The 60,948-nt window shown below is 48.3% G+C and overlaps 1 protein-coding gene across 1 annotated transcript; it reads right to left on the reverse strand.

Annotated features, from left to right (window-relative positions):
- Positions 1-29,231: 29,231 nt before the first annotated feature.
- Positions 29,232-60,664, reverse strand: Hsd17b3 (hydroxysteroid 17-beta dehydrogenase 3). Its single transcript, XM_046462703.1, has 11 exons — positions 60,511-60,664; positions 57,628-57,674; positions 47,141-47,216; positions 45,389-45,496; positions 44,015-44,082; positions 41,789-41,824; positions 37,801-37,835; positions 36,513-36,594; positions 35,542-35,607; positions 32,585-32,734; positions 29,232-29,342 (listed from the first exon to the last, which is right to left on the reverse strand). Exons 1-11 carry the CDS (start codon positions 60,662-60,664, stop codon positions 29,232-29,234), a joined length of 933 nt encoding a protein of 310 aa, XP_046318659.1.
- Between the last annotated feature and the right edge of the window lie 284 nt (positions 60,665-60,948).

A 60,948-nucleotide genomic window follows, 5' to 3' on the forward strand; every position in this document is an offset into this window, starting at 1 on the left:
TACCAGAAGGAAAGATTTTCAGTTGCCAAGAAAAGCATCTTGTGTCAATCACTGATGGGGGCTGCCTCGGGCAAAGCCGGCCGGGATTGCCAGAAATGAGAACATGCTAGAAGGAGCAAGAATAGCTCTCAGGAGACCATGTTGAAACGGAGAGAGTGTCAGCGCGTGTGAAAGAAGGAGGGGAAGCTACAGGCATGGAAGTCAAAAGGTGGGAAGATGAGACACTGAAAGTCACGAGAGAACGGGAGCTGACAACAGAGGAAACTGGAAGAAAATTAAGGAAAGAATGTCTATTCTTTTCCTTCTGCAATTGGCACATGTAACTTGCAGATCAAATCAGATTCATACTCGCTGCTGCAAGTGATGCAGTTCACAGAAGAGAACTTCCTAACTGGGCGTCTCTTGCCTTAATATGTTTTCTGTTTCTATAACAAAATGCCTGAGACCGAGTCATCTATAAAGTAAAAAGGTCTATTTTGTCTCATGATTCTGGAGGCTGAGAAGGTATCAGATTCTGCTCGGCTTTTGGTGAGGGGCCTTACACTGATGCGTGGCAGAAAAGTGGGAAAGCAAGTGGGTGCAGGTGAAAGAGAGGTCACAGGGTGATAGAGGAAGTAGGAGAAAGGCAAGGACGCGAATTTGCTTCGTAGCAGCCACTCTCATGAGAGCTAATCCATTCCCCTGAGAATTAATCCAGTCTCAAAAAAAGAGACATCCATCCTTCTTAAAGACCTGATATCACTCCATTGACAACCAAATTTCAGCCAAGAGTTTTGTTGGGGACAAACCATATCCAACCATCACACCTGTTTAATAGTTTGATCTTTGTCCCAAAGAAGAGTGTTTAGGTAAACGCCGAACGGCCCAGAACACTGGCCCCAGCATGCTGCCCTTTATGTCCTTTAGCTTGTCATCTTGTCATTAATCCATGCACGTGGTGGGGTCGGCGCTGGTAGAAGAGCTTAGCAATTGGTAACCAAATTCCGTTGGTGGCCTGGGCAGGAGGGTGACCTACTCTTCTTGTGTCCTCTCTCAACACCACACAGGTCTTAAGAATATTGTACATGTTACCTATTACAAATAGACATGGGGAAGAAAAATAGAGAGATATTTGAAGCCCTTAAAAAAACCCAAAGGTGTTTCCTGAGCTTCCTACAAGAATAAACATGGGGGTGGGAGATCGGCAAGGTAAATCTCACTCCCAGCCCTCTGCCACTCTGGTTACCGCCAAATCCCAGCAGGACGAGCCATCAGGAAGTCAAATACCCAGATGGATCTGTCCCAGCGTCCTGCCCTCTGACCCTCCAGGGGCCACTCTTGAAGATGTTTTATAGAAATTAAAATGATATGCTCAAATGTGAATTCACTCACCTGCATGTGTGTCCCATGGAATAATAAATCCCTGACTGTCCACAAAGTTTCTGTTGCAACACAGTGCACTTGTGCTGATTTTATTCAATGTGTCTAATTGCGGTTTCTTTATGTCTCACACATCGTAAAAACCAAAATGCCCCAAACTCTGCATTTCTAAAACTATTTAAATGGATCATGATACAGATGGCAGTGACTCCTCTCTCTCTCTTAATGCCAGGGATCGCACCTAGGGCCTCCTACATGCTCAGCAAGTATGCTCTACTGCTAAATTACACCCCCAGGCACCCCCCCTTTTTTATTTTAAGACCGAGTCTTGCTAAGTTGCCCAGGCTGGCCTCGAACTTGCCATCCTCCTGCCTTAGCCTCCAGAGTCCCTGGGATTACAGGTGTGCGCCATAGCGCCAGGTGCCATATTTCTCTTAATCCACCCTGACATCGGGTCTACTTTGCAAAATTACCATTTCCTTTCATTCCCCACCAAACACAGCTGTACATGTTCAGTAGTGAAGGAAGAATCTAGAACAACGAAACACCTCCCTGGTAGATCAATTCAACCTAAGGGAGAAAATAAAATAAGACCTTTACCTCTGCATTCACCTGGAGAAGCTTGCTGGTTAGTGCTGCAGAGGGGAAACCAACCAAAATTGGCAGGACAGATGAATGCATGGAGCCGGGGAGACGCACTGTTACCATGAGGAAAATCACAAAACTCTGTGTCAGTAAACAACGTGAAAACAGGCTTCATCTGAGTTTCTCACATTGTGTGAGAAAGCATATGGAGGGCTGGCCCGTGCATCGGATTTCTCCCCCATCATGACTATTTTGGGTAAGCAGTTATTCACACCGTTTTCTGGAAGGATTTTTACTTGGCTGTGATGTGGGACAGATGGCCTCAGGGTGTTCCGCCGAGGGTCCCCTGGAGAGCTCCGGCTCCCCAAGTTGCCCTGCGCTGCCTCGGTGGGGAATCTCGCCGCTCCTCTTTAGGGGACTTGGCTACTTTCTGCTCTGGAAGAGCCTCTTCTTCAAGCACATGTGCGGGACACCAGAGCTCAACTGAAGCCAACCGACCCCCAGGCCCAGGCCAGGGAGGCTGCCAGGCGGCAGGAGCCACAGATGTGAAATGCGGAACAGTCCCCGACAGTCACCTCCACTGGAGATGCCAGGCCCCGGGGAAGCGCCCTCCCGAGCCAGGGAGGAGTTCCAAAGGAGAAAAGCCGTTGTCACCACACGGCCTCCAGCCTCCAGCCGCAGACCCAGGTTCTCAGATGACAGTGACACAGGAGCCTGTTCCCACCTCCTACCTGACCTGGGCCCCTGTTACTCTGCCCTCTGTTGGCCACCCGCCCCCTGTCCAAATGGTCCACGTGACTTAGCATTTCTCACTGGGACGTGGCCAACTAATGCCCACCCGTGCCCAGCACACGGCCTTTTTGAACCCCTGGATCATCAGTCCACCTTCCCCCAGAACGGACTTTGGAGCGGGTCCTGAGTGACCGCGACGAGTTGGTTAAGGAGCACCAAGTGAGCAGGGTCAGGCAGTGGGGACAGGCCAAGGCCCAGGGCTCACAAGAGTCTGGCATTTCCTTCCAAGGGGCTGGAGGGGGGAGTGGAAGAGGGCCTGGCAGGTCAGTGAGGGCAGGAACCAGAGGTGGCCTCATGGTTTAGCTGAGTGTCCCCCCAAAAGTCCATATGTTCAAAGAGCCTCGTCACCAGCCTGTGGCACAGTCAGAAGTGGCAGAACCTTTGGGAGTGGGACTGGAGGAGGAGGTTAGGTCATGGAGGTGATTTGGACCCTGGCCTCTCCCCTTCTCTCCCTTCCTTCCTGGCCACCCTGAGGTGAGGCGAGCAGCCTCCTCCGCCATGTGCTCTCTGCCGTGAGGTTTCCCTCCCGACAGGCCCAGAGGCAGTCGCGCCAGGCCATCAGGCATTGAAGCCCCTGAACCAATGAGCTGAAATAGGTCTTTCCTTCTGCTAAGTTGATTTCCTCAGGTATCTTGTCACAGCCACAGAAAACTGACTGGCGCCTTCAGGAATCAGCTCGTGCTGGTGAAGAGAAGCAACTGGCTCTCTAGTCACCAAAGGGTTTCACACCCAACACTGCCATGGCCTGGTTTGGGTTGGAAAATCCCAATGGCCGCCATGTAGAGAATGGATTGGGATGAGGGATGGAGTGGAAGTGAGGGTCACTGGCACAGTCCAGGGATGAAGTGAGGGACCACGGAGGGAAAGTGCGACCCTGGGGGCAAAGAGAAGCAAACAGACTCCAGATACATGTTATGGGCAATTTAGAAAGAATCTGCGGTCGGATCAGATGGGTGAGGTCAAGTGTGGATTGAGGAGCGAGAGAGGAGGGGGGAAAAAAATAAGATTAACTCCTTGGTCCCCGCCTGGGGCAACTGGGAGAGGGCGGTGACGTTGGCTGAGATGGTAAAGGGCTGGCAGAGAAGCAAATTTCATAGTAAAATTCTTGAGTTTGGTTTTGGGTGTGGGAAGTTTGAGATGCTCATGAGATACCCCAGTGGAAACTTCCAGAAGGCAGTTGGCTGTGGGCAAAATGGAGCAGGAGATATGGGCAGAGATCAGGGGTGGAAACGGAAATCCACAAGTTGTCAGTCGGCCATGGTCTTCCAAACCCGGCTATGAGCAGCAAGGACACTGAGACCCTGGGTGGGTGTCCTGCGGGCAGCTAAGCTCCCTGTCCCCCATGGCCACCTTTCCCCATGCCAAATGGGTTTCAAGTCCCCTCACGGAGAGCTTTGACAAGCTGCCTTTTCCAGTTTGCTTTGAGTTTCTTCAAGGCGTGTTAAAAAAGATTGGTTTTGAAATCCAAAGTATAGGAAAAGCCTCACAAGGATGGGGAAGGGGCGATCCTACAAACCCAAGTGGCTCCCAGTCGCCGGGGCCATCTCCAGGCCCCTCTGCCCACACAGGAGCTGCCACGAGGCCCATCAGCAGAGGACCAGGCAGCTCTGGTCGGGAGACGTGGCCAGATGAGGGGGGAGAGCTGAGCATCTGACAGCATTGATACCGGCACCCGGGCCTCCTGACCCTCCCCTGAAAAAAGAAATCTCTCCCACACCCCCAGCCTCAGAGAGAGTCTGCAGCACAATCCCGAAGCAGGCTAGAGAGGAGCCCGGCTGGAAGGAGGTGCTGAAAGCAGCCAGAGAGATTGATGGGCAGAGCTGGGCCCTCAGGCATGTGCTCGCCATCTGTCAGGCGGAGGGAGCCGGCCAGCCCTACAGGGTTATTCAGAATTAAAAGAATATTCTTCAGTTTGACTGACACCCTGAGCAGCCCCAGCCAAGACGGTTGGGCTCTGGGATCCAGATGGGATGGAGGGGCCTCTGCTCTCCTGAGGGAGATGCCTCCGGAGGGCTGGGCCACCCAGGGTTTGCAGTGGGGGACAGGGGGACTCCCCGGGGCCCAGGAGGAGTGTGTGGCTTGGCCCCAGGGCAGGCCTGGGCCTGAGCTGGGACTTTGATATGCAGCTGGGCTTCAAAGACAAGGGCGAGACTGAGAGAAAATGTTCTTCACACACTGTCCCTGCCCCGTGGGATCCTCAGACAACAGTGATGCCCCAATTGCCAGGCACCTCCTGCAATGAAATAATCAGCAACAGACTTCTTCAGACCAGACAAGGAGACTCTTTTTTCAGTCCCAACCCCAGACATCCAGGTATCCCTCCCTGCGGGGACCTTCTTCCAAGAAGGACTCTGTCCCCTTCCCACTGAACTCAGGCTAGAGAAAGTGACTCACTGTGAGCCCTGGAACGTGGCAGAAGTGTAGGCTGCGCCCTCTGGGTGAGTAGCTGGCCCAGGACAGAGCCACCGTGGAGCAGAGCAGTGGACGACCTGTCACCAAGCCCTGCGGGGAGTGAGGCATGGGCCCTTCTTCCTAAACCACCGAGACCGGGGCTCTGATTGTCCCCCCCCATCAATGACACCATCTCGTAAGGGTAGGAGAGCTGGAGACTGCAGGCCAGGTGAGGGGTTTGGGCACCCTATGTTCCAATAGCTCTGCTTTGCACCTGTGTGGGCTCTTTTTTTATTTTTTTTAAATCAAACTCTAACACTTCCATCTTGGTATTTGACCTAATGTCTCTAAAGATGGATGGGTAAAAATCAAATTTTAACCACAGCATCTATTTTAGTTAATGGGAAAAAAAGAAGAAGAAGAAAATAAATTCTGCTCCTGTGAATCCATTCCAAGATCATCAGGGAGTTCCTCCAGCGTGAGATCTACCTGCAGGCCCTGGGACCCTCGCAGAGAACACCCAGATCTGTGCATGGCCAGAGGGCTCCCTTGGGTTCCGGGACATTTCCAACGTGATTGCTGCAGCTCAGCATCTTTCTAGTGAGCTTTCCCGCGAGATGCCTGAGTTGGCTCTTAAGACCAAAGGGCGAGGCCCACACTGCTCAGTGACCCAGGGGGTGGGCTTACCCCCATCCGACAGAGGCTCTGAGACCTGTGAGCCACTTAGCTCCAGCTAACAGGTTGAAGTGGCATGAACTGGGTCACACGTGTGCTGTTCCCATGACCACACGTGGCAGCTGGTGTCAAATGGCAAACGTCCCTTCTGCCACATGGCGGGGACAGCTCCAGCGTGCTCCGGACAACTCTTGCCATGACATTCTGTGGCAGAAGCTGGGAAGGCCCATGGGGGCGCCAAGTGGCTCTAGAACAAGACAATGCTCACCTGGCCAGGCGGGAGCCTTCGAGCACATAAGGGAGGAGTCCTCAATTCCAGTCCCCATTCCTCCTGTCCCCGGGCCCTCAGGTGCTCTCTGAGAGACCCATGGGTGGGAGCCCGCAGCCCCTTGCTGACCTTACCAGGGTCAAAGTGAGGATTAAATGAGATACTCCGTAGAAAGCAGGCCTGGCACACTGTAACAGGGCCAACAACCACTATTACAAGAATGAAATTTTTGTAACACAGTGAAGTCCTTGGGGAATAAACCCGTCAGCATTTGAATTTATGGCTCAGGAATGTCATGAAGGTCCCCTTTCAGCCAAGTCCTCTAAATTTTGCTTCTCTGTTCCTTAGAGTCTCTTCCTGGAGCCTCCAACATACATATCTGGCTCAGGCCTCCACCTGCCCAGATAACAAATATCGTATTTAAGAAGTCAACTCTAAAACTCATCTCTTGCCCGTTCTTGGTAAACCTTGAAATTTTACTAGAACACATCCTACATTAACTTTCTAAGAGTTCAATAATAGTAAGTTTTTCAGTTCTTGCAAGTTTGAAAATGACTTCATTTTGTCCCCACATTTGATTCATAGTTTGGCTGGGTATAGAAACCTGGATTGAAAATCAATTTGCCTATAACTATTTTTAAGTATATAATATCTGTCTTGTATTTATTTATTTTTATGCAGTGCTAAGAATCAAACCCAGCACCTCACACGTGCTGGGCAAGTGCTCTACCCCTGAGCTCCAGCCCCAGCCCCATCCTCTAATATTTAAAGTTATTATTTAACCGCCTTCCAGCTCCTAGGGATGTTATGGGGAAGATCAACATTATAATCTTTGTCATTCCATTGTGTATCAATGCTTTTCCTTCTCTTTCTAGAAGCTTCTAGGATATTGTTTTTTATCTTGGCCCATGTTCTGTTGTTATGACAAAACATCTGAAACTGGGTAATTTATAAAGAAGAGTTGTTTGGCTCATGGTTCTGGAGTCTGGGAAACCCAAGCACACCCCACCAGCATTTGGCAAGGGCCTTCTTGTTGTATCAACACATGGTGAAGCCTGGGTGTGGTGGCACACACCTGTGATCCCAGCATCTCAGGAGGCTAAGACAGGAGGATCGCAAGTTCAAGGCCAGCCCAGCAACTTAGCAAGGCCCTAAGCAGCTCAGAGAGACCCTGTCTCAAAATAAAAAATAAAAAGGGCTAAGGATGTGGCTGAGTGGTTAAGAGCCCCTGGGTTCAATCCTCATCATGGAGGCATGCGCACGTGCATGCACACACATGCACACACACAATCACAGTGGAGGGATCTGCATGGTAAGACACAGCAACCTACTAGTTCTCTTGCTCTTCTTATAAAGCCACTAATGCCATCCTGGGGACCCTACCCTCATCACCTCATCTAATTCTAATTTCCCTCCAAAAGCCCTGCCTTCAAATACCATTGGTATGTGAGCTTGGGAATTAACTCTCTAACACCTGGATGTTAGGGGGACACATTCAAACCACACAGTAACTTTGATGTCTGGAATTTGAAATTTTACAGTGAAATATTTGAAATTCCTAATTTAAGAAAAAAATTTCAAATAAAAAAGTGAATTTGAAATTTCATGGTAACAGGGGGTGGCTTCCATTCATCATTCTGGGTGCATAAAAGGCATGCTGAGTCTGGAACTGTCCGGCAGGACTTCCTGCAATGGTGGGCATGCTTAGATCCACTTGTTCAAAGTGGCATTCACTGGCCACATGTAGCTCCTGAGCACCTGAAATGTGGCTAGGGTGACAGAGGAACTGACGTTTTAATTTCAGCTCATTTCCATCTACTTAGCCATAAGGGTTAGCGGCTACCACATTGAAGAGTGCAGATCTAAAAATTCATGCGTAAATTCTGATGAGTTTTGTTTTTCTTAATCTTTTATTTTTTCTCTTTTTGTCTGGTTCCGTTTTGAATTCTTCATTTTTAGACACCCTCAATTGACCCTCGCAAGTTTCTTACATTTTATATTTTTTTTTCCCATCTCTCTTTTTTTTATTGCTTTCCTTCATTTGGAACATTTCCTTTTTTTTTTTTAAGAGAGAGAGAGAGAGAATTTTAATATTTATTTTTTTTAGTTATCAGTGGACACAACATCTTTGTTTGTATGTGGTGCTGAGGATCGAACCCGGGCCGCACGCATGCCAGGCGAGCGCGCTACCGCTTGAGCCGCATCCCCAGCCCCATTTCCTTTATTTTTCATTTTGACTTTTCTACTGACATTTTTATTTTGCTTTTTTCTTTAAGTTTCAAAAGCTCTTCTTATTATCCGGTTGGTTGCTTTTAAAGGGTCCTCTTCATAATCTACCGATGCAATAGGCTACTTTATCTTTTAGGGTTTTTTTTAAAGTTTTTATGTATTCTGTCCATTTTCTATCCCTCTAAGCTCCTTTTATTCTGTCTCTGTCAAGTTAATGGTGCCCCTTAACTGTCTAGTAATCCAGGGCTATTTGCTCATTTTTAAGATTTAAGTGCTGAGAGTCTGATTGAAAGCTCTGTGCAGGGCCCAGCTTCTCGCCTGGCGGAGCTTCTCTGACAGCCATCAGATGACAAGTCGACTCCTTAAATGTCAGTGTCAAAGTCTTTTCTCTAGGGCCATCTAGTTTCCCATGAGAAGAATCCCTCAGCCGTGTGCCTGCGGGAGGTCACGGGCAGGCCAGGGACGGTGTTTCCCTTCCAGTGTTCCAGGGGCGAGGGCGACAAGTCCACCGGTCACCGTGAGACGTTCACCTGCGCTGACTCCTCTCCTGCACTGCGCGGGCTCCACGCTCTGCCTTCAACTTCCAGCCTCCTGGGGAGAGGACGCTCTGCCTTCAACTTCCAGCCTCCTGGGGAGAGGACGCTGGTTTCCCAGGGGTCTGGGAAACTTCATTCAGATCCTCCTCACCTGCCTACGTCTCTCACTATTTATTCACACAGACCTTTAATTCTAGCAAATGTCACACTGATTTCCAACTTTTCTTGCTCACATGGCTTTCTTTATTTTCTATTGATTTGACCTCAGATCCCACTATCTCAGGGAAGCATTCAAGGATTGGTTTAGCCCATAACATTTTTTATGTTCTCAAATTCTTTGGGCACCTCTAGCTTGCAAATGTATTCTAATCTTATTTATTTGTTCACACATTTCTTCCTTTACATGTTAACTAGGAACTTGTTTCCAAAGAATGTTCACCTAAGTCTCGAGTCTCCTTTGGGTCCTTCCTACCTGGCCTAGATGGTTGTGTCTGTGCTAAATTCCTGCATTACTTTTCTCTTGTTATCCTCTAAACAATATAGTACAGCAACTATTTACCTTGTATTTACACTGTGTCTGGTATTATAAGCAATCTAGAGATGATTTAAAATACACAGGAGATGTGGGGGTGGTTATATGCACAGACTATGTCATTTCATATAAGGCGCTTGAGCATCTGCAGATTTTGGTATCCTTGGGGGGTCCTGGAACCTTCCAATTATGAGGGATGATTGTGTACAAATGCAAGGTATTGTTGTCTTCTTATTGCCTATGTCTTTCCTGAGGGTTAAATGACACTTGGAGAGGCCGTACTGCCAAATCTCCTGTTTTGAAGATGCTGAAGGCGACCTACCACACTACAGGCCTTGCGACCCGTCAGACTGAACTGTGTCAGAAGTACAAGGCCACCTCCCAGCTTCCCCTGCCTGAGCTCAGAACAGGCAGCCTAACACCGCAGAGGCTGATACAGAGGGAAATGAGGTCCCTCGGGATGGCGGGATGGCGACTGTGCGGAGCACTGAGCCCTAATGCCTCAGATGCCTCAGGCAACACAGTGACACATTATTACTCTGGTTTACAGAGAAGTGAAATGAACTGTCCAAATATCAGCCAGCAAGAGGTAGGGAAGTTCTGAGTCCTACACCCCATTCGGCATCCACCAAGGTCTAAATAATTTGTCTAAGCAGGGGCTAGGTTGACGAGCCGGGTGGTCAGTTCTCCACCAACTGTAACCAACCCGGCCGTGCAAATGCACACTTTTGCATACACACATTATACAAAACCCTGATAACCCCAGGAGCAATTGCAACAAGCACATAACAGTAGCAGTAAATAAAATCCAGTCTTCTGGGGATACGGGCTGGGCAAGTTCTTTAAATCTGATTTAAAGTTAGGTTGAGGGAAACATGCTATATAGAATCTTCATTTAAAACCTTGGAATATGGCGCTGGGGACTCAGCTCAGTGGTAGAGGACCTAAACCTAGTATGCACAAGGCCCTGAATTCAATCCCCAGTATCGGAGGCGAGGGGTTGGGTCGGGGGGCTTGGAGTACAAGTCCTTTGTTTAAAGTCTGTTTCACGCCCCAGAAAAGAACATTGTCTTTCTTAGGCTTTTTCTAAGAGTAAAAGCCCCTCTGCTTGGAGACAGACCACTTCAGATGTCCCAGGGAAACATATAGAAGCAAAAGAAAACTCTGTTTCCCACAACTAGCTTCACCCCAGACATCAGCAGCCTATCATGCACCCCAAACTGCTGGACACATAGATGGTCCAGCGCATGGGTCACCATGAGAGGCAGCCAGAGGCGGAGGGCAGAGGAAACCACTTACAACAACATAGCTTTGCCTCCCAGTTAATGCCCGAGTGACCAATAAGGAGCAGGACCCTGGGGTACAAGGTGACCAGCATGTAGGCCTCAAGGTGGAGTTTTTGAGACTCCTAGTGTAAAGGCTGGTTAAGATTTAAACCAACCTTCCCACCCAAGACAGCTAAAAAGCTTGAAAAAAAATTTTTAACCTGCTAAAAGCATTTAAATTTTTTTTTTTTTTTGTAAAACCCTGATAATTATCAGGCCAAAAACCTAGAGTTTGCTGTGATTTGAAGCTCTCTTGCCCTAGGGGTGTTGCTGAACTTGGCACATTTGAGCTTCAATTTTTACAGCCTCCTGCAGCATTAGGGAAGAAGAAGATACCTAGGGACCACCCAAGATGGGAAATCTAATATGAAAGTGTGACCCAGAAGGTGGCCCCACCCCGTCCCCCAGGGGACTGCAAAGAAAAGGGGCTTCAGAGCAGGGGAAAGGAAACCCATCCAAAAAAGTTGCATCTGCGAGGCAGTCCTCCTGGGTGTTCGCAGCCAAAACCCAGCGGCCTCAAGCTGGGAATCTGGTTCACAGCATTCCAGATGGAGACTGGCCTGGGGGAGCAGGGTGCACACAGAGGAGGAAGTGCCCCCCATCCTTATATAAGGACTTAAGTACCCAAGGATTTTGGTATCTGTGGGGGTCCTGGAACCCATTCCCAGAAGATACTGAAGGACAACTGTGTTTCCAACTACCAAGGCCCTTCTGCTTTGCTCTGAATAACCAGCCCACCTGGCCGGCTCTGCAGAGACCCCAGACCTGGAGCAGAGCCTCAGAGAGCAAATCCATTCAACCACTCACAGCTCATGATCCTCTCAGAATCAGTCTGTGCAAGTTCTTTCCACCAATACTACTGCACTTCCTGCAAATGGGAGCAGTTTGGTTAATGGTGATTAAAGCTGTTTTCTTTTGCTTCAAGATCTTTACACTGTTTTCTAAATAATCCGTCTCCACTTCAAAAAGGAAGAAATGTGTGAACAAATAAATAAGATTAGAATACATTTGCAAGCTAGAGGTGCCCAAAGAATTTGAGAACATAAAAAATGTTATGGGCTAAACCAATCCTTGAATGCGTCCCTGAGATAGTGGGATCTGAGGTCAAATCAATAGTGTCCAACAATAGTGTCCAAACTCGAAATCCAGCTGACAGTCCCTCCATTTTCTCCAGTCCTACAACTTCACCATCACTTGGACCACCCACAACCATCTCATGCCACCCAACCGACTGTACACCCCACAAGGGCTTGAGCCTCAGCACGTGGCCCTGCTCCTCTCTTGATGCTGACTTTCTATCCAGCCTGAGCTCCAATCCGTCTCTGTGACACTGCCCTGCACTGGGGACCCACATCCCTCTTCTCTGTTCTGGGACTCACCCTCCATTCTTACACTAGGAAGCCACCCTCTCCCATGGTTCATGGATACAGCAGTGAACCTCAGCTCCCACCTGCCCTACAGGTGGGCACGTGACCCAGGGTTCCCCCAGTAAGGGGGGGGGGGCATCTTCTAGCCACAGTGATTAGTCCAGGGGTGGGGGTGGGGCCCAAGCCAGGCCAATCAGAGCTAAGTAGCTTTTCCTTTAGGGTTTCCCAGTCAGTAAAGACCTAGGTTAGGAGCAACTTTGTCACTACTTGCAAAAAATGTCTTAAGGAAAAATAAAGAACAGGGTTAAGAGTTAAAGAGTCGAGCATACACTTAGCAAGCATGAGGCCCTGGGTTCAGCCTCCAGCATCCAAAAAGAAAAAGTAGAAATTAAGAAAAAAAAAAAGAGTTGGAGAGAGAAAGAGAGGATTCCTGAAAACATCATTTGTTTGTTGATCTCCAGGACCCAGTTTCCACGAGACAGTCCCCGGACATCTCTCACAAATGCAAGTGAAGGCCTTGATCTTTCTTCCCTGGGCCAGGTTGAGTGGGTTTCTGTCCCACTTGCAATCTGACTCATGTACCCAAAACCCTGGCCCAAAGCCATGTGCATCTTATTTCCATTAACATCACTCTTGCCCAGATCACCTGTCCTGTCAGCCCTGCTTCTAGGCAAATGCCGACCCGCAGACAAAATGTCCTTCAGATCAGCACCGCCCACTGGAGATTCAGGTAACATCCACAGAGGCTTGCCCTCTGTCTTCTCCTCTCTAATCAGTTTGTAAGTTTAATCATCTTCCCTTTTTTATTGACTATCCACTATGTTCCAGGTTTTGTGCTGGTGACCTGGGAATCGGGCAGAAGAGACAGTTAAGACCCCTACTCTTATGGAGGTGCATCTGGTCAGGAGTGGGGACAATCTCAAAGTAGCCACTAAGGAAACAAGAGCATTTCACAAAGTGATAGTTGTTTTAAAAGAAAGAAGACCACAATGTGGAAGAAGATCCAACACAACATGGGGTGGTCAGGAAAGAGGGCTTTGCTAGGGTCACTAACCTTTGACCTAAGACCTGAATGACAACCGGTGGCTGCCACATGGCATGTGAACCAGGAGCATTCCAAATAGTGCAGTAAGTAGGTACAAAAGGCCCCAAGGTGGGCACAAGCTTAACGATTCCAAGAAACATACAGGAGGCCAGTACCCTTGATGGGGGTTGAGTGGGGCTGGGGGGACAGCAGGAGAACACAATGTTATTTTAAATAAAGTTATAGGTGTGAAAACATTGCTCAGTGATTGGTGCACCAGCACAATTACATTTCTTTTCCTTCTCCATTCAGTGGTATCCAAACACTCCCAAGTTTCTAGCATTGAAACTACAGCCAGATCTCACAGGGGCTGGAAGACCAGGAAGAAACATTGAACTTGACCTTGATCCCATAGACAAGCTGGTAGAGAGTTTCAGGCAAAGGAATGATTAGTCTGAATGATAGTTTTTAAAAAATCGTTTTGGGGACTGTATGGACAATGGATTTTCAGGGAGCAAAAATGAGCGTTCAAGGAGGCATTGAGAAGGTCCATCCCCCTGGACTTGCTGACGACTTGCTGAGGGCTTTCTCCCAGAACCTCCACCTCTGAGCCACAATCCCAGCTTAGAATGTGGTTTATTTTTAGGAAATAGAGATCAAAGCATTTAGAGAAAAGGGGACATTAGTCTGGGAGCAGGAAAAACAGGAATTCTTTGTATAATTTGTGTACTGTTTTTAGAAGGTCCAGATTATTTCAGAATAAAAAGTTAAAAAATAAAATGGGCATTAACTCTAGAATCAGATTTTTTTATTATCATTATTAAGAAAGAGAAGGTGTCTATAGCCATAGCTTTTGCTATCAATGGGACAGATTTCTGCTGCCAGCGGAGCTTCCAACAACACGGGAAGAATAAGGAACCAAAGCAGAGCCCTCCTGCCCTTCTGAGCTGTCAGAGTCCCAGACACAAAGCCCAGCCTCTCCCAGCTTTGTGGAAAGATAAGTGCTGATAAGAGCTCCAGGTCAGCACGGCCTCCCAGAGCTCAGCCAGACACAAACCAGAAGACCTGCCTATCTTCCAAGTAGAGGGCTGCGCTCAGCAGCTGAGGTCTGAGCTGCCCCTCTGCAGGGTGTCCACCTGAGTGAGGGCACTGCCTGCACCCCTTCCCAGGAGGTCATGGCCAAAGCCTCCTTCAAGTTTACAGGGTTGAAGGTTGAACCTCCTCCGCCTTCTGATTCAGGAAATGGAACAAAATCTCAACATCACTCAGTGAAAAGATAAGCTATGAAAACAACTAGTGGCCTGCATCTGAGTTTCTCAGCAAATCCACAGCACAGTGGACCTCGGAAAGCCGGCTCTGTATCAGCGTTTGGGCGGTGCCTGGTGGGCTGGGCCAGCCTTTGACACTAACCTCTTGGAGGCAAAAGACCAATTCCACCGGCCAGACTCTCTGTTTGGAATGGCCGTGACAGCGATTCCTGGCCAGGTTGGCCACACCGACTAGTCGTCCCAGGGAAGTACAGTTCGTTATCTCCACCCCCACCCCCGCCCGCGCATCCATGCGATCCGCTCCGCATCCGTGCGCTCCCCTCCGCAGACTTAACCAACCAAGGATCAAAAATATTCAGGGGAAAGTGTCAGCACAGAGCAGATACAGACTCCCCTTCCCCCTTGCCATAATTTCCTAAACAATATACCATAACAACTATTTGAATAGCATTTGCATGGCTCTAGGTGTGTCATCTAGAGAGGATTTAAGTACCGGGATGTGCATTGGGAATGTGCAAACCCAGCACCATTTTGTAGAAGGAACTTGATGATGGGGGGTGGGGCGGATAGGGGGTGTAGACAAGGCGTGCTGGAACCAGTCCTCCACGGACGCTGAGGAACACCGATGTCACTTCGAAACAACCGTCCAGTCAAGTCTTGTGGCTGGAATCCGGACCAGGGGTGCGCAGAGTTTCATATGAGCACAATGACACCGCGATCTCAGTAGATGCAAGAAGGTGCTCTCTCCCCGACTTTAATTTTGGGGAGAAGCCGACTTTATACGGCCCCCCAACACAACACACCACACACACACACCCCTATCAATGACTCAAACCTTGTCCATGCCACGGACCCCACGGACCCTGGACGTCTTCCGCGGAGCGCGGGGCGCTGGCGCGTGGGCACACTGCCCCCTTGCGGTGGTTCGAGTCAGGCCGCTCGGCCGCTCGGCCGCTCGCTAGGACGGGGATCCACCAGGGCCCCTCATTTCACCACTTCCCCTCCTAAAGGGATGTGAGATGAAAGGGTAATCATTGCTTTCCTCCATGGTGGCTAAAGATTGGTCCATGAGCATCGGCTCCACCCGAGGCTGGCAGGGAGAACGTTCCAGATGTCTCGGAGTTAGTAGCCACAGGTTGTAAGGTGTGGCCCTGGAACTCTGGGCAAGTTGCTGAAATTCTGTTCTCACTTCAAAAATGGGAAAATAATTAAAACCTGTGTTGTTTATACCAGAGGACTATTGTAAATCTCACAGGGGTGGTGAGTGTGACCAAGGGCTTACATGCTGTGCATGCATATGCACACACACACACACACACACACACACACAAGATCACGATTGTCCTCTTTCCAAGGGATTTTATTCAAAACACAGTCCCTAGTAATGCTCTCCAGCACAGCTGCCCACCTCTTGCTCCTCACACAGGGTAAGTGGGTTGTAAGGAGCCTCCCACCCCACCTCCACTGGCTCAAGGTCGGGGTGGAGCAGGTACTGCAGCCTGCAGGGGACACTGGGGGGTATCCAAAGACAGCCTCTGTCCTTCAACTAAGCCCAGACCTAGCTCTGAAGGGCTCCAGCTCCTCTCCTGCCTGGGCTTCTTTGTCTCTCCCAAGTGGCCTTCCCCACCTCATGCACAGTCCTCTCTGCTCCTGGTCACTGGCACCCTGTGCATGGTTTCCAGCTCATCTTGTCCAAATTCAAAGTAGCTTTCATGGTCCCATGGTCACCAAAAATGGCCACCAGCCTGTCTCTCCACTCCCATCCACGTATCCTCTAAGAGACATGTCATCAGTCCTGGTCATCTTTTGGAACTAGGCCCTGGGGTGGCTGACAGTCTGTGGATGGGCCACACCTGAGACCAGGGAAATAGTATTTTTTGCCTAAAACATGTGCCTCTTTGCAGAATCTGTCCGGAATCTCAGTGAAGTGACAAGGGCCAAAGACCCAGCTGGAAGGTGGGGAAGGTGGAGACCCCACCTCTTCTGACATGCTGGCCCTGTGAACTTGACCCCCAGGGCAACTACGTGTGTATTTCCTTGAACATGGGAGTTACAGAGCCCTGTGACCTTGTGAGATGCCTCTGGGCCACCCCTGGTAGAAGGTCGGCAAGCCTGGGGATAAGAGGCTCCTTCCAGGTGGCAGAGCGGCAGGTCCACAGTGAGCCCCTGAGGCTCCATAGCTGCCAGCCACCCCTGGTGGAGAGACATCTGGTACTAGAACATTTGCAGGTGGTTCTCAAACACACCAGGGAGCTCAGGAGACAGGCTGAAAACAGACGCTTCTCAGCCTCCTCTGAACCAGACAGGGCCCCCGTCCATGTGCCCTGGCCCTGCCAGAGAATCCTCCAGACCACTTTCCCAGATCCCATTCTTTCCTTAACATTTTTCTCTCTCTTTCTCTCTCCCTCCCTTCCTCCCTCCCTCCCTCCGTCTCTCTCTATCCTTCTCCCTTCCTCCCCACTCCACACATACAGAGTCAGCAGAATCATACAGCTTCTGGAGTAGTTCAGATCTGCCAGACAGGGGCTCCCAGGGTGGGGGCAAGCCTCACTCTCCTGGCCCCTAAATAGCAAATCCAATAAAGTCCTAAGGCAGAGCACGAGGCCAACACGGTCGCTTGCATTGCTCCACCCAACATAGGTTCATGAGCATGTGTTGGGGGAACACAGCATCCTGTTCGGGTGACCCTCTGTCCCTTTGCTTAGGTGAGATAAGCCAGGTGCATAATCGATGCCTGATCCCCCGAAGCCTCACCGCTGCACCCTCTCACCTCATCGTGCAGAAATGAAACGGGGAAAGAAATGAAATGATTTTTAAAACTTGCATGTGCCCAACTCTAAACCTGATACCATTTTCACTGCATCTTATGAAAGAGGGACCCGTGATGAGAAGTTTGAGAAAGAGAAGAGAATTCAGCACAGTCTTCCAGGTCAGGGCTTCAGCTGGCAGAGAGGAAGAGGAAAGAGGGCCTTGGAGTCCCTCGTGGCTCCTGTGCCTGTGAGGTTGTGTCGTATTTCAGACAGATGCACTGCCCTGCATGTCCAACCCCCACCACCACCCCTCTCGGGCCTCCGCCCAGCTGATCCAGGTCCCCAGGAGCATTGCCCAGATCAGTATGGTCAAAGAACAGCCTCAAACTGTGCGGGGCCTGTGGCTCACTATCACTGGGATGGTTATTTAAAAATTCAGGTCCTTCGAGATGTGAAGCAACTGACCTCTCACACACTGTGGGTGGGAATATAAATTGGTGTGACCACTTTGGAAAACCACCTGGCAGCTTCTCAAAAAATTTCAAAAAATGACCTGTCATTTAACCCAGATATTCTTCTCCTAGCTATTTACCCAAGAGAAATGAAATCTGTCCATACAAAGAACTCGAACACGAATGTTGGTAACAGCTTCTACTTGTAATAACCCAAAATTGTCCACCAGCAGGGGAATGGATAAATTGTGGTTCAGCCAGTCCATGGAACACTATGCAGGATTTAAAAATAATAAATTGTTGGTATATGCAACAACTGAGTGAATCTCAAAATAATTATGTTGAATAAAAGAAGCCAGATCAAAAAGAGGATGTACTGTATAATTGCCCATGATATAAATTTCTAGGAAATGCTAATGAATCTGTAGTGACGGAAGCAGATCACTGGTTCCATGACTTGGGAGGAGGCAAGAGAGAGGGATTACAAAGGGCAGGTGGAAATTTAGGACAGTGGATGGTGATCAACATTGTCTTCCTTGTAATTGATTGAGAGGATAGCTTCAAAACCCCAAAATGAGGGCTGAGGTTGTGGCTCAGTGGTAGAGCATCTAGCATGTGTGAGGCCCTGGGTTCGATCCTCAGCACCACATAAATAAATAAATGTATTGTGTCCATCTACAAGTAAAAAATATTTTAAAACATGATATGATTTTAACAGGTGCGAGCTTATTGTATGTCATTATGTCAGTGTTATCCCCTGTAAAGCTGTTTAAATTAAAAAAAAACCAAAATCTTCAAATCCCTGGGCTGAACCTGTTGGAGAGAGAAGTGAATTTTACTCTAGAAGCCCTCTCGGCAGTGACTCTTCAAAGCCACCCTGGCAAATCTTTTCTCCTGGGTACCCCCCCCCCCCAAGTGGTTGTTCCATTTTCCCCAGAATTTTGCAAGTTCAACATCCATGGTCTGAATCATGATTTGGGCTCACATGAATGTTTGTTCCTGGACATTGCTCTGTTGTGAAAAGAGAAGAAGGAGGAGGAGGAGGAGGAGAAGACGAAGAAGGAGGAGGAGGAGAGTTCAGCTGGACACAGGGACGTGCACAGACAGAAGGCCATTCCAGGACATCCATCTGCAAGCCAAGGTGGGGAGGTCTAGGAGAAGCCCCTGCTGCCTGCCGACACCTGGGACCTGGCCCTGCAGGCTCCAGAGCTGAGAACATAACTTCTAGTGCCTGAGCCACGCGATCACGGTATCCCATCAGGGCAGCCTGGGCAGACTAATGCACCGGTCAAGTCTGTTCCTTAGCCCTTGATATGGAAGGTTGTAGAACGAATTCCAAGCCTAGTGCCTGACAGGGAGAAGGTGCAGACCCTACTCAGTGTGGATTTGCCTTCCAAGGGAAAGTTTCCAACCCCAACATTGTCCTCCATTACAGGGAAAGGACCAGATGAACCAGGTCAGTGAAGGGATGTACAGGCCCCTGGGGCATCTGTCTGGATGTGGTGCAGCGGCTCATAGGGCTGGTCTATGGAAGAGATCTTGAGAAGCCCTTCCTGCTGTCCAGGCAAAGCAGAGCCGAGTCCCGGGGTCTCGGTACCTGCCAGGGGGGAGGGACAGTAGATCATGAGGATGGTCAGGCCTGAGTTCAAACTTGAACTCCAAGCCTGAGTTCAAACCCCTGTGGCTGATAGGGAGGGGAGGAGCCCCGGGGAATGGAGATTTGCGTTGTTTTCCACTGGAGACTTCATAAAACCAGGTACAAGTACTTAAATAGTAATAATAACTGCTAGCATTTATTGAGTGCTAATGAAGAGCCTGGCCTTCCCTCAGCTCTGCATGCATTAACTCACACACGGCCTAGGCAACAGACGTGTTGAGTCAGGGAAGGAATATTCTCTCCTTCTCTCCCTGGAAGCCCCAGAAGCACCCGGGGTAACCCACAGGCAGCCTTGGCATCCCTGAAGAGGGAACGGGAGGAGGCTGGGAGGGGGCTGCTGGCCTGTATGTCAAGCCAGGTTTGGCCCCTGAGTAGACAGAGGTCCACAGAGCTTCCCCCCAACGAGCACCCCAGGAAGCCCCCCTGGCAGGGTCTCTTCAGCACCATCCTGGAAATTCTTTTCTCCCGGGGTTCCTTCCAAACAGTTGTTCCATTTTCCCCCAGGATTTTACAAGTTCGACATCTGTGGTTTAGATCATGATTTGGGCTCACACGAGTGTTTGTTCCTGTAGATTTGTATATTTTTAAAAGAAAAAGAAAAGTTCAATTTTTACATTACTTGTCCAAACAGATTTGCAGCTTCAATATTTTTAAAACTGGGGTTTGGACTCTGGGTTGAAATTCCCTAGTGATTTAGGAAAGTTTTATTGCTAAAAGCTGAGTTGCTTCAAGCTTTCCTCTCGTCCCCTCCCACTTTCTGTGTGGCATAGAATCCCAGAGGGACATCACCGACAGCCTCACTCCCCTAAGTGAACTGGAATATAATAACTTGGAATAAAGAAGAAGGCCCATTAAATGTGGACAAGATTTAAGCCACTGTCCAACAAGCAAAGAACTGAAAAGAAAAAAAAATACGAGAGAACAATTTTGAGTCAAGAGCTGTGGCATAAACTGCATTAATTAAGAATCATCTCTAATATACATGCTAGCCCAAGCAGTTTTAGAAGCAAGTTATTTCACACCCTCCAGGAATTGGAAATGTCTTTGCTATTTAAACTGCTGTAGGATAGAAACAAATGAAAAACCTCTAAGTTCGTTTCCCTTGGCTAACACAACCCTGAGGCCAGAGCTGGTGGGGGGACCAGTGAGCAGATGGGGTCAGGTTCAAGGAAACCAGGGTGTGGCATCAGGAAGTCACACAAAGCCAGTGGCAATGACCAAAATAAGAGCTAGTTAGTGACCAGTGGACTGGCAACATAAGGTTTGCTGCTGACCACAACCAGCACGGTCTCCATGGAGAGGTGAGAGTAGACGCTGATTGGCGTGAATGAGGAGGCAAGTGAAGAGAGGAAGCAGGGACAGTAACACAGGAAAACTCCTTCTAGAAGCTTCATGAAGGGGAACAGAGGGGACACAGCAGCTGCAACGTGATGACAACAAAGGACTATTTTTTTATTGGTACACACTAGACCTTGTTTGGATACTGATAAGAATGATCCAGAAGTGGAGGTGAAACTGATGGTGAAGATTGTGATGTGCATAGAGAATGTGTTGTAAAGACATTTACTGAAAAAAGGGGAGGGGGGGGGACAACCTAAATGTCCAATAGGGACATTAGCTAAATATACCAGTTATTATGCAACCATTAAAAGTGATATTATAGACCTACAGCTATATAATATCAGTCTCTAACCACTTGTTAAAGACTGAGTTCTTCCCCTAAGGTGGGAAACAAAGCAAGAATTCCTGGTCTAATCACACCTGTTCAACATACTGGAAACCCTAGCCAATGCAATAAGGCAAGAAAAAGAAATAAAAGGCATGCAGATTGAGGAAAAGAAGATATAAAACTCTCCTTCTTTCCAGATGACATGACTGTCTACATAAAATTTTCAAGGAATCTACAAAAGAAGGAGGAGGAGAAGGAGGAGGGGCCCTCAGGACTAATGGATTTAGCAAAATCACAAAATACAAAGTCTGTATAGAAAAATTAATTGTATTTCTGGAAACTACCAATGAACAATTGGAAATTGAAACTAAAAACACAATATATTTATAACTTCTGAGAAAGGCAAGGAAAAGAAAGGAAAATAAGGGAGGGAGGAAAGAAATTGGGCATAAATCTAACAAAACATTCATTCATAAGGATGTATGCTGAAAATTACAAAAGAAATCAAAGAAGAAATAAATAAATGGAGAGACACATCATGTTCATGGATTGTTAGGACTCAACATAGTAAAAATGTCAAATCTCAAATTGGTCTACAGGCTTGACACAAAATCCTATCAGGATTCTTTGAAGACATAAACAAACTAAATCTAAATTTTAGATGGAAAAGCAAAATAACTAAGTTGCAAAAATAATTTTGAGAAAGAACATAATTGGAAGAATTTTTTACCTGTTTTTAAGAATTACTACACTTACACTACTGAGATAATATGGTATTGACAGGGCCATAGACACAAATCAAGAAAACAGAATAGAGATTCAGAAATATATCCACACAGGGATGGCCAACTGATGTTTTTAGTGTAATACAACTCAATAAAAATAGATAGTCTTTTTAACAAACAGTATTTGAAAAATTAGACATTAATTTCAACATAAACTTTACATATTGTAAAAAATAACTAGGGCTGGGGATAGAGCTCAGTCAGTAGAGTGCTTGCCTTGCATGCACAAAGCCCTGGGTTAAAAGAAAAGAAAAAGAAAAAGAAAAACAGTGGATCATAGATCTAAATAAAAATATATAAAACTTTAAGAGAAAAATATAAGAGAAAGTGTTTATAACTCAGGATTAAGCTCAGAATTTGTAGATATGACACCAAAAACACAATCCACAAAAGAAAATATTAATCAATTATATTTCATCCAAATTTAAAATGTTTCTCTGCCCAAGGCCCTGTTAAAAGGATAAGAAGACAAGCAAAAGATTTGAAAACTGACAAAAGATTTAATTGCAGATGCACCCAGAACTCTCTAAACTCTGCACTAAGAAAAAAAAATCCAATTTATAAAATGGGTAGCCAGGCCTGGTGGCACACACCTGTAATCCCAGTGGCTCAGGAGGCTGAGGTAGGAGGATTGCAAGTTCAAAGCCAGCCTCAGCAACTTAGTGAGGCCCTGGCTCAAAACGTAAAAAGGGCTGAGGATGTGGCTCAGTAGTTCAGCACCTGTGGGTTCAATCCCCAGTACCTAATCAATTAATTAGGCAAAAGACTTGAGCAGGCACTTCATCAAAGAAGGTACATGGATGGCATGAAGACATGTTCTTCATCCTCCACTTGAAATCAATAGAAATAACTCTACCCTAGGTCAAAAAAAGACAGAGCTGTTACTAAAAACTTACCGGGACACTCATGTGTGTGACAAAGCCCAAGGCACACGGAGGAGAGGCTTCTAATCACATCTCCAGGCAACAATTTCCTTCAGTTGAAGGATGCGTGAAAAAGAGAACTTCAGGTCCCCCCAGTCCCTGGCCATGGTCACCCCCGTCCACCCAGGCTTCCAGCCAAGGTGCCACACACCTGGAAGCAGATGCGAGTCTCTCCACCACACCCTGCCCAAGCAGGGTATGCAGAAACCCTGAGCTCAATAGTTGCTTGAAGCGGCTAAGGATGACTGTTGCCCTGCAGTAGTAACCAGAACAAGGCACACTCTTGTGTTCCCTCTCAAAAGCACACTGACTGCAGATCAGAGCCAACAGCTTACCAAACACTTGCCACCAAATATAAAGCCACTGTCTGCCAGGTACCCGCTTGTTTCTTCCTACCAATTAAGCTATGTGCATATGAAGAGGCATTGTGTTGTTCCCCAACCTGCCAATGTCAGTTCTGTTCATTGTTATAAATACACAACCAAATTAAAAATATATAAACCAGCCGGGCTCGGTGGTGCATGCCTGTAATCCCAGCTGCCCAGGAGGCTGAGGCAGGAGGATGGCGAGTTCAAAGCCAGCCTCAGCAATGATGAGGCACTAAGCAACTCGGTGAGACCCTGTCACTAAATAAAATACAAAAAAAAAAATGGGGCTCAGTTGTTGAGTGCCCCTGAGTTCAATCCCTAGTACACCCTCCCAAATTATTTATATATATATATATATATATATATATATATATATATATATATATATATATATATATATATATAATTTGTGTGTGACAAATTAGAGAGAGAGAGAGAGAGACCCAATCACCTCCCACAGGTCTCACTTCCAAATACCAGAACTCTGGGGGTCAAGGTTCCCACACATGACTTCCAGGAGTCACACTACAACCATCCCAAAGAGCAAAAAAATAAAAGTTACGGTGATAGAAGTAAGTGGGGGCAAGATAAATGTAAAATACCATTGAGGGAATTTTTGAAAATTCAAAAGGGTTCTGCATGCCAATGGCTTTTAAGTGTCATTAAGTTCTCTTACCACTTTAAAGACATCCAAGTTGATATTGCTACCATGGGTGATTTACGTAAGAAAGACAAGCTGCAATTCCAATCAGTAGGCTCCTACTTGGAGGAAAGGGCTTGGCCCCACATCAAAAGATTGGCAAAATAATATAGTTTTGTATGTTTTAAGTTAAAATAAAATGTTTAATACACCAACCCTTTGACCCAGCAAATCCATTCCCGAGTATAAACCCAAGAGAAATGAAAACATATGTCCACAAAAATACTCAGGCAGAAATGTTCGTAGCAGCACTATTCATGTCCCCCACGCTGAAAAACCAAATGTCCATCAACAGGAAAATGGGTAAACAAATTGTAACATATTCCTACATGAAATAATACCCAATGCAATGACACGGAGGCATAGCCGACATGAGCTTGGTAAAAGAAGCCAGACCAGAGAGATCCCAGACCGTATGATTTCACTTACAGAAAACTCAGTACAGACACCATTAATCCATGGGGGGATAATTCCAGAAGCTTCCGGGGGTAATGGGAATGTTTGTTATCTTGACAGGACTGTGGATCCCACTCCCTCTGTCAAAACTGTACAGTTAAGATTCTTGTATTTAAATATGTATAGATTTTACCTAAAGCAAATAGGACTTAGACGGTCCAGTGGAGGGTGGGGAGAAGGATGCAGCTGCAGATAAAATGAGAATGGACGAAGGCTGGGCACTGATAAACCCGGGTGAGGACACGGGGGTGTCTTGTGTCTGGTAAGTTTGCCTGTATTTGGAATTTCCCACAATGACGTTTAAGGGACAATGTCTAAGGAATTTGTTCCCTGCCTCCTGTGATTCCCGGCCTTACCCAATCTTCTGATGAACTGACCACTCTCTGCTGCTGCGAGGGTCTCTGCTGCACACGTTCCCAGGTGCTGTCTCCAGAGGGTCTGAACTGTGCCCTGGAGTGGGGTCAGCATAGCTGAGCTCTGAAAGCCACAGCCAGCACTAGGGGACGTCTGCTCTGGGCCACCTGTGCTAACAGTTCCCAAATACCTACATTGTTTCCTAATGGATTCTTGTCTTGGTTCTGATTAAGTCATCCTGTGACTGGCAGGTGCTCCGGCAGCATACAAACTTGACAAGATAGAAATGGAGCAGAGGTTTACCTGGTATTTCAAAACTTCATGAAACAGAGCTGGTATGGCTGCCCCAGACTGCTGACTTCAAGATTTTTATGTGCCTTCCTTGTTGAAGCTATTGTTGGAGTCTCTATTATACAATTACCTAATGAACTTAAACCTGATACACTAGTTGTGAACTTGAGCCTAATACACTACCTGCTCCACTGTGTGCAGTGAAGAGTGAATGTACGTATCTATATATAACACATCAGCTGTTATAAATAGTAGGAACTGATTGCTATCATGATATCTGGTTAGTTAATGCCTCCTTGGCTTTCAGTATCCTGATACGGGCCCAGCAATACATCACTCGTGGTGGGCTTTGACGAGTACTCCTGGGAGTGGATGGGACCCATCACACTAGATTTTAGTGACAGACGTCATCTGGACCAAAGGTGAATAATTTAAAAGGATAATGGTTAATCCCTTGATCAGGCAAGATTTAACATAAGCCTAAAACCAAGAAGGGATGGAGGAGAACGAGAATATACGGACAGGCACCTGGTCCATTTCAGATTGAAGTTTCTCACCAATGGATATTTGGGGACAGTTGATTCTGGGCCAGGGAAAGGAAGAGGCTCTCCTGTACTTTGCAGAACATTTTCAAAAGCATCCCTGGCGTCTACCAATGGCATTCTCCTTCCTCAAGGTGTGGCAACCAAAAGTGTGTCCAGACCTTGCAAAATGCCTCCTGGGGCACAATCTGACCCCCACCCAGGCCACCAGTAGAGAAGCATTGCTAAAGACGCGGGTGGCACTTACAGAGCTCTTCCAGAAACCGTGTGGCAGAAAGTGTGAGGAACTTTAACAACCGGGGGATGTTTCACCCAGGAATCCGTAGCAACGGAAAGAGGCGCCCACATTAGCAAAAGACAAGCTAGATTCCAAAATGGACCAAGGATCTGGGTGCACATTTCCCTAAAGGAGATACACAAACGGCCACCCAAGGCAGGAGAGGTGCTCACCATCATCAGCCATGGGGGATTGAGGTCTAGACACAGTGAGACCCAGTTAGGATGTGGGGAACTGAAGCCCCCTGCCTGCTGGTGGTAGAGTCAGGTGGCTCAGCCACCTTGGGAAACGGTCCCCAGTGCCTCAAAAAATTCCACAGAGAACCACACAACCCTGCGATTCTACTCCCAGATACACACCCAAGAGAAACTTCTGTGCAAAAACTTGTACAAAAATGTCCACATCCACCTGACCCATGAGATCCGAAAAGTGGAACAGCCTAAATGTCCATCAACTGATGAATTAATAAAGAAAACAAGGAAGTCATACAATGGAATTGGGTACTAACACACGTTATGGCATGGATGAAACCGGAAAACAACACACATTCAGCCGTTCAAAAGAACTGGAGGGGAAAAATGAGGGATTTCTTCCCCCAAGTCTGTCTGTTCTAAGTTTTCTGCAGGGTGAGGCAGGAATGGCCGACAGTGCCTCCCCGCACCATTAGAGGGCATCAGCGAGTCGCCCGGCTGCCCCACCCCCACCCCCTGGCACAGTGGGTCAAGGACAGTAAGGCCAACCCTTCTGGGCCTCAGGAGCAGACCAGCCTGATGAAGACCGTGCTGGCCCCAGGATGGCCGTCTTCTGCTGTCTCTGGCAAGCTCTGGCTTCAGGAGGCCTTGAAGGGGCCACTCTGGTTCCCATCCACAGAGCAGGAAAAGGGGGATCCCCCAGGGAACACCCAGCGTCAGCAGCCAGTGACCCCTCCTCACCTCGTTTCCCCGCTACCAGCGTTGTCTGAGGGACTCCCCAGCCTCTGGCCTCCTGGGAGGCAGCCCCGATGGAAGGCCAGAAGGACGTCTCTCCCAGCGGCAGCTTCCCATGCTACTCCTGGGAGACCTCGGCCTCCACGGTGAGAAACAAGAGCCCAGCCCTCTGCTAAGGAAGTGAAGGCCAGCCACGCCTGCCAGCCTCCTCTGCCAGCCTCCTCTGCCTGAGTGGTTCTCAGTCCGTGGTGAGTTTGGAAGGTGGTGGGTGGTGAGATGCAGAGGGTGGGCCTGGCTGCGGAAGCCTGTTCCTCCCCACGTCTCCGTGACACGTGAAGACGAAGGAGCTGGAGCTGGGGGTGCGTCCACCTTCCCTGACTGTGACAAAACACCCGAGATGTCAACTTAGGAGGACGGAAGGTTTATTTTGGCTCACAGATTCAGAGGCTTCAGTCACAACCACCAGGCCCTATTGCGTTGGGCTTGTGAGGGGGCAGAGCATCGTGGTGAGAGCAGGCAGTGACACAGGAAGACAGCAAAGGGAGAGGGGAAGGAACCGCCACCCCGGGGCCCTTCTAGGGCACACCCCCAGTGACCCAACTTCCTCCTCCAGGCCCCACCTCCTAAGGCTCCACCCCCTCCCCAGGTGCCCCAGGCTGGAGAACAAGCCCCTAAGGCACAGCACCTGGGGACACTTACCCACGGCAGGGGCGTGGTGTTCATCCTGTGCCACTGATTACGGAGAAATGCCTTCAGCCGGGACAGGCGCCACGGTTGTGTGTTTGCCTAGGAGGGTGCGGAGGGAGAGGAGAAGACCCCATCCAAATCCCACCTCTGCCCCCCGTTGTGAAGGCAAATCTGCACACGTCACTTAACTTTTGTGTGTCTCCATTTCCTCATCTGTAAACCAGAAGCAGCAGTAATGACACCTATTTCTTAAGTTGCCAGGGGCTTCTTGTAGTCCCTGACTGGGATTAGCACTCAACACGTGTTGGCCTTCATCTCATAGGAGGGTGATGGGGATAAAGATCTTAAAACACAGAGCATTCCTGTCCCCAGTTTCATACATGTTTGGGGGATTTTGCTGTTGTGTTAGTCAGCTTTTCGTTGCTGTGACCAAACGTGTGAGAAAAATCAATTTAAAAGGAGGAAAGAGTTATTTTGGCTTGCCGTTTCACAGGGTGCAGTCCAGCGACACTTGGCCCCAGGGCCCCATCACTTTGGTGAGACAGAACATCCTGGTGGAGACCATATGGTAAAGCACAGTCCCCTCCTGGTGGCCGGGAAGCAGAGAGAGAAAGGGAAGATGCTGGAGGGGTCCCAACCTCTCCTTCTACTGCCGCTGGGACCGACTTCCTTCTACAAGGACCCACACCCTAAAGGTTCTGCCACCTCCCAACAGAGCCACCGACCAGAGACCAAACTGAGGACTTTCAGGGGACATTTAAAAATCCAAATTATAGGACCTACAAAGGAATTCTCTCTTTAAAGGCTCTTAAGAAGCTCTTAAAAGTCTCCCAGGCTTAGCTCTCGAGGCTGGCCCTGGGCTGCATAACTGAAGAACCCTAACTCCTGCACACGGAGGCTCTTCCCAAAGCACAGATTCACCAGGGTTTGAGTGAAGTTTCCAGAAACACGAGGCCTATATTTTATAAGTTACTTTATCACTAATGGGAAGACCAAGTAATTCATCAAAATTCATATGCGAGGACAAACACTTAGGCAAAAATTAACTAGCGTGGCACATTTCATTTTCCAAAGGGGGCCAGGACCCAGCTTCCTCCACCGGTCCCCCCCTATTACATATGTGATACCCCTTCCATGGAGAAGAAAGTTTGGGGTCCCCTCCTGCTGAATCTGGGAGGGCTCATTGTGATATGACCCCCTATGCTGGCTCCCTCCTGGTTCTCTCTGGGACGCATGTGCTTAGAACCCGGCCACCTGGGCAGCCCAGCTGGGGTCCCCACTAACCACCCCTCAGTCACAGATTGTGTAAAGGCACAATCCTTCAGGTGATTCCAGCCCTAGTGCTGACACACCCAGGTGTCCCCAGCACCCCTACAGCTAGTACCCCATTTCTATGGTCAGTGATTCTTGCATTAGAGTGATTGCTTTTAAACTATTTTTAGGAACATATTCTGTTTTTATTTTTACACACACAGTCTTCCATAGAAACCCAAGTATTAATATAAAAGATAAAGCCGGTGACCCATGTGTTGAAATGGGGGCTGGGGGACAGAAAGGGGCCTGATACAGGCGTTGCCCCTGTTCTTTCCCCCATCCAATTTCCTGAGTCTCCGAGGAACCCAGTTTCAGAAATTGTGAATCCTCCAAGATAACAGAAGTCCTGAAAAAATTGAGTAACCTCAGATATTCTTTTGATTTCTGAATTTTGTACCTAGCTGTCAAAGTCATTTACTCAGTATAATTGTTTTCAATATTCCAAGAATCAAAGGTTTCTTCTCACTGTGTTTATTTAATAAGCCCCCTGAGACCCTTCGCCAGTGACATCTACGCCCCCTCCCCTCCTTACACATAAAACCTCAGAAACCCCTTTACAACGTGTGTTTTTAGGCCACGGTTTTCCCAAAGATCTCCAGACTTGAGTTCGAGGGCCCCACACAAGTGTGTCCTCTGAGTCCCTGCTCCTCCGGCTCCGGTGGGGCAGGCGGCCAGCTCCTCTGGTCCCTGCAGGCCAGCCAAGGGCGCCTGGGTCCTGGGCATCTGGGACTATCTGGTGCTGACGTTCTGCCTCAGGTAATCCGTGTAGCAGGTCAGCAGGAACCTTTGGAAGGCGCGGCTGTAGAAGGCCCAGGCCGGGATCAGGCTGAGAAAGCTGGCCTTTAACAGACAGAAAACTGTGAGTGTCTGGAGAAGAGGGAGCCCAGAATTAAAAATCAAACCCCTCCATTTATAGTCACCGTCTTCAAGAATTGCTTTTTCTGACTATTGAAGTTCTGAAATTTTAGGGTCTTGTGACAAGACCTCAGGGGGCCGCCATGCTCTCGATTCTATTAAAAGGCGATTCCAAGGATCAGAAATGCTGCCCGTCAGCTGATACTAAGCAAGTAGCAAAGGGGCTTTGCTCTTACCAGGAGAGGAAGCCCTACGCGAAGGCCTGAACCTGGGATCCACGTCTGCCCCCAGGGTGCTCTTGCTAGTCCAGCGCCCCTGGGCCCACCCACCCCCCACACAGCGGGACTTCAGGCAGCCCAGCTCCTCGGACCTGTGCTACTGAGAAGCCAAGTTGAACTCTTCCACTGGCCTCATCACTGATCAACCCAACGCCTTCCTCTAGAACTTTCTCCCAATTAGAGCTTTTTGGTCTCACAGCAAAATCAAGCCCTCCCATTAGCTTTTGTCTTGAACTAAATGTTTTGGATTAGTGAGCTCAGCCATGAAAAAAAATGAATGTATTAATTAAAATTCCAGGCCCCTTGAAAATGTTCCAAAACAATCCCTCCTCGTCTCCTTCTTTTGTCTATCCCCTCCTGAGCTGGAGGGGACATGTAGAAGGAACTAGAAAGTCTGCCCCATCGGGCACAAGTGGACCTACATCCAGCACTACCGCTGCCCGCTGGGGGGTCTGGGGCCAGTGGACTCAGCTCTGAGCTTCAGTTTTCTTGAATTGTAAAAGGGAATCCATAAAGCATGATCTCCCGAGATGATGAGGGCCAGGTAGCAGCCGGAGCCACCACCTTGACATAGACTGGCCTGGTGCCTGCCTTAACCTCCTCCTGGGTACCCAGTATGCCATCTTTGCCTTGCCTCTTGGTAAAAGAAAGGTTGCTGTTTACTGTTGATTCAGTGCAATTACCCATCTCTTTAGATTTGATAATCTTCCTAAATCCTAACAAGGGCCAACTGATCTTAACGATTAACATATATTCATTTCTCTCCTGCTTCTCCGGGCACAAAACTTTCTCTTTCCTAGCCTATGCTAAGCATCTGTCTGCCTAAGAGATGAGAATTTGTTCCCTAAGAAATCCAAAGAGAATGGCCAGGAAAACATTCCACTTTTGACATGTAGGACCGGCCCACGCAGCAAGACGTGTAGCAACAGCATCACACGCGATGGTCCCCAGGACACATTTTCCAGATGTGATGGAGCCCAGTTAGGATGTCCTGGAGGACTAAGACCACAGAGTTCAGAAGGTGGAGGGGATGTCACACCTTCTGGAGATGGCTAACCCTGGAGACCGGCAGGCGGTGGCACCAGGAACACATGCAGGAGATCTACACCTTTCCTGCCTTGGAGACGCTGGGTATGGGAGGAGATTAAGAAGTGGTAAGAATGTGCCCTCCCCTATGTGTGGCCTCTGGGCTTATCCTGGGGGCTAGAGAAATCGGGGTAAAAAGAGAGAAGTGTGATAAATAAGTAAGTTTGACACTGAAGACCAAGGAGAAGCTACTGCCTTCCCCACTCTGCTGGGGTACAACCCCCAAAATCATGTCAGCAGGGTGAGGTGAGTGCTGGGATGGTTATTAGTGTCCTCGTAACACAGCTGCTTGCTTTTTCCCACATTGGTGCCGACGCAGAATGCAAGCCGGAGGGCCTCTGTGAGCCAAAGCTGCAGATGGACAGCAGAAGTGACAGAGATTCAGGGGTCTACAGCCCTCGGTAGCTGGGAGGCCCTGGTCACACCATCAACACCCACTTTAGGACCAGCCTGAATCCCAGGACTCCTCTCTGCAACGTCGTTTTAGTAAGAAAGGCAGCCAGAAGGGAGGCTCCCAAGTACACACAACGTTTTTCTCTGTGTGATCGCTTCCTGAACAGCCGGTTTCTGTGATCAGATGAAACCGGGTCCAAACTCATTGGCATTTGACTAGTTTTCCTGCAGCCAAATGGAGACCTGGAGGAAAACCAGACCAACGACAGGAAAAATAAAGATTTTTTTTTTTTTTTTTGACATCAGGAAGCAGGACTTTATTCTGCAAGATGGAGGAAACATGCTTTGCCCACCTGCCCCAGACATAAATCATTACCACTCAGGAACTGGCCAGCAGTGCCCCTTGTGGACCCCTTACAGGGTTCTAAAGACGAACCAGAGCCTGGAAATTCTTTCTTCCCTTAAACATTCTTTCCAAATGTCCCTTGTGTAGCGTGGGTTAAATTGGTGATTCTGCACAGTGCCAGGGTTCCGCGGGAAGAGGCAAGCAATGCGTTAAGAAAGTTCAGTATCTCCTGTCAAAGTCTCTGTGTGTCCCAGGAGGTACGTGATGGGGAACACGGTGCCCAGGGCCATGAAGCCCCTGGCATCCATGAAAAGCTGATAGCCATAGAGGGGACAGGGATGAGAAGAAGGTGGAGGAAAGAGGCGGAGACAGAGGACACTAATAACCAAAATTGGAGGGGGCTGGAAACAAAGCTACATTGGCTCTGTGTGTGTGTGAGTGTGTGTGAGTGTGTGTGTGTGTGAGTGTGTGTGTGTGTGCACGTGTGTTTCAGTATTAGTCGCAATGCTCAGCCTCCCTGGGCTTTTTATGTTGGTCTTGCAGCCCAGAAATGGAAAGCACCCCAGTGCCACATGCCATGAACCTCATTTCCACATCGTACGGGGCTCGAGGCAGGCTGGACTGAGGCGTGCGTGCTCGCAGGGGCTGACGGTGTGCACCTCTCCTCGGTTCACGTGCTTGATAGTCACGGTGGGATATTTATACCACGGAAATCGGCAAATGATGCAAGTCACAATGGCCCTCCTCTCTTTCCCCTGGAGGGCTGATAGTTCCCTGTCGACTAGAACAGAGAGCCGAGGAAGAGAGCAGTCCCCGTGTGGAAGCTCCGGGAGTCCTGGTCCTTTTTACCCAAGAGCTCCTGGGAGCCTCTTCCATCCCAAGGGGAAAAGCAAGGCGTCCAAGGAGCTTTGGGCTCCCCGAGGACTGAGCAGCCAGGCCTCCAGCCTGTCCCCTCCTCGCCACAGACTCCCGTTCACTGGCTGTGACCATGTGGCAGCACAGCCACTGGCCTCATGTGGGTGCCATGAGAGAGAAGGGCTGAGTGTCCCAACAGCAAGGAAGACCAGCCACACCCGGCCCCTCCCTCCTGTCTGGTTTCAAGGAGAGAAGAAGAAATGGGTTACCAAGACTTCATGGGCCAGGCAGCCACAGGTCTCATCTCCCATCGTGACGTAATTCAGTGATTCTCTAACAAACTCATCGGCCCTCTTGGTGACCATGTTGGTATTCAGATACTTGGTCATTGGGGTGGAAACCGCGTACGGGGTCAGCACCTACAGGGTGAGATAAAGACAGAAGCATGCATGACCAAGAAGGCTCCGTCAACACCCCCTTTACCACCCACTATTTCCCAACTTTTCTCTTCCCATAAAAAGTTTAGGATCCTTAAATATAAAAGGTGTAGAACCAGCACAGATCTGGGAACCAGAAAGAGAGGGAACAGGAGCTCCCTAGGAACAGGGACGCTAGACTCAGCAAGTGAAAACACAGGAAACGCTAAAGTCCAGGCCAGCAACCAATCAACTTCAGTGTGATCGTGTACACGCGGCATGGGACACACTTACTGCAAAATATCATTCATACTCATCTGAAATTCAAATTGAACTGGATGTTGGATATTTAATCAGAAATATTAGCTATTAGATAAATATTAGATATTCATCTCAGAAAATAATTTCTAATCCATGTAACCAAAGTTGAAGAACTTAAAGCATGTTGGATTCCCACTCTCACACCCCACTTTGGCACCATGATCTGCACAAACGTCATAATCTTTCCTTTCAAAGTAAGAAGAGTAACACGTGTGCCCTGGAATCCACAGCCGTTGCTCCTGGCGTGAGGACCCAATCTGGGGTTTTGTGACATCCCCCCAGAATCAGAGACCCTGGCATCGTTAGAAGGAAAAAGATCCAGGCTACTTTTCCTAGTTTTATTTTCCTTCTCATCCCATCTGAAATTACCTTGTTTTATAACTGAACATGATTATGTGTCCACCCATCCAATTGAATTGGTTCTTACGGAAATCAATGCTCTGATTAATTTGACACTTTTCATCCAGGGACCTCAAAATGTTCCTCTTTGGGAAATAGCAGGAGCACTGTCAAACCCAGACTTCAGATAGGGAAATAGTAGTAAGTGTTTTCATTCCTACAGTGAGCTTTGGTACGGAAAGGCATACAAAAGAGGAGCTCAGTAAATACGGTTAAACTTGCACATTTACTTAGTCATTAGATCTTCGTGATTAATCCAGAGAAATCAGGTGCTATTATAAACCTGTTGATGGATGGGAAACTGAGGCTCTCAGATTTTAAATGAGCTAAGACTGCTCAGGGGGTAAGAGCAGAACAGGGGTCGAATTCAAACCCATGCCTGCGGTACACAGGTCCACACTGATTTGACACACATTTATTGAGCACCAACCCTAGAGAAGCCTGTGGTTTTTGAAAGATCACAGCTCTTTTGCCTTCTCACACTTGCTAGGAGGACAGCTCTGGGGTTTGTCTCAGAGAAGACGCACCTTTCTCCCACCCCATCTCCTCCCAACTCCCTTGCCTTGTTGAACCCACTCCCTGGGCAGCTGCAGTACCTCTGGTCCACAAGAATCAAGATTAAGTTGATGCTGAGTGTCCCATGGCTAGGGAGCAGCAGGTGGCTAGGGCACTTGTTCACGTTTAGAAGTGACCGAGGCCGGGCACAGTGGCACGTGCCTGGAATCCCAGCAGCTCAGGAGGCTGAGGCAGGGGGATCGATCTCAAGTTCAAAGCCAGCCTCAGCAACTTAGCAAGGCCCCAAGCAACTCAGTGAGACCCTGTCTCTAAATAAAATACAAAAAAAGGGCTGGGGATGTTGGGCCACAGCACTTAATTGCCAAAGCAAGATCCTGTAGAATCCAGGCTACATCAACTCTGATGGGTCAAATGACAGCATTCAAGATGGCAGCCTCCCATCATTAACACAATGAGCTGTGCCTTCTGCCGGCTGCCAGTGAGCGGGGAACATCATGCAAAATGGGACTTTGTGGTCCTAAGCCATGGAGATTTCAGGGGTTTTTCTTGACTGCAGCAAACTTAGCCAGTGTGGAGAAGCTCTGTTGCAAAAGCAAGTGCCAACCCCACTGGGAGTCAGAGTGGACAGCCCCGTGGGGGGGAGAAAGACCCCCCCCCATGGTGAGACGGGCTCATCCAGGCGGAGAAGGGGACTGTGGTACAGGGACACGGCAGTCACAATCACGCACTATGGCCAGGAAAATGTCGCGTTTGGCCAAATTCCTACCATCGACATCGCCTGGGTCATGAGCTATATTCCATTCCTGGTTTGCTGACACGCTCCCCGCGTGGGGGACTTCATCTAAAACCACTGTGTGCAGCCATGAGGATGTCACCCAACCTCTTCCCCGACAACAATGACAGAACAACACAAAGTAAACACCTCTGTGTATTTAGGTTCTAGAAACCCCTGAACTCTGAACCGAGCTCGTGTAGGTCATCGGCACCTCAGAATGTCACCCGTTTGGTCTGCAGAGGGCAGCGGCCACCCAGCCCTGTTGAGGTGGAAGCAGGTGATCTCCAGGACAGCCCTTCCCTCCCTGCCCGAGAGTGAAGGGTCTCTGGGGTCTCTGGGGTCCATCACAGATCAGCAGCCCCTGGGGGAAGACCCTCCCCTGCCCCCTAGCGGACCAAGTACCCAGCTTTCCTTTGTTCCGTCTCCACAGTTCCTCCCATGTAAGCCCACCTTGTGAATCTGAGTCAGAGAAGAAACGATGGTCAGACTAGAGCCCCATTTCTGTTCTGACGCAGCATGAGGTGGCAAGGGGGGCCACAGCGTTTTTGAGCAACCACATCCCTGCCTCATTTCCTCCCCCAGCACCTGGGGCACAAGTGAGGGCAGCAGAAACCACAGCAGTAAGTGGGATCACAGTGGCTGCAGCTGCTCCAGCGACCATCACAGGAACCCCCAGAGCATCCACCCAGTCCACCTCCCAACTGGCTGCATATGCACAGCCAGTCCTGCAGGAGTAGTGGCCCCTGCCCCACAGAGGGCCAGAACTTCCTGTCCCAAGGACGACAGCTCTCTACTTCACCTGGATGATGATTCCTTTTGCTCTGTATTCCGCTTGCAGTGCCTTGGAAAATGTGCACACAAAAGCCTGTAGTAAGAAAAGGAATCACGTAAGGTTCCAGAGCTTGTTCTCTCTGCTACAACCAACTTGCTCGGATTTCAAGGGCCCCCACAGAGATGCTATGCTGCAGAGACACAGCCTGCCTGGAGGAGATGTGGGTCCAAGGGCAGGAATTTTCGTTCCGTAGGATAAAGATTTCAGAGATCTGTTGTATAACACAGCATATTATATACTTGAAAGTTGCTAAGAGAGTAGATCTTCAGTGTTCTCCCCGCAGAACAACAAGTACATGAGGTCAAGGTTACACTAACAATCATGTCACACTCTATGCACTCCTCAAAGCATATGCCCCACGCTGTGGATCACATGCCGAATTTATTTGTCAATTATACCTGGACAAATTTAGGGCAGGGGACGAGAAAGTAGAGGAAACTGCAGTGACTTGTCATGAGGGGCATGTGCACTTCATCCCCTGGCCTCAGAAGAGGCCCTGAGAGCATCAGGAACATGAATGTGTATTTTAGGATAATATATCCCTGAGGCCATTTAGTGTGAATGTATCTCCAGGGCTACTGCAAACCGATTAAATTCCTGCGGATGCTCTTCCTGGTAAGGCACGTGCTATCCCGGGGTTGTTTTTGTGACCAGGGCTTGCCAACACCAGGCTAGGAAGTCACCCGGGTCAGTGGGAAGTGATCCAGGACCCCCAGTCTAGGAGACCCTTGGGCTCAGCCCCTGGGCTGGCTGCGCAGAGGGGGCGTGTCTTTATAATTTGCATACAGACTCCCCATTGGCTAGCTCGCCCTGTACCTATGAGACTGCCTCCAGGCAACGCTCCATCAACCGGCCAGAGCACCCCAAGCAGAGCACCAACTGGGACACCCCCGCTCCCCAGCAGCAGAAGGGAGAGGCGCCGACAGCTGATTCCTCACCTTGGAAGCCGAGTAAAGAGTGTACAGAGGCCACGGGCAGAGTGCTACCCCAGAAGAAATGTTCAAGATGAGCCCCCTCCGCCTAAAAGGCAAAGAAGCGAGGTTCCATTACTTTGCAGCTTGATCCCACCTCAGAGGAAGGAAAGCAAAGGGTCTCCTGTGAGCACCATCCAACTCCAGCCTCCCCAGGCTCCCACGGCTGCCCAGAGCTCTGCTGCCAAGAACAGGAGCTGAACTTCCCCTAAGTTCTTGAGGAGGACACCACACAGTGGTGTCACTCGGCAGCCGTGTGACATTAAAGGCTTTTTACTGGAAACAAAGGATCTGCTAGGACAAGGGTCTCCATGTCAAAGTACAGACAGCCAACCCATCAGACAAGACTCAGGGGCAGGGACCTTCCACCCTAAGTATGACCACACGAGCTCTAGGTCTCTCTGGGCCCAGAGAGTCACCCCAAGACAGGTCACGTGTCATATGGTGGAATCCCATCTCCAGCAGAATTATTGATTTATCTAGTTAGTTAGTTAGTTAGTTGTGGTTGGACACAATACCTTTATTTTATTTATTTATTTTTATGTGGTGCTGAGGATTGAGCCCAGGGCCTTGCACATGCTAGTAAAGCGCACTACTGCTGAGCCACAACCCCAGCCCCTCGGGTAGAATTTGACAGTGCATCAGCTCTGCACAAGTCTCCAGGGACCTTGCTTGCCTTTTTGAAATTCAACATCCTCAGTCCTTCCCAGTTAGGTGCACTGGAGTGGGGGGCACAAAACTACAAGTTAGAGCCCCTTCTAAGAAAGATAAACCTATCAACCATTTGCTTTTAATTTTAGGATCTGAGGAAAAACCAGCCCCCCAACAGGTATAGAGACAGGATGATATAAACTCACAGTAAATGAAGGAACTGATGCAGTGGAGATTTTTACCCGTCTATCAGAGTCTTCATTCTGACCAGAGCTGAAATTCATACTAACTAAGACACGCTCTTGGCCTCAGGCCAGCTGGCTTCTTTTATGAGTTAATTTTGTTTAATCCAAGGTGTGCTGACACCGCTGCTGCCTCCCTCCCCCCCCTGCGTCACACTTGACCTTCAAAGTACGAGTCTGTCTGAGGAGCTGCCTGGCCCAGAATGTTACTTTTCCCCCATAACCTCCGAGTCTTCTCATCCTAGTCTTTATCTCTGGTTAAGGCAGCAGCGGGTTGAACGCTGTCCCCCACGTCCCCAGGTTGGTTGACCACCAGGTCGGGGAGGCCCTGTGACTCCACAGTTTTCCAGCAGTGACCTTACCTTGATTCCATGGGTTTCAGAATGAGCTGTGTCATCTGGAAGAGAAGGCCATAGTTAGGCCCTGACCGAGGAAGGAGCCGCCGTGAGCTGGGGGCTTGGGGAAGCAGGTGCTGGAGGGAACTGGGAAGAGAGCTTCATCTTCCAGGTGACCTTGAAAACCGCTGGCCCTCATTAGAGGTCATCCTGACAACCCCAGAGTCTGGCTGGTATCCAGGGGAGGTGACGTACACAAATGGCAAACTGTGTTGCCATTAAAGTCCTCTTGAGAAATGAAGGGACTAGAGAATTAGAGAACTGGCCAGTGGCTGAGAGACTACACCAGGGTTGTACTCTTCATTCTGGGCGTCAGGCAAAAGTGGGCTGGCCATCGTATGCCTCAGCCATGAGCGAGGACCGGGGACTATCAGAAAACCTGGGCAGGACTCTGAGAACATCTCACTCACACCTCTTCAATGCAACAGCCAAGGCACACACAGCCTGCAGTGGCCTGTGACAGCTCCGTGGGCAGAGCGAATTACAAGAAGAAGTCCCTTCCCCATCCCAACCTGCCACCCCTGGAAAGGTCTTCCCTGCTTGTTCTAAGCCTACGTGTTGATTAAAGAAGATCTTTTTTGCCAGGTACAGTAGTGCACACCTGTCATCCCAGCTACTCAGGAGGCTGAGGCAGGAGGATGGCAAGTTGGAGGTCAGCCTCAGCCAACTTAGTAAGACTGTAAGCAACCTGGTGAGGTCTGGTCTCAAAACCAAAAAATTTAAAAGAGCTGGGGATGTGGCTCAGTGGTGGTGCACTCACCTAGCATGAGTACCTAGGTTCAATCTCCAGTATTGCGAAATAATAAATAAATAAATGATGCTTTTTACTAAATAATTACAAGGCACACATTTTAAGAATTAAAAAAGAAAGCTGGGTGTGGCGGCACACACCTGTAACCCTAGTGTATTCGGGAGGCTGAGGCAGGAGGATCCCAAGTTCAAAGCCAGCCTCAGCAATTTAGTGAGGCTCTAAGCAACTTAGCAAGACCCTGTCTCTAAATAAATTATAAAAAGGGCTAGGGATGTGGCTCAGTGCTTAAGTGCCCTGGGTTCAATCCCTGCTACAAAAAAAAAAAAAAATTAAGAAAGAGGCTGCCCATGGACTAAAATGTTCTTCAAAATACAACTGTACTGAAATCAGGCTTTGTCCTTGAAGCAGGTCTGAGACAGAAAGGATTCCAGTGGAAGAAAGAGGGACAGAAATCAAGGACCTGGGAATCAGCAAGCATATTTTTGCCAACATCTCTGTGCTATCCAGAGCCCTGCAGCAGCTTCTCAGTGGACTCTCTCTTGACACTGCTCCTGTCCCCTAGGCCAGGCCCCCATCCCTGTCTCAGAGACACTCTGTATAATGGCTTCCCTAAGGGGGCCCATGGGGAGGGGGCAGCAGAACTCTCTAGACCACCCTGGACTGACACTGAGATGTGGGGTTTGGAGGCAGGTGAGAGAAGGAAGTGGGTATTGGGGTGTCCTGCACCATCCCTGACTCTCAACTTCTTCGGGGACAATAAGTCCTGCTGGACACACAAGCCCATCCCCAAAGTCTCCCATACGAGCTCCCCAGCCTTGCTGGGTGAATGGTCCCAACGGGAGAGGCAGCCTTGGATAGAGTGGGTTCCTGTCCCCAAACGCACACCCACTCCCCTGCCCTCCAACTCATTCCCCCGACCCTGCCCTTGACGGAGCGGGAGCTCGACAGGTTTCAGATGACATCTTTGAAGTCGTTAGGCAACACCGGCCATGCTTCCAACCAGCGAGGCCAATTAGGGCCTGGCATCTGGAGACACTGACCTTTCATTACTTGCCTTTGTCACTCAGGGAACTTAGTGTCTGTCAGTAAATAAGACAATTTAAAAAAAAAAAAAAACAAATCAAAGCATTTCTCTGCTAAAGGAATCGGAAGGTTGTCACATCCATTTGGGGAAACCCAAATGATCAAACAGCCCAAGATGGAAAGATCGGTGTGTAAAATACTGTGGGAGGGTCTAGTGGTAGGGCTGCAGACAAGGCTGGACATATAAAACTTAAGGTGACATCAGCAGAGAGCTGCCCACGGCCATCCATTGCTCAGCATGAAAAGAATGTGTGTGCTCAGTAATGACGGAGCAGGAAACTATAAAATTCCAGCATGCTGACAGAAAACAAGCAGCACTTATCCTCCCGAAAACGATCTGTGTGTGTGTGTCTGATCGGCTTCCATCGCCCCTCTTTCTGCTGACAGTGACCCCATTGCCGAGCACCCTCGTTGTCAATACTCGGCATTTGGACTAGTGACATTGAGCTTCCCTATTCTCCATCCAGGGTCCCAGCTCTTTGAAATCAGGGATCAGACCTCATTCATCGCTGCAGTTCCCCTGCTCTTCCCGAGCGGTCACCAGGATGCCTTGCACGGTTGTCCACTTTGTATACTGAGCAAGGTGCTCAGCTGCCCGGTGACTACAGATTGAAAGCACAGGACTGACTCGCTAGCTACAGTAGAGGGAGGGGACTGTACCCCTCAGAGGAAGGGGAAACACTGTATTCACAAAAAAGCACCATCTAGCTGGGCGCCATAGAACACGCCTGTCATCCTAGCACCTCTGGAGGCTGAGGTGGAAGGATCACAAGTTCAAAGCCAGCCTCAGCAACTCAGCAAGGTCCAGAGCAACTCAGTGAGACCCTGTCTCTAAATAAAATATAAAAAGGGCTGGGGATGTGGCTCAGTGGCTAAGCATCTCTGGGTTCAATCTCCCCAGTACAAAAAAAAAAAAAAAAGTATCATCTACCCACCAACTCATGGGGCCTGAGACTGCATCCATTCTCAAGGGGAAACTTTCTCTAAACTGTCCCAAGAGGGGCACCTCTTTCTTTTTCATGCAAAGGCATAGGATAGGGTAGCTTTGGGGGAGTCACACTAAACTGAGAATGCAGCTGAATAGCCAAAGGCCCCCAGGCAGACTGTACCTAAGTACTTGCTCCAGCACGCTTTAGTAACAAGTGCAGAATCTGGGGTTCAGGGAGCTAGGTAACCTGCCCAGTGCTGACCAACCAATTAGCAGCCTTGCTGGGATCTGAATACAGTAGTCTCCACTGACCTGTGGGGATACCCTCTAAGACCCTCAGTGGAAGTCTGAAATCAAGGATAGTACTACCCCTCCATGCGCCACGGTAAAGTTTAGTTTATAAACTAGGCCTGGTAAGAGATTAACAGCCCCTAGGACAAAACAGAACAATTATAATAGCACACTGTGATAAAAGTAATGTGAATGTGCCTTCCCTCTCTCTTTCTCCCTCAAAATACAGAATTTCCAGCCTGGCATGGTGGCACACGCCTATAACTTCAGCAGCTCAGACGCTGAGGCAGGAGGTTCGTGAGTTCAAGGTCAGCCTCAGCAACTTATCGAGGCCCTCAGCAACTCAACAAGACCCTGTCTCAAAATGAAACAAAAAGATTGGGCATGTGGCTCTGTGGTTAAGCACCCCTGGGTTCAATCCCTGTATATATATATATATAATTTTCTATTTGATATTTGTGGACCAGGGTGGGCCACAGATAACTAAAACTGTGGAAAGCAAAACCATGGGGAAGAGAAGACAATGGGATAGATGACCTTGAACTTCAACTCAATAAATACATATTGAACCACAAAAGTCCAGGAAACCTAAGTCAAGCCCTCGGGCATTTCCCCCAACAGAGTGAACTTTATTCTATTTACGAATCCTCAAATCAGAGAAAGTATTTAAACTTTTTAAATGTCCCTGGAATTCTGAACAAGTCCCAGCATGACATGCCTCACGCGTGACCAAACTGAATGTGAAAATAGGCTGCAGATACTGGAGAGGAAGAGTCGTGGCTGAGACAGTCTCGAGGTTGTGTCTCAGGCCATCCTCCCCCTGGGGGCCGAGGGGGCACTTCCCCTGCACTTCCGAACTCCAACAGCCACCACGTTTCAGTTAGCACAGGTGTACCACGTACCTTGACCACGGAGGTGACATTGCACTGGATGAGGCTCTGAAATAAGAAATCACAACCACACATCAGCCGACCAGCAGCGAAACCGTCCCAGGAAGTGTTCAGGGCTCGAGAACCATGAGTGGGCAAAGGACACCGGCCGGTGGGAGCCTCCACCTCAGCCGTCATATGAGGCTCCTGGCTGCCGTCTGGCCAGGGAGCCCCAGAATCCAGTGACATCTGACAGTCACTCTACAATTCTACCCAGGTGTGGCTTGGGGCTGGGGAGGGAGTGTAACCAGTGATTGAACCCAGGGCTCTCTACCATGGAGCCGCATCCCAGCCCTTTTGATTTCTTAGAGGCTGGTCTCGAATTTGCAGATCCTCCTGCCTTAGCCTCCTGAGTTGCTGGGATGACAGGTGTGCGCCACCACACCCAGCCCAGATAGAGATCAATTAAGAGTCTGCTGGAAAAATCAGGAGGAATAAATTTTTTCACAGGAAGATACCGAGGATTCCTGACTTAGGATGGTTCACCTTCACAGATACAAAACCAACACCTGTGTGGTAGAAAACACACTTTGATTTTGGATCTTTTCCCTCGACCAGAAACAACATGTGACGCAATACTCTTTTTTTGGTATACAGGGAGATTGAACCCAGGGCACTTAACCACTCAGCCACATCCCCAGTCCTTTTGTTTAACATTTTATTTAGAGACAGGGTCTCACTGAGTTGTTTAGGGCCTCGCTAAGTTGCTGACACTGGTCTTGAACTCGTGATCCTCCTGCCTCAGCCTCCAGGATGCTGGGATTACAGGTGTGCAGAGGCATAGTGTAGGGGTGGGATTATAGGTGTGCAAAGGCCCACCCCCTTGAGCTACTGTATGGTGGCTGCAATCTACCCTCAGCTGCACGGGGAGCAACCCACTCTCTCTCTGAGTGCTGCTGGTACGATGTCCGGGCCAGGTGTGTTTTTACTTAGGACATTTTCAGTGTGTGATGCCTTATTGGGGCGACCTCATCATAAGTCTGGGAGCACCTGTGATCCATTTCCAACCGAAGGAAGAAGGGTGTGTGGGTCTAGGAGACAGCAAGGGGGATGGTCATACGGTCCAAGCTGTCAGAGGTGCTGGACCAGAGAGGACAGGTGAAGACATTGTTAGGATCACCCAAGACCAAAGAGGGACAGACAGACTCAAGCACAGATGCAGGCATAGAGACATGATCATGGAACTTGCTGAAGGCAGAGACACGGATTTGTTTCAGAAACAGGAAGTGCAGAGAACAGACCTTGGTCCAGACAGGAGACTGGGGAGGAGGGGCATCAGTGTCCCTGCCACCTGGCCTCGTGGGGCAACGGGACAGGGCTGCAGAGACCCGTACGGAACTGAGGGACAGGAGTACAACAGCCTGCTCGGGCTGGCGCACCCCATGACTTCACAGCTCAGGGCCATGAGAATGGCCAACGGCCTGCCTTTGAGGACTGTTCAATGCAAAACATTTACCCCTGACCACACCAGCAGCCGTGGGCCTGAGCCGAGATCACTGAGCGTACAGCACCTCCAGCCACAGAGTCTGAGTCAGACACAATCAGTCCTCCTTGTTCTCAGGCTCCACGTCAGCTATGGATCAAAATCGTTTCTTTTAAAAATTGCACCTGCAGCTGGGGTTGTGGCTCAGTGGTAGAGCACTCGCCTAGCACGTGCAAGGTCCTGGGGTTGATCCTCAGCACCACACAAAAAATTAATAAAATAAAGAAACTGTGTCCAACCAACTACAACTAAAAAAATAATTACACCCGTACTGAATACATACAGACTTTTTCTTGTCCTTATTTCCTAAGCAATAATAGTATAAAACAACTATGTGCAGGACATTAGTATTTTATTGGGCATTATAAGGGAAGTCTTAGAGCATACTGGATGATTTGTACAGGTTGTATGCAAATTCCATGCCCTCCATGGATTTTGATATCCCAGGGGCCCTGGAACCAGTCCCCCTTGGGTACTGAGGATGGCTATATCCCCCTCGCACTGAAAGTTGAATAAATCTTATTATCTAGGAAAACAGACTAGAGCCAAAGAGTGGGCAGCTCCCACGTACATCATACTGTCTCTGAATTTGTTGGGCAGAATTACGCTTCTATAAAGCAGGGCACAGAGCCCCCAGAGAATGATCGTCCAGCCACACAGAGTCACCTGTGCTCATCGTGTTCCCTGTGTACCTGGGAGGGAAGAACATGGCCCACCTGGATCTCATCCGGCACACTGAGGAAACGGCTCGGGAGAAGGTTTGGAAGCATCCCCACGTTGTTGACTGACCAAAGACACAAGACAAGAATGGGTCAGAAGAGCCTGAAGAAACCTGGACAAAAATATCCATATACAATGTTGCTCGGTGCGACAGGATTTGACAGCAGGAAGGAGACCAGATGGCAGAAAACACGTCGTCCATAACAGGAGGCCCGCGGAACACGTCAGGGCCGGTTGGTCTGCAGCCCAGTCACTAAAAACCATGGCTGCTACCACAAGATATGAGGTTATGCCCTGTGTCGGTATGACATGTCAAAAGACACTCTACTGTCACGTGTAACTAAAAGGAACCAATAAAAAAAATTTAAAAAAAAAAACCTCTGGCTGCTTAGAATTTTATAGACACGGGAAGACATTTGTGATATAAGAGGATTTTTTCCTGTTACAAAATAGCATGTACATATGATCCCAGTTTGGAAAATATGTATATAGGTTGGGAAGAGTGCACAACAAGATGTTATCTTGGATTTGGGAGATTTTAAGAAATTCATAGCTGGGTGCAGTGGCCCACGCCTGTCATCCCAATAACTCAGGAGGCTGAGGCTGAAAGATCACAAGTTCAAAGCCAGCCTCCGCCATTTAGCAAGGCCCGGAGCAACTTAGTGAGACCCTGTCTCTAAATAAAAAATAAAAAGATGTAGGGACGTGGCTCCATGGTAGAGCACCCTGGGTTCAGTCCAGGAAAAAAGAAGAAGGAGAAGAAAGAAAAAAAAAAGAAATAAATTCATATTTCTTTTATGTGCCTAAGTCTTCCAATCCTTTCCAATTTTTCTGCAATGATATGCTTCCCATTTTTACTTGTGAAAATGTAATTATCTTTTAAATTCAGCAGGAAGTTTAGGAACCAAATCTTACTTTCTTCAAATATTGCACTTGGCATGTGGCTAGAAGATATCTTCTCTATAAATCATTTCAGAAAAATACTGTCTTGTGTTCTGAAAGCAAAAGATGTGAGTTCTCCAACCACCTTGTGGACGACACCTCCTGCGTCTGTTTGCTGACCTAACTCCTTCAGGTCAGTGTTTCTGGGATGGTTTTTTGCTATCAAACATCAACGTCAGGTCTATAAAAGAAAATTCACTTTCATATTAAAAAATCTAGTTTGGAAGGTCAGAATGTGGAAGTCTGACACGTCCCTCGACCATATATTAATTTTTGAATCCTGTGATGGCTGCAGAATAATCATTTTCATGCTACAGCTTAAAATACAGTCGTGGGTTAGGTTTAAGCTACCAAGAAATTCTTGAGCTTCACCAAAGATGATTCTTTTCACTGCGCATCCCAAGCTTTGCATCTTGCAATGCACTTACCTAAGATTCCAACTTCTAAGCCTTTCAGCTCTTCTTGGATCGACTCATAGATGTCATCTTTGGTAAAATCTGCTTGGATCACCCTCACACGGCTCCCTGTGCTTCGCTCTGCGTTAGGGCCAAGGTGTGATGTTTAAGGATCAAGCGGGCAAGTCCCTCTCTGGACCTTGAAGTTCCGGGGACCCTCTTACAGTCCCTAAGCAGACGTTCAAGAGGACAGCCAGACGCCCCCCAGGAAATAAGGGAGCGCTGGATACCCCCTGGGAGGGTGGTGGGCAATCTGGGGCCTGCTCTGCGCTTCCAGGGTCACCCCAGGGGGCAGGAAATGCCCCACAGTGGGCAGAATGGCAATGCCACGCCTCTCAAAGTGGGGGCCCAGACCACAGGCGAGGGGCCGGCTGTCCCTTCCAAAGCACCTCAGGTGACTACAGACGGCTCGAGCTTGAGACCCCAGACTCCAGCCAAAGCCAGATCTGATGCCGCCTCTGCTCAGGGTCAGGTCCCCTCCGCAGGGTCACACCACCCCCCGTCTGTCCAGCACTGGAGCACTTGCCTAAGCGATGTCCTATCTTAATCTCCCTCCTGCATGTAGTCAGCCCTGTCCCCAGGTGCCTCAGCAGGCCGAGGCTCAGGGAAGCCAGCATCTGGCCCAAGGCACCCACACTCTGCTGGCACCACGCTCAGCGCCCCGTCCACTGTTCTGTTAGCGTGCCTTGTGCGAGGGGTCTTCGGGCAAGGACAGAGCCTCAGACACTTCAGCCATTCCTTGGTGAGATCCCTTTGCCTTTGGAGTGAGTGAGGCCCACTGTGGCTGAGGACCAGCGTGAGGCCCAGTTTGGGGAAATGGGATTCTCTTGAAGACACTGCTTGCTTTTCAGAAGGATGATAAAAAGCACAGTTTGCCATTGTGAGGAAAGCCCTCAAGAGTATCTGGGTCTGAGCAAAAGTTACTCCTAATAGCCAGACGCAGAACAAAAGCAGAATTCAACAGTTTAAGGTCACTGAGCCTTCTGGGTGTGACTGCACAGCCCCAACTCCCACGCCCATCCCATCCCAAACCTCCCCAAACAAATATGGCTGATCCTAGACAGCCTGCCACGGCCCTCACAAATCTTCATAATTGAAGACCCATCCCTTTGCATTAGAAAGCTTATTCATTAATAACTTAATGAGTACTAAAGTTCAAACACCCCAAAGGAAATAGATGGTCAATATTAACTAATGACACTTCTAAGCAAATCATCTTAATAAAACATTACGACATAAAAGCTACCTCTGTGGGTTGTACGGTGTACAACTCTCGCAACCATACATGGCAACCCTTGATCAGATCTTCTTTTAAAAAAATCTGACGAGCACCAGGAAGTCTTATCACTCACCCTCCTGCAAGGAGCAAGGCATAGACACAGGAAGGCCCTGACACTGATTCTGCTTTTGAAAAGAGCCGCAGAAGCTACCAAGCAGCTGAGACCTCTGCGTGAGCAGATGTCGTTCTAAGCATGAAGCCCCTGGGTCAGAGAAGATGGTGGACCTACTTGTGCCTGAGCCTCTGCCTGCCTCCCCCAGCCCACGAATCCATGGTGAGCCGGAGCCTGCGCCTTAGACCTTGAGCTTCACCTTATAAACTGGGTTCTCCCTGGCACCAAGGTCACCCCAGGCTGCAGATGGCCGACTGGGAATCCACAGGCAGGACAGGGGCCGGCTGGGCTGGGGGGCTCCATGAGCACCTCCCTTCTTTGGGGCATCACTCACCAATCTCCCTGGCAAGGACTTGCAGTTTTTCCAGGGTCCGGCTGATAAGCACAACGTTGAGTCCACATTTTGCCAACTAGGGGGTGGGGAGCGGAAGGATGAAGATGTTAATCAGTGGGGGCAGGAGGCTTGCTTGCCAGGTGGACTGGTCCCCAGCTGTCTCTCCGGGTTGCAGGGTGCCGTACTTGTTTCTCCAGGCTTCACCACGCAGAAGGCACAAAGGGTTTGAGTGATGGGCAACACAGTCCCCTGGACAGGGCTGACAGCGGCATCCTAGTAGTAACTGATGCTTCGTCACATGTGACATTTGTACCAGGAGCTACCATAAATGCTTTTCTTCTACAGGCCCAACGCCTGGAACATGTGGGGTTCACTGCGCATAGGAACTCATCATATTAGGAACCATATACTATACCCAGGTCTCCAGATTCTGGGATTCCACATCAGTGGGGTCAACCAATCACAGGTTGGAAATATTTGGGAGAAAATAATCATATCTGTACTGAACATGTACAGACCTCTTTCCCTTGTCATTTTTCCTTAAATAATATATGTATAAAAAAACATTTCAGTAACCTGGAGATGATTTAAAATGTTCAGAGGATGTGTATAGATCACAGACAAAGTACTGTGCCGTCTTGTATAAAAGATTTGAGCATCCGTGGTGTTTGGTGTCCACAGGGATACCAGTCCTGCGCAGGTACCCAGGGGCAGCTGCATCTGTCTAGAACAGCGCCCCACAATTTAAAACAATGTTTCTTAGCTGTGATTTTAATAAAGAATTGTATGTTCCCGAAAACACGGAAGGAGCCGAGTTATATAGAGTTGACCATGTGGCCCCCAGGACCCTCTTGTGCACTCTTCAGGCCCAAGTGTCAGGATCACGTGGGGAGCCATCAAGATCCACCCATTCCCACCAAAACCATCCAAGTAAAAAATCTCTGGAGTTGGAGCCTTAACATTTACATCTTTTTCTATTTTAATTAGAAAACTGCATTGTTAATCACAGAGCTACATGCTCGTTGTAAAAGACTCAAACAACACCAAGGCAAAAAGAGTCCCCAATGTCCCCTAGTCCCATCTCCCCACATAGCTCCTCTGCCTCCCATGTGGTATGGATCCTGCTCCGACTTCCCTGCACCTGTGGCATGTATAGGTACAGATAGGAGTGAAAGTTGGTTTGGGGGGATCAATGTCTCCAAATCCTCCATAATTGTCATCTTAACTATGGTCTTGCAACATTCCCTTAATGATGTGTCTTGTCTCTGGGGCTGTATCCACCTCCACCCTGGGCCCTGAAGGACCATGTGACTCTTTCCTCATTGCTTCCTAGTGTTCTGTAGTTCCCCTTTCGTTGAGCACCTAGGTTATTTTCAAATTTTCCTATTGCCAGAATCACTACAGAAGAAGCCCTTCTTGGCGTGTCTGTATACATTGATTGCTGGAGTGGACAGGTGGAATCGCCACGTCACAGGCTACATGCTTGTTAATTTTAATTCTATTGTCAAATCGCCCCCTCTTCACACTGTGTCATCAAAAGCATGATCATAGCCGTCTCTCCACAGTCTCATCGATATCTATTTGATGTTCACACCTTTTTCAACCTGATGTATCCCTTCATTGTTTTAATTTCTGTTTTTCCAATTATCAGTGTGACTGAGCATTGTGAATCACCAGGATATCATTTTTATTCTGTGTTTATTTATTTATCTATTTATTTATCTATCTATCTATTTATTTATTTAGGTGGCCTCTGAGGCAGGGGAAAGGAGTAGGCATGACTTTGGTCAGGTGTCCGACATGCCGGGGACTGAAAGAGCCTGGGTACTGGTCCCCCATGGAATTGAAACCACATTTGTATCTGGAAGCAAAGCAGAGCACCTTCTTCACTAAGAGGGGTCAGAGAGCGACAGGCCCCGAGGCCGAGAAGGAACTGGCAGTGAGCAGGAACTGAACAGGGGACAGGCCTCCTGGGTCCCGAGAGTCCTGCTACCTTAAAACCCTGGTTGTACTTTAGATTTCTTCATATTTCCATTTCTGAAAAAGACATGATGATCTCCCACAGTGTTGTGAGTTTTTCAATCATTTCTATTTTGTCTAGATTCCATTTTTTATATTTCGACATAATATTGGCAGGAATAGAATAAGTTCAATATCAGTGACCTGAGTTTTATCAACGTGATTATTCCTCTTTCATCATTCCTGTCCTGAGTTACATCTTGTCGGGTACGGACATTGCTCCTACTCCTCTTTTCTGGTTTGCATTTTCCAAGTTGACTTTATTCCAATCCTCCATTTTTCAACCTTCCTTCACCATCGGGTTTTGTTTTCTTAGCTTCACCTGAGTATCTGTTACCTAGGGGTAGATTTAACTAAGTAACATGTATTGAGAGTGTGGAGTTGTTACAGTAGCCTATCTTATTTTAATTTTTCCATTCACTTAATTTCCATTGTAATTTTTCTCCTTTATATGACTTTAATAAGCTGACCAGGAGAGACAGTGCTACGGTGTCACACACAGCATCTCCTGCAAGCAATGTGACACCTCAGGGTAGCCCCTGCATGCAGTGACTCGGGGATCTAGATCATCAGTGTGTGTGTGTGTGTGTGTGTGCACATATATAGACATACATGTTCATGTGTATATAAATCATACACACGTGTGAACGACTACATATATTTAAACTATATACATGTGTATGTCTCCAAAATTCCTACGCTGGAATTTGAGCTCCAAGGTGATGGTTTAAGAGGTGCGACCTTTCAGGAAGTGATGATTAGGTCCTGATCAATGCCCTTATAGGACAGGCACTGGGCAAGGACCAGCCAGAGCCGCCATCTTGGTAGCAGAGAAGGAGCCCCAGGAGACCCCAGATCTGCTGTGTCTTGATCTTGGACTTCCCCAGATCTGGGAAACATGTTTTTATTATCCATGATTACCCAACGTAGCTGCATGAACAGACTAGCAGCAAGTAAAAACCAAAATGAAAAAGGCACAGCTTTATTAATATTAATCAAAATGGGTGTGAAGCAAGTAAGCACTACTAGAGCTAAAACTAGTGAAAGGTTGAATTCCTCAGGAAGATATAAGGTTTCCAACCCTGGATTGCCTAAGTGAATGGCTTGTGTGGAAGGGTCTATGTGGGAGGTGACAGATAGACCCTCGCAGTGGGAGATGTTCATTTGTCTTGCAGGAATTGTTGGATGCAGCCCACAGACATTTGACAGGGATGTGGACTGTGTAAACCTCAGGAACACCACACCTGGTGAAGTGGGTGCGTGTAAACGCTGCAGAAGACCCTGTTGTTTGGAAAGCTGGCTGTCGGGATCAATGGTAAGACTGACAGGTCTCCAGCAAAGTGATGGGGAATAAATGTCGGGTGTGATTAGAGACACAGCCTGGATCTACAATACAGAGGAGAGAGGAGAGTGCATACACAGCCAGTTTTGCTACCCCCTAAAGTCCTTACCAAACCCTGGGAAAGGGATTCTTTTCTAGACAAACAAATCCACAGGAAACATGACAGAGAAGACAGAATCCAACCCCTAAACTCTTGCTTGCTGGAAAATAGATAGACAAGATCTGAAATCTCAGCCAGGAATAGGGTCAGCTGAGAACTGACAAAATTATTTTGCTTTATAATATAAGTTTTTTTTTAATTGAATCCTAGCAATTTTACAGTGTGACAGGTCAGTACATGTACACAGTATAAAATGATCAGATCAGATCTTGCTGTGGTGTGGTCTCCACATCTGTGCCTGTCCTCTGGGAGACAGACCTGTTCATACCAGAAAAAAGGGAACAACTTCAATATCTGCCAACAGAGGAAAGAAAAACTAAAGCTGGACACATTGAAATATCATATAGTGTTATGATTATGGACTACTACACAGCACTGAAAATGAATGGACCATGTTCTACACACATCTGCATGAATGGATTTCAAAAGCATAGTTTTGACCAGTATAGACTGCAAAAATGCATATGACTCAATTTACATGAGGTTCAAAACAAACAACCCAACCCATGTGTTGTTTAAGGGAGCACATGTATGTAATAAAACTGTCCTATTAAAAAGCAAGGAGATTAGTAACACAGTGTTCATGACGGTGTTTACATTTGTGGGGTGAGGGAACAGAAATGTAAGGCATAACACACAGGCACCTTCAAGGACGCTGGGTGACCAGGGACACAGGACTCCATTGTTTTTTGTGACCTCTGAAGTGTTTCTATGAATGATATGCACTCTTGGGTGACTGTCCCTTTCTCTCTGCCTCTCGGAGCCATGGCACACTGTCACGGGCTCACGACAGCCACAGCCTGGGTCAGAAATTCCAGGGTGGAAGCCAAGCAGCCCAGGAACAACATGAATCGAGAGGAACCTAAAAACAACGGAAAGCTGCTGTCTCCATCGAAGGCCGGATGAAAGGGGCCAGCTGGAGCCATTTAGACATCAAGAGGACTCTCACTGGCCTGAGAAACAGACGGGGGTCCCGAGAGCAGACGGCTGTTTCCCCCGCGTTGGCACAAGACAGAGCTGGCCGGTGACTCTAGGCCGACTCTGCCCCTCACCTGGAGCTGCCAGGGCAGGACCTTGAGAAGAACTGGGATGGCCCTCTGCCATGCGGAGATGGGGAGCCTTCCCAGATGCCCCCCAAGTGGCCAGATGTGGAGGGACGAAGCCAGGCCACCTTTCAACATGTGATTTGGTTCCGGCACTCTCTGGGCATTAACAGCCAAGAAAACAGGTCCACACGCATCAGAGTGACAAAAAGTAGAACTTACAAGCTTTCATGCTAACAAGTGGTCCGTGAACAAGACATGCACATCCAGCCTGGCGATGGCATCCGGTCTTTATAGGCACATCCCCCTGGACAGCAGCCCGACTGCAGAGGACGCACCGGGGTGTGAGCTCGAGTTTCCAGAGATTCCTGCCCATGTCCACCTCTGGACGTCGGACTGACGGCAGGGTAACATCAGACTCGCCGGTCCCCACTGCCATGACAACCCTAGGTCACCTGGGCCCAGGCTGACGGTGGACCTGGGAGGGACTCTCTGGAAGCTTCTCTGGGATCCCCAATATAACTGGAGCTCAGGAGAGGCACACTGTCCCTGTCCTCTCTGAGGGCACCCACGCTCTCCCTTGAGGGTATCCCCTTGCCCCAAGGAGTTAAGATTCTCTGAACTTTCACTAAAAGGATGGTTTCTCTTTCCATTTCCATTTCAGGAAACTCCAGCTAATTCTGACACCTTCACAGAGAGACCCAGGTCAGGGTGGGGCAGGGGACAGGGTTTATTTCTCTTTCTGTGCATTTCCAAATGCTCCGGTTTTCTAACTCTAGGCTGCACCTCTATGATCCTTAGCAGGATTTATCTGGGCAAAGAGATAGTGGCTTTTTTTATTCTTGGTCTCTTCTTTCCATCTCTTTAGATTCGATATGCATGTGTCATAACTTCATCCTCCACCCAGGAAATGCAAATGAAAACCACGAGATGTGGCCACTCCATTTAAAAAAGAAAAAGAAAAGAAAACTAAAAAAATTTTTTAATGCCTAACCCAAAACTGTCCCATTTCAGAGCAGACCCCTGCCAGGGGCACCCCCAAGTCCCCTCTCTCTCTCCCCAGAAACCCCCCCACCCACTTGTCCAATTTTGAGGGCTGGGATCTGTGAAAAGGGTGGTGCGGAATCAGGCACCTTTGTCTCCCCGTCCCCTGGGTCAGCCTCCAGGGGAAGCCCCCACTAAGTGGAAAACGATTTGCATTTCCAGCACAAAGGGTGCTCTCTGCCTGGTGGCCCGCCACCTCCTCTCAAGAGCCCCAGAGCCCTGGGTGAAGTGGTCTGGGCCAGGAGGGGCCCAGAGGCTGGCTGTCTGGGCGGCCATTGTTCCCTTGGTCTGCGGGAGCAGGACTCAATCTTGCTGCCCACGTCGGGGCTGACAGGCTGCAGACGTGGAGCTGAGCCCGGCCTTCCCACCGCCCGCCGCAGCCCCTCCTGAGCAGCCATGGCGGGGCCTGCTGAAGGGCCTGGCTCTCTCTGCTGCTCTGGGGCCTGGGTCCGGGAAGGTGTTTGTGGCTGATGGACCCCGGGGGGTGGGAAGGCCAGGAAAGACAGGGCTGCCTCTGTGTGGCAGGGGACAGAGAAAGGCCTGGGGTTCAGGTGCAGAGGGAGGGGACGTGGTGGGAGGGCAGCGTGGGCAGGGCTGGGGGCCAGCAGCCACCCACCCACCGGTTCCCACCTGCTCCCAGCAGGTTCCAAGTGCCTGACTCCAAACGTGCACACAGACTAAACCAAGAGGCAGCGTGGAGCAGGCCTCCAGGAAGATGGACCAGAAGACCTTCCCTTATTCCTTCTCTCACATGCAACTTGAAAACCTGGATATTAAGAGACTCTGAAGAGCAGGACAGTGGGGGGGTCCCTGGGCTTCCTCTTTGCCTCCTATAGTTTGGATTTATTGCTGGAGAAGCCAGAAGACCAGAGATGCCAACAGGTGCAAATGTAAAAAAAAATACAAATCTCAAGAAAAGTCTGCTCTCTCTATCCAAAGGACAAGAAAAGGGAAATCCTAGCAAAACAGAAAATGTGTAGACAAAATTGCTCTCCCCCCAGCAAACACCTTGGGGAAACCACAGCCCCAGCCCCACCCCTGCCAGCAGGCTGAGAGGAAGAGGAGACTCCCATCCTGGGGACCGTGTGACGAGAGCCATCACCACCACCACCCAGTGTCACGTGCTGTGGTTTGTGTGTGGTTTATCCCCCAGAGCTGAACCAAGAAGGCCACCCAAGTTTGGACTTTCAGCCTCCAAATAAACCTCTTTTTTTTATACAGAACCCAGCCTCAAGTATTTGGGTATAGTAGTGGAAAACAGACGTACACATACCCAACCCAGCAGTAACAGGCACCCTTCACTCTCCTCCTCTCTCTTCCCCTGGGATGATAACAGAGCAGAGCTCATGGTCAGCCACATGCAGTGGTCATGAAGCCATCCCCCCAAATATCCCTGGAGACTTTGTGGGGAATAGCAAAGAGGCATTCCTGCCCCTTCTGCCAGAGTGGTACCAGCAGAAACCTAGGAGGGAGCCAGGACCCCCCCCCCATCCCAACCAGCAGGAACAAGGAGGCAGCACCCTTTAATGGAGGCCAAGCAGAGAACATGAGCCTCCATCCTACCTGGTAGGGAAAAAATGGAACCCTCTCCTCCCCACACTGAAGAAATGTCAGCGTAGCCCAGTACAAGCAGATTCGATAAGATCCAGTCTCAACATAAAACCCAAAATGCCCAAGATTCACAGAAGAGTCACTTATCATGCAAAAAGTTTTTTAAAAAGTCTAGTTCGGAGGTAGAAAAGAAAATCATCAGGTGACAATGTTGAGATAACACAGACTTTAGAATTATCTGAGCAGATTTTGAAGCATTAAAAATTCTTCAACCAAGCTATTGTGAACATGCGAAAAACACAGAACATTCCAGCAAAGATTCAAGAGACCCAGGGAACAGGATAAAGCCAAGAAGCCCTACGGCAAGAAACATCCTCACTAAACTCGTGACCGCTGCCGCCCAGGAAAGCTCCTTACCCAGCAAGAAGCGACACCTTCTCTGGAAGGGAAGGCACTGTAGATCTGTCCTAAGAAATCCCAGAGGCCAGGGGAGGGACATGATATGCTGACAGAAAAGGACAGTCAGTTACGGAGCCTGTGTCCAGAGAAAGGATCCTTCAGGAATGAAGAAGAAATCCAGACATTAGGGAATGAAGAGAACGAAGGTCAGAGTTTGTTTCCTTCCACCAGAACCTACTTGAAGGTTCTGCCACCACCCAAGAGCACCACAGGCAGGGGACGGGGGCCTTTGGGGACATTCAAATTCCAAACTGTAGCACATAGGATTTGCGCAGACCACAAGGATGGCTTTCCTTCTGACGTGGGGGATGGAAGACACTTTGCTTTGGAAAGGAGGTGCTGAAGCATTCCTCCAACCTCAGCACCCAAATACACAGCCCGTCTGTGGAGGGTCAGCCACTACCGGCATGAGCAGGTCCAAGGTAAGAACAAAGAGGCCTCTTCACCTTCAAAGAAGCAGACTCGAGAGAGAAGGTCATTGGCTTCCACCATCAGGGGAAAATAGGGGGCAGATGCATGAGTCCAGCACAAGGAACTCTTATAAGGGGCATGGTTTGGTTTGTTAACATCCCCAAGGTGTCTATCAAGTGCCTCCAAGACGCCCGTCACTTCTCATAGCAGGGCTTTGTTAAGGTGCCATCTCTGGGGGGGATAACACTCCTGGGAGTGCCACTGTTGATCGCACTTTTCATAGGCACTGAATGTTTGTGTCCCTCCAGAAACATCCTGCGTCGAAAACCGAACCCTGGACATGATCCTATTCAGAGGCGAGGTCTTGGGAAGTGCAATTAGGTCACGAGGGTGGGAAGCTCGTCTTGGGACCAGAGTCCTTAGAGAAGACAGAGAGCTTGTTCCTCTGTCTCCACTCTCCCGGGGAAGGCCACCACCTGCAAACCAGGAAGAGGGCTCACCAGCCACCAGAACAGCCGTGGCTCTGGATGTCCCAGCCTCCACAACTGTGAACATCAGTGTTGGTTAAGCCACTGGAGTACAGTGACTTGATATAACAGCCTGAGCTAATACCGGGCCTTTTTCACAAGTTAAATTACCATAACTTCAGTGGAAAGCACAGAGGCTTAAAGATGTTCAAAATCTCCAAGCTACCAAGTCCACTGCGAGGAAATGAGCTCCTGAAACAATTGGAGATGAGCATAAAAGTGTATGATTTATTCACAAGCATGTTCCCAATTCTAAATGAAGAAAATTTGTAAGTAAATGTGAAATTATAGTGTATCCATCCATTCGATAGAAAATCATGTTCCCACTTAAAAAATCATGTTTTTGACATAAGAAAATGCTAACAACCAAAAATAACACTTAAAAAATAATGGCATGTGTAATCTGGGATTTGAGCCAGACTTGGGGAAAATTGCAAGGTTTTCAATATCCTTCTATTTAAAGAGGTGGTTATTTTTTTCTCCCTCATTCAAAATCTCTCATCTTTCTCAACGGAGTCTTATAGTATTCTTTTTAAAAGACTTGTAATTTTACTTTGTTTGTTTCTAGTATTGTTTGTTTTTCTATTGTGAATGAAAATATCTTTCATTGTATTTTTAAGAGGCTAATGATTTTTAACAGACTTCCTCTTATAAAAATTTCAGGATTCTTTCTGTTTCTTCCATTGTTCTAGAAGTCAGCATAACAGAATGAGGAAGAAACAAAATGGGTAATAATTATAGGAAATTACAGTGATTATAGGAATAGTAATTATAGAAAACAATAATTAATGAAAATGTAGGATCTGCAATAATAGTAGTATATGAAACAACACTGGATATGAGCACATGTTTTTTAAAAAATCTACCCACTGAGCAGATGGTGTAGCTCAGTGGTAGAGCCCTGGCCTAGATCCCTGCAGGTCCCTGAGTTCCCTCCCCAGCACCTAAAAAAAAAAATTTATTTAAAAGTCTATCTATCTGCAAAACAGCAAGCATAGAATAACACACCCGAAGATGCTAACCACCTTCCCAAGGCTCTCAGCTCTATCAGATGCTCTTTTCACATAATATTTTGTAATGCATATTAACCTATTGAAATGAAAGTCATAAGTAATACAACTTGCCCACACAAATCATCACTAAAGCAATATTTTCCAAAGCTGTATGTGAACATGAATAAAAAGGGAGTATTTATAATTTTTAAAGTTTTTTGTGTTTCTTTTTTCTTTTTCTTCCTGTTCCCCCAACCCTTGGTACCAGGGATTGAACCCAGGGGTGCTTGACCACTGAGCCACATCCCCAGCCCTCTTTTTATTATTATTTTATTTAGAGACAGGGTCTCACTGAGTTGCTTAGGGAATTTTGCTAAATTGCTGGGGCTGGCTTTGAACTCACAATCCTCCTGCCTCAGCCTCCTCCAGAGCTGCTGGGATTACAGGTGTGCCCCACCATGCCCAGCTTTAAATTGTCCCTAAGTTTATACACTACATAAACGCTGTGACACAGTTACATTGGAAAATAGCAGTGCCCCATAAATTCCTAAAATAATTCTTAGGTGAAGGAACTGTCACCTTTGAATACCGCTGTATTTATTTTGTTTGGGTTTGGTTTGTTTATTTGTTATTTTAAAGAAAGTGTCCAGGGGATGAGATTATGATTTTTTTTTAGTCTTCTATAAAAATGTTCCTTCTTAAGTGAATGTCTATTGCTTTTATATATGTGGAGAATTAGTGTTTGAGGAGGGTATCACACAATGTGTTATGTACGGGGACATTGTCTCTAAGAGGACAATCCCAAACCGGCTCAGTGGTATACACCCACGGTCCCAGGCACTCCCAAGCAGATTGCTTGAGCCCTGGAGTTCAAGGTCAGCCTGGCAACCCAGCAAAACTCTGTCCCAAAGGAAAAAAAAAATGGTAGAAGCCCCTTACCTCCAGTGAGTATGCTTTCCCAATCCCATCTCCTGCTCCGGTGACCACTGCAAAAGGCAGGAACAGTTTTAAACAAGGGAACAGAGGATTCATCTGTATACGTTCCTCCTTCTCCTGGGCTACCCTGTCTGGCCAGCCTGGGGTCTAGGATACTCAATGCCCACAGCGGCCTGGCTCCTCTCCGCTCCAAATTCCCAGCCCTTGGCCAACCCCTACTAACCCTCCAGGGGGAAGGGTGAGTTGTTTTGAGGGTCGGGTTTGTTTCTTTGCTGTTGTGTTGTTTAAGGACCTGGTGAGGCAATGAGAAATATACTGTGAAATGTGCAGAGAGCCTCAGCCAGGAAACAATGTATCCAGACCTGAGGATTGAAACAGGGGACGCCACATGGTCAAGGGCAATCACTCCCATGCCCAGTGCTTCCACCCGGCCTCCATCCCCACCCCACAGGGCAGCCTGTGGAAGATAAGGGACCTAGCAAAGAGGAGAATATGGAAATGCACAGAGGGAATGCGGTGGCCTGAAGGAACTTGGAGAATTTGCACTCCATAGAACTTTCTATTAACATACAACCAATAGGTCTTGTAGTCCTGTTGTCTCCAGCACAGCAGAGCTGTTAGTGATGAGGTCCAGAATGAGCCTCATTCACAGGAATGTCCCAATTTGAACATTCACTGCATTAAGTACACACACACCTGTGAATGGCCTTGACACCAACATTTCAAGGCCAAGGTACTCGCTCAAGGTTGTTGTACATCTTGCCTTCCCGCCCCACCCTCCCACCCCCACCCCCCGCGGGGAATCTTCACAATCACCCGCGTAGTTAAGGTAATGACAGGTATGATGATGGTGATCACTATCACTTTCTGCATGGACTGTTCTTCATTGCATGCTCAAAACAAGCCCAGAAGGTGTCACGATCCTCTGTTCATCATTGAGGAAGCTCCAAAAGAGGAAAGTTCTTCATTTGATCAAGGTCTCACTGCTAAAACTGAAGACCAAAGGATTTGAACTCATGTTACCTGACTTTGGGACCACAAGCCTATACAGACATACCAGGGAAATAACTTAGGAAATCAAGCTTGGAGCTGAGGGTACTCTCATCTGTAAAGTTGAAAACTTCTATCTCTAGTGACGGGTTTTCCTGTTGTCCCCACTTGTCCTCCCTGAAGTCTACCTATGCCTCAGCAACATTCTACTCTTGCTGGCAATAACTCTATTCCCTCTTACTCATTAAAAACAGGTTAGGCTGGCCAGATGTGGTGGCACACACCTGTAATCTCAGCAGCTTGGGAGGCTGAGGCAGAAGGATGGCAGGTTCAAGGCCAGCCTCAGCAACTTAGCAAGGCCCTAAGTAACTTGCTGAGACCCTATCCAAAATTAAATATTTTTTTTTAAAAAAAAGGGCTGGGGATGTGGCCCAGCTGTTAAAGCTCCCCTGGTTTCAATCCCCAGTAACAAAAAAAAAAAAAACTTTTTTTAAAGATTAGGTTTTACACCTTGAGTCCACAAATGGTCAAATTCTCTGGTCCATTTGAACTTTTTTTTTGTATCCCACATCAGGGGGCAGAGGCTGAGCAGAGTCCTGAGTCCACCCGGTGTGTGAGCATTTGAGTCTGTGTGGAGCAGGGCATGTGGATCCAGAATATCCAGGGCTCAGCTCTCGGTGAGTTCACTGGAGACAGCATGCCCTCCCAGCAGGGGAGACAGCTCGTGCACACACACACACACACACACACACCCCGCAGGCAGCATGGGTTATAAATCCACTTGTCATTGTAAACAATGTTCCGTGTGGTAATGTTTTTAAATTCCCATTGCTATGTTTGCAAAGTTGCCCGGTTTAGCAAAGAAGGATACAGGATGCCCCGTTAATTTGAATTTCAGGTAAAAAACAAATGATATTTTAGTATAATGCGTTCCGTGCAATACTTGGATTGCAATATATTAAAAAATCAGAACTTGTTTATCTGAAACTCCATTTTAACTGGGTATTCTGTGTTTTTCTCTGAAAGCCCCATAACGGTGTTACAGTCTTTCCCATTTAGCCTGGAGGATATTTCTTTTTTTAAAAGATTTTTGTTTTGTTTTGTTTAATACCTTTATTTTTATTTATTCATTTTTATGTGGTGCTGAGGCTCGAACCCAGGGCCTCACACATGCTGGGCGAGCGCTCTACCTCTGAGCCCCAGCCCCAGCCTTGGATGGTATTTCTAAAGACCTTAGCATTTCCTTCAAGGAGATGCTAAAGCCGTGACCTCTTGGTCTGCACCTTAACCCCAGTCAGGGGCTAAAATCCCACATGGTGGTTCCACCAGACAAATCCCGCGGGGTGACAGTCAGCACTGTGATCAGTGAGAACCAGGCCCAGGTGCCACATCTCACATCTTGAGAACACAGCTCCACAGCAATCTCCGTGGCCTTGACTTTGCAATACCCTTCCTTCATCAGGGGGCTTGGCCAGTCTTATTTTTTAATGAAGTAAATTAACATTATTTGTATTTCAGAATTTTGAAATACCCCTTAGCAACATGGGTATAACCTAGGGTCTAGGAATCTAGAGATGTGGATACAGAAGTTTCTGCCTTTGTTTATTAATTGATATCATCAGAGAGAGACCATCACACTAAGAAGAAGAAAACCCAGTGGGTGACGTTGGGGGGACAGGTGCACAGCAAGAGTTGAGGAGCCTTCTACCACATCTTGCTTTGTAGACAATTCTGATTTCACTCATGCTTTCTGGACTTCCCAATTAAATCAGATTTAACTGAAATTCCCAAAGGATGGAGATATACCTATGAGAAAAGAGGCACTATATCTTTGGGGACATAAATAGGAATAAGCAGGAATAATAAAATAAATGAGAGATGGACAGTTCCCCTTACCTGCCCACTGTCCCATCGACTGCAAGAAAGACCTTGGCAGAACTTTCCGGAAGCTCAGTAAAATGCATTTGCAGAATCTCACGCACTTTGCCAGGCCGGCCAGGCACACCAGCAGCCCGAGGAGAATGAAGAACTGGTCCAGAGGCTCCCCCATGACTGTATGGTTGCAGGTGCTGTCTCAAGCCTGGCCCCGTCCCCGTCCTGGGGTGGGCCACCTAGGGGACGGCACATCTCCTTCTGGGAGTCACTGGGTGCATTCCATTAACTCTGGGACATTTAGATTAAAGTAACATCTTCACACAACCTCTGATTCATGGGCTTTTGAATGAAGTCTTCTTTCTGATATCTTCAGAGCACTGTTGGGCTTTGTTACTGTGGGGAAGCTGGTGGCCCTGCCTGTAATCCCAGTGACTCGGGAGGCTGAGGGAGGAGGGCCAC

The sequence above is a fragment of the Marmota monax genome, unplaced genomic scaffold, assembly GCF_021218885.2.
Source record: "Marmota monax isolate L192 unplaced genomic scaffold, Marmota_monax_Labrador192_F-V1.1 WCK01_AAM20220418_F8-fsc00180, whole genome shotgun sequence".
Lineage (NCBI taxonomy): Eukaryota > Metazoa > Chordata > Mammalia > Rodentia > Sciuridae > Marmota > Marmota monax.

Bases quoted from the DNA above. Each gene is read 5' to 3' on its own strand.
- Hsd17b3 (XM_046462703.1), bottom strand. From the start codon at position 60,664: ATGGGGGAGCCTCTGGACCAGTTCTTCATTCTCCTCGGGCTGCTGGTG. The intron at 41,825-44,014 runs GTGGGCCATGTT...TTCTTATTTCAG, and splicing joins GTGTGCCGGATGAGATCCAG to AGCCTCATCCAGTGCAATGT. The intron at 37,836-41,788 runs GTACGTGGTACA...CTTCTCTTCCAG, and splicing joins ATGTCACCTCCGTGGTCAAG to ATGACACAGCTCATTCTGAA.